Genomic DNA, 72,089 nt, shown 5'->3' with positions numbered 1-72,089 from the left:
CGTCCACTGGCATCCTCTGATCTCACCAAAGTGCTGTTCTGGGGACACCCAACTCTGCTTTGGTGTGTTTGTGTTGTGCTGGTACAGAGAGGATGGTCTGTAGCAAGCACTGAAATCTACCTTGAGGTCTCTTGTAGGGCACACACGGCTCCTGCTGACTGTGAGGTCTGTAGTGTTGTACATTGATCCCATTTGGTGTCATAAGGAGCTTTTGGGTTCCAAAACTTCCTTGCCTCCGTGAAAAGCGTGCATGCTGTACGTTGCTCTGCTGCATAACCCTTACAAAAAACTAAGAGCAAGATGTTGTTCTGGTATGGCTTTGGCCTGTGCAGATCAGTGCTAGGTATCAAAATGTCTTGAATTTCAGTCCAGCAGATGATCAGTGTGGGGCTCACTCTGACACCATGTAAAATAACTGCCATTAAACTTTTACTGTTGGGCAAACCCTACATTCTCTTTCCTAAAGAGGTGAGGGATTGCTACAGAGCCTTCATTTTTTCCCTGGAAGTATTCATGTGCTGGATACGTCTTTGAATTGCTTCCTCCTGGCTCTGAAAGCTCAGCTTTCATCTGGTGTTCAGGCTGGACTTCAAATGAGGTGAGAAGCTGGAGAAGAGACATTTTGTGCGTAAGGGACTGGACTGTCCTGTGGCACTTCCTTCCAAGGTGACAAGTTTGCTTAAGTTAACTGCTTGGTCAGGACTGAGTCCCAGTCACGGACTAGAGATGTTCAGGTGTGAGGACACAGAGTTACTCTGGTATCAAGATGACATCTTTCTGTGTGGAGAAGAGAATGTTATCATCCTTTCTCTGAGTGTCAAATAAAGCATATTCAGCCTTGCTTGAGCAGCATGAAGAACACATAAAGTTGTTTTTTTTTTTTTCCAGAAAGGATTTTTCCAGATCCTTCAATTTTACTCACATTTGAGAGCAGTAAATTAAACTCCTTCTCATGGTGTGAATTTCTAAATCGTCTGGTACAAAAGTTTTCTTCTGTCTCCTTAATTAAATTGGATGTCTTCTTTTCTTCTAGTGAAGGGGATGATTTTCACCCACTGTAATGTTTTAAGCTGACATGATAAACTCTTGCTCTGATGGAAAACCCATTAAAAAGCAGACCTGGGAGCAGCAATACCAGCTTGTCACCCAACACTGATCTCCTTGAAGTAGGTATGTGAACTTTAGTATCCCTTCTACCTAAGGTACAGGTTTTGTGGGGTACAAATAAGAACCCTTCTACGTTGTGCTGACTTGCTCTTCACTAGGCCAAAGAAATGTAAATACAGATCAGGAAATGTTCAAGGCAACGCATGGTATGGGGAGTTAATCTACTTTATATGCATATAGAAAGCTTTTATAGGTATGATCATCAACACAAGCTCTTGTCTGATGTGCACTGTAAATAAAGTTGTGTCCCAGGCTTCTGTAAATCTCAGCAGCCTGGACTGCTCAGAGCATTGAGAGAACCCAGCTCAGCACAGAGAACAGAATGCTGACACGTAGCACTTCAGGTCATTGTGAATTTCCCAGCTTTAAACCGAGCCCTAAACACGACTGTAAAAGCGCTGTGATGAGGCCTCTGTGAGCATGAGCTTCCCAGGGTGCGCTGGGATTTTCTGGGATGAGAACAAAGCGCCTCTGTCTGAGGGCTCAGCGTTCTTCGTGACTAATCTGGAGCTGGAGACTCAGCCCCAACAGCAACTGGTTTCTCTGCTCTGGGTTCCAGCTGCTGGGCATAGTTTGTTTACTTTACCCTCTGCAAACCTTGTAATGTGTATACTTAAAGGAAAAAAAGTCTGCAAACTTCAGAAGATGAAAGACACCACTTCATAAGTCTTCCACCTCTGAGTATAGGAACAAAGAGCCAACATGCAGCCATGATTATATTTAATGCATTGTTGCCAAGTATCCTGAAAATACATTGAGGAGTGTTGTATGATTTTTGCATGCACTGGAATATAGATGTGCAAAGCTGAACAGAGCTTCATTTCCTTCCTGTGATTGGTGTTTGCAATGGCTTAGAATCTCTTAAAATGCTTTGCCAAAGTGGGATGGTGAAGAAAAAACATTTTATTGATAGAATTGCTGTTTTTCTCTCCTTTTTTAATGTCATGAGCCTCCATGAAAGCACATCTCCCAATTCAAAGAGGGATAATGGTGGTGAGTATCTACTGGAGAGGTAATGTTTTTTATTGGGGGTTCTTTTTGTTTGGTTGGTTTCTTTTTTTTTTTTTAAATTCTGATTTGAAAAATAAAAAACAAAAATCTCTTGCCTGGAGTAAATTCCAGGAAAGATACATAGCACAGTGTGTTTCTTTGCATTAAACACCAGGTAAGTGCTGCAGGTGGACTTGTTCAGTTGGCATTACAGATGTTTTCAAGTCCCCAAATGTGCTGGTGACTGGTGTGTGTTCTGACATTCAGGAATACCCACGTGTCAGTGAGAATGAATTTCATGTCATTCCTGCTTTGTTGTAGATGCACCTTTCTCAGCTGTTCTTAGTACTGAAAGTGCCAAGTATCACATTCACACAGTTAAGGAAATCATTCATGAAATAAAAACATATTTTCCAGGACATTTATTGACTTTGTGTCCAAGGGGATCCCATCTGCAGCCCAGGAGGGAAATGCCATTTGGAAAAATCACAGGAGGATGTCTTGCAGCTCTCACTTGTTCTCAGGACACCCATGATTCCTGTCAGTTTTCTCAGGTATTTTCAGTTGGAGAAAGATAACACAAACTGTTGTATGGAACAGTTCTTTATTTACGAATATTTATTCAAGTTTCTTCATTTTTTTTACTGTTCTGCATGGTCTTTACTGAAATTGGTGCAGTGTTTATCTGCAGTGTTTTGGAAAATACTATGTTTTAAGCCTTTTTTAAAGGGAAGAAATAAGATAGAGTTGTCAGCATGTTCTGCATTCTCTGCTTTCCTAATGGCACAAAATTCTGTGGAAAGTTGGAGGAAGAAGTTGATCCCACAGTACAACAGGTTAGGCAAATCCCCATGGCACTGGGATGGTATTTTCCCAGGAATGTCTGAAGGCACCTCAAGGTAGGTGATGATTGTTACTTGTGTTTTGCAGTTGGTAAAATTAAACCACTAGAGGTTTAAGTGGTTCACCTGAAGATCAGGTAATAAATCCAGAGTGTGTTAAGCACCAAACTCCCCAGTTCTCAGCCGCTGGCAGCATAGCTCCACTTAGGAAAAAGGGAAAAAATCCCCAAACTCTCTAATTAGTCGTGGAAGGAGTGAATGTGCAGGAATCTCATACACTTTCAATCATACAGTTCTTTTTTCATTGATGCAAAGCATTTCTGGGGCTTGAGTTCACAGGGAGAAAGGGTGACTGAGGTGAGAAGTGTTCAAACAGCTGAACAAACCACACATGCACTTGAAATTACTGCAGGGTTTGTAAGTTCATAAAAGCCTCATAACTGTAAGGTTTATTAGCCAGCATAATAATTTTCCAAAGGAAACAGGGGGACTTGTGAGTTAATTATTGCTCCACTATGCTGCATGTGCTGTAACACTGGAGAAAAATATTATTTTTCTTTTTTTTCTGCATGTGATTGACCAATACAGTGGTGATCCAGAGAGGTTATGTGGCTATAAAAATAAAGCAAAAATCCCCAGCAAACCAAAACCCCCCAGTAAGAGTGACAGTGGGGTGTGTCATGTTGAAATGCCTCCAGTAGAGATAACTCATTATTAATGCTCCTGCACACAACAAGGGAGCCTTTGGGGAACGTTTTTCTGTATGACTGTGCCATTTTTCTCTGACTTGCAAAAAACCTGCATTCACACTGAAGCTCATTCAGAGAAATGAACGTGGCACATCAGGGGAATGGATTTCAAAGCAAAATCCACAACTTTTAGGTGGACTGATTTATTTTTCTGATGTGAGTTTTGTTAGGATAATGATCTTCAAAAGCGTGATTTCTGTGGTTAGAGTAATATCCTTGGTGAGCTTTCCTGCAGCTGGCTAGTATGATTCACTAAAAGTTTGTATTTAAGAGTTTGTTGGTTTTTTGGGGGTTTTTTTGCAGGAAAAGTAATTTTTTCCACAAGACTCTGAAAGAAATTTATAATGCATATAAATGGAGTTTATTAAGGCTTTGGCAGATTGTGACCCACGTTAATTTGTAAAACTCAGCGTCTCGTAGCAAGTAGTCAAGTTTAGTGTTCTTGGGTTCAGGTAAAGATTCCTGGATACAATTCTCTGATCCTGACCTCAAGCAGCATATTTTCTTGGACAAGAACATGTTTTCTCCAGTAGGTGTGGGACAAAAGCTTGTATATTGATCAGACCAGCTACTTCTATCAGATTTAAGGTATAATTCACATGTCTGAAGTGGGTAGCGAATATGAAAGTATCTCAACAGCTGCATGAGCTAAACAGACATTTGAAAAATAATGCCACTTAAAAGTTCCTAAAGCCTCCAAAGAGTAAGGCTGAATAGTCAACCTACTAATTTTCCAAGGGAAGTAGGTGATGTGAGTTAACCCTCCAGTACGCTGCACACATTTTAGCAGTAGGAAGTGCCATATGGAACAGTGTTTTCACCTTTTTATTTGCTTACGAGAAGTCAAAAGCACAGGGAAAATCCCTACAGTTGGTTCTTTTTTTTTTTTTTTCCCCAACTGCAGACTGTTATGCCGCTTTAAATAAACACGGTAATCTACCAGACTGGTATTAAGATAAATGTTTTGTGGCCTCAGCTAAGTCCATTTCCTGCACTCATTTCTCAGCGTGCAGTTGAGAATGGCAATAGCTGGAGCACTTGGGAGGGATCTGGACAGAGACTGATAAAGTACTCGGTAAAAAAGAAGGAGCTGATCACACCCATGGGTGGTCCTTTGCAATGTTTTGTTTACAGAGATCTCTGGCACTATTTGCAACAAAAGCATTCTTCTGACAGGAGGCTGTTCTGATTTTTCTGAAGTGTTCTGTATGAGTTAATAGGCAGATGTCCTAAAGAGGGAGATTGAGAGGGCTGGGGTTAAAATCCACTGATGTAAGAGATCGTGCACTTCTTCTGTGTGTAACACAAAACATTTGTCATTTATAAAGGTGATTGATTGCCAACCTGCTTATGTTGTCTAAACAAAGGATTTAAACCCAGAGTTGAAAATGGACTGCTCAGCTTAGTGGATTTACTCCTGAGTGGATCCACTTGCTTGTTTGGGAGACTAAGAGATACTACATGATAGGGCTTTGGACACTTGGGATATCCATGAGATTGAAAGGCCAGGTATTCAGTAAGTTTTCCTTGGGACAGGAAAAGGAAGAAACAAGGCAGGTCTGGCCCTACAGAGTTGTTTGCAGGCTGAAGAGAGTTCAAGTTTAGCAGAAGGTGTTAGATTACTCTAATGAGTCTAAAAAGTTTCCAGATAGTGACAGGAGACTTCACAGCAGAATTCCAGAAGCAGCAATCCAGATAAAACAGCTCTGGAGTCCCCTTTTTTGTTTTTAGCTTTCTCTTCAACATCTGTGTTTTTTCCAGTGAAACTTTTTGTACCACTAAGGTACAGTAGACAACGATCCCTCTGCGGCAATATTTCTCCTCCTAGATCTTGAAGGAATACTGATTTAGCTTCCATAGTTTATTTACTGGCATTGCCTGTGCTGGCTGTAGGAAGATCATAACAGTGTAGTACTGTGAGTAATGATGCATGTGGGGGCCTGATGAGCTCCCAGCAGGTCTTCTGATGGCTGATGCCACGTTGCAGGAAACTTAAGAGGAGCCCTTCAAATCATCAGGTACTTTTTCCCTCTTAGGAGCTGCTGCTGCAGAGTTTCAAGATTCCCTTTGAGTGGTGTTATCGTTCCTCTCTGTCCTGTGGGAGAGCAGAGGCTGCTTTATGAAGCTAGTCATGGGAATCCTCACTGGTGTCTCACTAGAAATCATGTACAAGATGCCATTGCAAAAAGATGGATTTCAGAATTGCATGTATACAGTGGATGATAAATACAAGTGACAACAAAGAAATGTCAATAAGAACTTCGTGTAGGAAAGCTACTGCACCGACTCAATCTCCTTCAGTAAAAATGAGTGTGGTCCATAGATTCTGGTTATTCCAGCAAAGCACAGTTTTTGTCACATTTTCAGTTTCATCTAAACTTGCAGAAAGGTTTATTGGAGCCTTGAACACTACAACAAAACAAAACCTTTGAAAACTTCAAAACTTTACCAGTCTTTTTTTCCCCCCATCCACTCCTTTCTGTTCAAATCCGTTTTTTCCATCAGCTGAGGACATTGGCAGATGAATTGGTATTCCTGAGCTAATAATATTCATTCTGGTGGGACCCCAAACTGAGAGAGGCCTTGATGGGTGTTCCCCTCCAGCAGTGACCTGTGGTTCTTGGCAGCCCTGGGAAGGAAAGGGGCGACACCAGCCAGAGGAAGGGTTTCTGCTTTCAGTGCACCAGCCAGATTTTGGGTGCTGCTGCCAAGAATGCAGATTTTATTAGTGCTGCAAAAAGAAACTCTGTTCAGGGGTCTTTATTTTCAATTCCAGTTTAATTCATGTTAATACTGCAAAGCGTATTCTCCACTACCCGGATGCCATTTCACATCCCCAGGTGGAGTTGCCCTCGTGTGATGGAGTGGAAATGGGTTCAGGGTCTTTAGGGAGTTTGATTTATTATACCAGATTTGATGCATAAATGGGCAAATTACGTGGGTGGGGGAGAGATGGGGTAGGGAGAGGAAAGGCCTGGATATGTGAACTGGCTTCAGTAAGAACCAGTGTGAAATTTCATCCCATTCTTAAGAAGAAACCAGCCTTTTCAAAGTCTCCCCATTTTTCCAGGCTTTAAGTAAGTAAGTAAGTAGCTCATGCTTCCACTTGTTGGCTTCCAATGGAACCCAGAACCAGGGGGTACAAAAGAGACACAAAAAGTCATTTAATGGCTTGAAATGAAGTAGTTACAAATGGATGAGGATGGGATAGGATTGGTTCTTAAGAATTGCCCTATTTGGTTTCTGTAGCAGAAGAAACCTGAAGAATTTTGTTCACCTATTGGTATGTTCACTATATACATCAAACAGGCTATGCCAGGTGCTTGAATGAAGAAACACTTAATTCCTGAAACTTTCATTTACATTAGCTCTAAACCCTCATTTTGTTACTTACTTTAATTACCCAACCCAAATAAACACTGAAGGAGTGTGTCTCACATTAATTTGGGCCCAGACTCAGCAAGGTAATTTAATTAAGCACCAGTATAATTCACAGCACATTAGAAGTCCCACTGAAACCTACTTCTGCCGCTTTGCAGTTGTTTCGAAGCTGGTTTTATTTCTTGACGCTCCAATACAAGCCAAGCTTATTTTTTTTTTTTTCATTTCAGCTCAAGTTATGAGCAGGGGAGAAAGGCAATTTGAGGTTAAGTGGAGAAAAATTTTACAGACTACTTGGGGAAAAGCTGAATTTTAAGTAGAAATGGATGTAGAGGAACTGAAGCACGTGTGGGCTGGGTGTTTCTCAGGCTGCAGGTGGAGGATCCTTGCTGTGTACTCAGTTCCCAAGGGTACTGCTTGGATGGGTCTGCACAGGAGAGGACAGGAGGCCACTCTTTCTTAAATCCCCTGGGGCTGGGCTGTGTTGTGACTCTCACGAGAAGTGCCATGGTAAAAATCTTGTTGGATGCTGGCAGAGACCAGATCTACACTTGATTGCTCACCTTGCTTGCCTGCATAGCTTGGAGTGTGCTTGGGGGAGCCTTTTGCTGCTGCTGAAACTGTGGCAGAGGAACTGCCCAGATGAATTTCTGTCCAAAAGTTCTAAAGAAACCCTCACCTTGGCATTAGCTTGGTTGGAATACTTACTTTTAAGATCCAGCTTGCTCAGAGTGTGGTCCTGCTCATGTTGGTATGAATAACTCCATTATGTAAAAAAAATTACGACTGCATAAATTAGAAGAAACTTGGATCCTGTGCCATTCTTTCAAAAAATTGCAAATGCAGTTGGGGAATTGACAAATATCTGGAATATTAATGAAAACACCAAAATACAAAATTTTTTATTTCTTGTTGTGGCTACAACAGTGTTACAGCTCACTCTCTTTTAGCTTTAAATAATTGTCTAGATAATTAAAGATTTAGTTTTAATCCTATTAAAATCACGCTATAAAATTAGTGCCAGTTTTATATAAAATGTAGAGAAACTTAGCCCATGTGAAATGGTTTTTAGTCAAGGAAAATACCTAAACAACTTTCTGGAAGTTCTGAAACATTTTGACAGAACTTCTGATGTAAAGATAAAGATTAGCTGAAAGGTTAACATTTTAAACCAAATGTTTTTTGTGTAAAACAAGAAGAATCAATCATCACGTTAAAGGGGGACTGTTATAACAATGAAGCAATTTATCAAATGCAAATGCAGGGTTATGAATAGACTCTAAAAATCTCTTAGCTTCTTGTCCAGAGCTGCTTTCCCACAAAGTTAGCATTATGTCACTGACAGAGTTGCTGGGAAACTGGGATACTTGCACGGAGAAAATTTGTTTGGAAAATGTTTCTATTTTTGGATTATCAACATATAATTCTGAAAAAAGACTTTTCTCATTCTCTCCATACCCTCTCCCTCTGTTTACCTAAAATTTCAAATGGGAATGCTGCTGCCTTAAGTGAATAGTGGTGCTTGGAAGCATTTTAACTTCGTACAATAACACAGAAATGCAAAGTTGTTATTTAAAATATTAAAGAAATAATCCCTTAAAAATTAGCACTGCTGTGTTTTCAAGCTGTTTCAGTTGCTACCACTTATTTTAACTGAATTGTTTGTTTAATTTGCAGCACACCTTCTGTGCAACCTGGTCAGTCTGTGGAAACTGCTGGATTACTCCTGTTTCTTTATCTACTCCTCGGGAAATGTTTCTGAGTCAGCAAAGGGAACCCAGCACATTTTCCAGCATCCAGGAGGGAAGGCTTAGGAGAAAGACGGGCAAAGCATTGATGAGCCAGTAACAGTAAACAGAAAGGAGGAAGAGCAAAGTGGAGCAGCTTGAAAGGAAGGCCCAGGTGGACACCAGGAGGAAGTGCTGAGCACTCACTCTGTCAGTGGGGTAAGAAAACTCAGAGCAAGCACACACAGCAAGATCGTGATGAACTTCTCAGAAATTAGCCAAATTGTGTTGCACAAATTTATAATCCCTGCTACACTAAAAGTCACAGCAGGGGTGCTTGTCTTGGTCTTGTCTCTGACACTCCTGTTCTTCAGAGAGCTTAATGCTGTCCAGGGGCTGGGGGTGTGGAGGAAGCCCTTCCTTCCTCCCAGCTGCACCTCACGTGTCCCAGGACCACCACAAAAGGGATTGGGGTTAGGGTTCTGCTCTTCAGAACAAGCAGCCAGCCCTAAGCCTTCTTCTCTTACAGGCCCCTCATTGTCCTTGTCCTTGTTCTCCAGGTTTTGTCTGCTCTGTGCACATCCTCCTGGGATGGTGGTGCCCGCAGCTGAGCCTCCTTCTTCCCCCCACCAAGCCAAACACAAGTGTTGCTCCCATGTGTTTTACAGATGACACTTGTTTATTCTTCCCACAATGGTTTTCCATTTTTTCCCAGCAGCATGATGTTGTTGACTCATATCTGTGATTTAATATACTATAGCTCAGTAAGGAAATGGTAGAGGATTTGTGGGTTTGATTTTTTTCTTGCCTTTCTGACTGCTTTAATAAACAGAAAAAGAAGGTACTGTAGAATCACTGGCAGATTTAGCTTATTTAATTTATTGGTTTTCTCAGTGCTGAGGTTGAAAAGCCACATTCACATATGTACCTGCTGACATCATGATGTCATTAAGACTGGGCTATCAGAAGAATTGTAGAGCCCCTTCTAATGGTATCATCTGAGAGAGTTGTGCTTGACTTCAGGTTTGTTTGTCTTCACAAATTAATTTTAACTGTATTTTTTTAAATTGGGTCTGAAGTCAGAGTTTGAAAGTGAAGCTAAAAATCTAGTCCTTATTTCTCTTTTGTTTCTGCAAAGCCAAAAGATTGCTGTCCCCTCGCTGTCTGTGTCACAGCAAGCTCAACTTGTTTTCAGCCAAAATGTTATTTGTGTGTCCAAGCCTTTTTCCTCCTGTCAACAAATCCATATTGATGGAGGGCTCAGTTTTGTTATTCATGCTTAAAACTATGTTTTAACTTGGAGGTCTACACTGGAGCCATTATGGCGTGAGAAATATCAAAGATAAGAAGTCCTACAAAGCCATAATTTGTGTGCAAGCTGACATGGTTCAGCAGCATGGACAGGGATAAAAAGGTTGTGGGGGTTTTTTTGGGGTTTTTGCTGTTGTCTTTGTTTTTGGGGGGGGGGGGGTTGGGGTTGTTTTTTGGTTGGTTTTTTTTTTTTAATTAAAAAAATGATTTGGAAACAGATGAATGCTTAACCTCTTGAGACCAAACATATGTTAGTGTGAAGTAGCAAACTTGTGTGTTTGTTGTCCAGTTCATGACTACAAGCTGAAAATATTTTGACATCACTAGTTAAAGTTTGATAAAGGTAATTACTGGCGTAGAAGCACCCAAGATGTTTGCCATGTTGGCTGCCTTTCAGTCCATCCCACTGAATATTGCAGTGCTTTCCAGTCAGACATTAGAGACCATGTCATGAATGCATACAGCAACCTGGCAAAGTTTCCTGCCACTGTATGTGCACTGGCTCCATAAATCCCAGAGTATTTATTTCTGGGTCTGTCATTTTCTTCTTAGAAAAACATTTAATACTCAGACTGTATCTTCTGCACACATTCAAGTGAGAAAAGAAAAGAAAGAAAAAAGAGAGAGGAAAAAAAAAAAAAGAGACTTGCAGTAGTTCATTTTCAGCTCGTGTTTTGTGTTTGTGGGTGTTGCAACAGTTGTAGACCCTGCAAAGTGGAATGGTTCTTGATTTAGTCTGTGACATGATTTTACTCATTCTCCCACTGCTTCCTGAGCTCAACATGTCCCAGTGTTGTTTGGGAGAGATACGGAGTCAGCTGGCTGCTTTTTCAGGCAGCATTAGTCTCCCCATGCCTCTCCCTGCAGACAGCAACTTCTGTGTGATAAGGCTAAGTTTTCAGCTCTGAACATTCATCAAAACACACCATTCCTCTAGTAAGAACATTAAACATTGATCTCTGATGCATGGCCAATTTGTCTCCTACACAATGCTCTTCTCAGTTTGCACCTTTAATGCAGCAGGTTTGGAAATAGTCAGGCTTTGAAACAGGACCATGTGGCTGAGCAAAGAGAGCAGGAACCAGGAGGTTTGACAATTGCATCATTATCTGTGTCATGCAGACGGAGCAGCCCCACAAGAGAGAGCTCTGTATCACAAATGTGGTGGTGGAAATGGGAGTCAGTCCTCTCCCCATCCAGAATTTTGGGCAGTAGGCTGGGCAAACAGCATGGATGGTTCAGGGCTGCATTTTTTAGCTCCTGGGCGTTTTGGTTTTTCTCTTTCTTTCCTTCCTTCTTTCCTTCCTTCTTTCCTTCCTTCTTTCCTTCCTTCTTTCCTTCCTTCTTTCCTTCCTTCTTTCCTTCCTTCTTTCCTTCCTTCCTTCCTTCCTTCCTTCCTTCCTTCCTTCCTTCCTTCCTTCCTTCCTTCCTTCCTTCCTTCCTTCCTTCCTTCCTTCCTTCCTTCCTTCCTTCGTTTCCTCCTTTCTGTCTTTCGTGCATTGGTAGCTTATCCCTCCCTCTTCTCTACAGCATCCTTGAGGCTGATGTGCTGCTAGTAGAACTAGACACTCATATTCAACCCAAATCTCTTCTGCTTTTTTGCCAGCTCTACTTGCCAATTCCAACTGGTCAGGGGAGCAGTGGTTCTAACCAGGCCAAGGGACATGTTAGGAAGTGAGAACAGGAGACTGTGAGCTCTTACCAGCAACAAGAAAAGGCTGCAGACAGCTCAGCAGTCATCAGGACTGGAGAAGGATGGGGGCAGAATGCTGGGAGTGCTGCTGGTTCCTGCAGAATTCCACTGGAATGGGTATTTCTGACTTAAGGGGAAAAAACCCTCCCCATAAAGAATAGGGTGGGTTTAGTTCTTAGGACATTTAATGATGTACTGGCACATAGTAACTGCACTATAAATATAGTCTGAAAAAATATGAGCTTAGTTTGGAAGCTGCTCTCAGCTAAATTATGGGGTTTTTATCCTGACCTAAACTGATCCCACATGTTCCTGGAGTCTCCCAATGTTTGAGTGCACAGTAAATCAACTGTAATTTTTGCTTTTTATTGCAAAGAATGAACAAAAGAGATTGGAAATTATATGACTTTGGCATATGTTTATCACATGGTTCAGGATTGTTTGATATCTTTTTAGCTTTAAGATTTAAATAAAGTTTAAAACAGGTACAGAGGATCAAAACTTGTTAACTGGCATTAGCTCAGAGAAAGCAGCCTGAGGTTCACCAAAGTGTTCATTTCACAAACATTCAGTGCTTCTACAGAGAAGAATGCACTGATTTTACAAGTATTCATGTGTTCTGCTCACACATACTGACTGTGTGAAGAAATAGTACCACAGTAAGGAACAGTAAAGGAGGAGGAAATATCAAGTGACTTCTTTGGTTATGATACCCACTTCTTTAAAGCAACAGCCATTGTACCCCTGGATCGTGGTGCTTCTCCTTCAAAAAATGAGCACATTCAGTATTTACTCTTTTTAACTCTCCTAAGGCCTTCTCTTCCCTCTTCCTCACTCCTCCTTGTTGTACCCACTTCAGGGGTGATGCCATAAACAAGTGTCTGCTCTGCAGCGTAGAGCTTAGCCTGCCCATTTCAACTTTGAAACTCTTTGCCTTTCTGTTCACAGACACATTTTTTTTCATCTGATCCCTGCCCTCCAGTCTTTTTTAAGATATTTCATACTTTTTGTTGTTGTACCTTTGAACTTCTTCCTACTCTTTGGCTGCTTTTTCCAATTTTTTTCTTTTTTTCTTTTAACTTCAGAGTTGGTATTTGTATTCTTTACTGGTACTACTGAAATATGGCTAAACTGTCTTCTTGAACTTGGCTTTCCTAATGGACTGGCTTTCCCCTTTGAAACATTAGTCTTGCAGCATGAGTTTTGTGAGCTGACTGCCCACACAAGTCTGCTGCCATGTGGGCTGTAGAGTCAGCTTGTCTGAAGCCTTCCTCAGTAATTACCAGGTAATAAAAGTTAACTGCCCCATAAAACCACATGGATGAACCATGCTATTGCTGGCTTGCCCTACTCAGCCATCCTCTTCCTGTGTGCTTGATCTTTTGGGCAGGGGAAAGGACTACCCAGGGTCCCTTTTGGCGCTCTTCTCTGTGTTTCTGATAACTGGCGACCTGGCTATGGGCTGCTGCTGACAAAGCTCAGAAGCACATCTCAAACTAGGAGCCTGAAGCAGTGAATCTGAGCTAAGGAGTTCCTACTTTATCTGTCAGAAGGGGGGAAAAAAAGGAGTTAAGGCACTCCAAACTCCTCCAACACTTACCTGTTTTCTAGACACCTTGAAAAGTGTTACAGAGTAATGCTTCAAAGCTTATCTGTTGGCAGCACTATAACTGCTGCAGAGTGAAGGTGTCTAACATGGACTCAAAAAGAGATCAGCTTTGCAACTTCCCTGAATTGGCCATGACTCAAACTGGCAGAACTAGTCTTGATTTTGTAGTTCAGTAGATGTGTATAATACCTTTATGGAGAATTGGAAGTGTCAGGTTTCTGCCAACCTGCTAACATGATTTATATCGCTCTTGTAACTTGTAATTTTTACTGCTGGGGCTCTGGTATCTTCTTTTCTCGTGTGTGTCTTCTACCTCATTTTTTACTTCTCGATGAGATAACAATCCCATTTGGGGGTTGGGTTTTTTTTTTTCTTTCATTATTACTAAGTAACTGAGTTTTCAGTCTTCTTCAGGGGCTGCAAGTATGTCTGTGCAGAGTTCCTGGGAGAATTGTAAAGGAGTTTAAAAATGATACAGAAGGCTGTTAAAATACAGGTGGTAGCTTGGGAGGGGAAGCTGCTGAGTTGTAGAGCATCCAGAAATAGCCAGAATATCTTAGGATATCACTTAATCCATGCTCCTGCCCCAAAGAAGAATCTTTACACTAGTATTCCTAACAGAGGCTTGTCTAAATTGTGCTTACATAATGACAACCCTTCAGCCTCATTAGGCAGCCGCTTACCCTTAACCTTAACCCTTGTAAAGATTTTCTCAATCTTGAGTCTTAAGTATTCCAGGATCCCAGAAAGAACCTGTTTGGGATAGCGCCAAAAGAATTCAGCTTCTCTTTTGCTTGCTGCACTGACTTTACAGGAGCGGAGGAGGGAAGCAACAATATGAAAGGTACTTCCAGAACAAAGTGGGTATTTTCAGTCTTTTTTTGTCAGATTGATTCTTTTGGTCATTAACGTTGCTGGGAATGCCTGCAACCACTTCAGGGTGTCCCCTTTGCAAGAGGGATCACAGCTGAGTGTTTCCTGCACTGAAAATAAAATCCTGAGCTTTCTGCAAGGGCTGCACATGGCCACACTGCTTTTAGTTAAAAACCAATAGGCTGAGAGCCAGGCTGAGAGCTAGGGAAGGGAGCTGAGAAGGGGAAGCACTTGAGAACGCCTTGATTAATAGCATCCCTAAATGACAATGGCTGTTTTATGGTTTTTATAAGGACTACAGTGTTTCTCATACATAAAAATAGACAAGATGTGGTTGCAATTAATGGAGAGCTCTTTGTTGAAGTTGTTGACTGTAGGAAAGAACCCAAGGGTTTCTTAAGCTCCTCAGTTGTAAAACTAACTAAATACATCTAGGGCTGCCTTGTGTCACTCCATGGCATCTTTCAAAGCTGTAATTAGCAGATACCTCATGAGTTGTGGCTATAGCATGTGGATCAGATGACTCAAATATTTACTTTAGGCCTCTGATTCTCTGTCTCTACATGAGGGAGAATAACTTGGGTTTAACGTCTAGAGACTCATTTTTCTTTGGTTGTCTTGCCTAGACACTTCCTTTCTTCCCCATGGTCTGTCAAACTGAGTCCTCTCCGGTTTTGTCAGTGGCAAGGTACATCTAAAATGTTTACTGGTGAGTCCTTGCTCCATGAAGCCTATTTTTTATTTGGTAAGAAACTAATCTGAAAACCGAATTTTCACTTTCATTTTTTTGCAAGATTGTCCTGTTGTTTCCCAGTGCAACTTTGGAGCATAGGAAACAAATAAAGCCGGGCTATGTTTTTAACTAGGAAAGGTAAGGGGCAGCTACAGCCTTTGTTCCACTGCTGTCTGCTTGAACAAAGGTAACAGCTCACAGTGTCAAGAAAGAAGTTGTTTTCAGGACAAGAGTTTGTATGTCAGTTCAAACTACCTAGTTTGAAGCCTTCCCATTTTTTTCAGCCCCCAGGCATTTCTTCTGTGTTCTTTCCTTAGCCCATTTGTAAACTTTGAATATTAGCTTTGTCATTAATTTCATATTGACTGTGCCTGAGCTGACCTTGGTTCAGAAATTTCCTAATTGCTCCCTGTGCTCAGCCATTCCACCATAAAGGTTAAATACTCAGATGGACTAAATATTGAGCTAAATCAAAGATAGATCTCTCTGTTAGCTGTTTTTGTACACAGTTGGTTGTTCCTAAAGACTGTTCAAAGCCATTCTGTAAGAAATAACTGCATGAGTTCGGCTGTGAGAACAGCACTACACCTAGACCCATACCTGCAGATAGGGTGTTATGGGCAGCTCCTATTACATGTACCTGAAATGGATTTATTCCTGCAATCAGCACTTTCCTAGGCATGTGTCCCAGGGGACCTGAACTGAATGTTCAACAATTCTTTAATGAAGAAAGAAAAAGCATGGGGGAGGTTAGCATGTGCTGTAAGTGTATCTGTTTTATAACAGTCGTGGTTGTCACAATAAACGTGATTGATGTGCTCTTCATCACCAGCCACTCTCTTAATTCTTTAGATGGTGGCAAAGATGAATAGGGAGCGAACTTCATCCTTCTGGAAAGCTGTGAATTTAAGCCGTGCCAATCTCATGGTTACAGGCAGCTGACTGAATCCCATGGGAGGTGCAGTCAGGCTGGTAGTGCTTTTCCTCACAGTGATTTTTCATGTGCTAGTCTGGTTCGCCCCTCAGCCCAGTTGTATTTCTCTCGATGAAAACAGGGAGTACTTTTTCCTTTATCAAATCGGCTGTAGTCTTTGGGCACTGAGTAATTCATATGAGTTACGCAATTTATGGAAGATAGGCATTACTTTGGCTCCAAGTTCTGTCAAAATACTTAAGTTTGTAGTTACATTTCTGTCTATGACAAGGATTTGTCATATAGTCTAAAGATATGGGTATTCTTTGGGTTTTATTAACCACACACAAAGCTGCAAAACTAACTCCTGTGACTGGTGGGAACACAAGTTTCCATGAGCCATCAAGTAGGTAAATAACTTCTGCTAATAAGATAGCCTGCCTTGTCTGTCAGTCAGGCAGATCTTATTCTTCTGCTCGCTGCTTTCAGACATACTTAATGGACTGAACTAAAGGAAAATGCCTCCTAGCAAGGATCTTCTTGCTTGAAAGATGTTTGTAACTCTCACTATGAAAGCTTCCCCAAAGTGATCTTTTTAGGATCTGTTTAAAACTAATGAGAAAATCCAGAACTAAAATAGGTAATGAGAGTCATTTAATTGCTTCAGACTATAAGGAAAGTAATTCTCTACTTAATGATTTAGGCTATCAGCCCTTGATCTAGAGCTGAGGGTCTGAACTGCACAGTGTGGTCTGCATCTGGGAAAACAAAGGTACAAATTGCCTGAGCATCCCTACTCCACCAGAGCTCTCAGCTTCCAAAGTAAATGGGTATCGTCAGGAAAAGGCTGGAAATAGTGAGACTGGGAGATGCATGGCATGGCCAGACACTTTCCATTAGAGTCTCCCACCTCTTGGTGAAGCCCCTGGACAAAAATATTGGTAATATTCCATCCTTTTCTTCCAAAGAGGTGACTCATGTCTGGGATCCTGCAACTTTTCCTAAAAGGGAAAGAGTGAAACTGCTGTTGTAGAAGAACTGATTGCAGTGTTTTCCCTCCCTTCAGACCAACATTTTTAACTGAACAAGGATAAAACTGGCAGATAGTCTATAAGTTTTCTGTCTTGAAATTCCAAACCATTGAAAACAACTAAGCCTGTTCCTGAGTGTTCACTCAGAGAAGAGACATAGATAAATAACAAAATTGCGTTTGGAGATGAACAGATGAGTTGACCTTCTGGTCTTTTCAACTTGTTTGCAGTGATTGATGTGGAATTATTATTAAAAAAAATCTGATTGTCTTATAATTTAAAAAGCAGCTGCTGAATTGTTTGTGAAACACAATCAAAGGCTGGTTTACTTCTCATTGTGAGGGTTTGGGTATTTGTACTGAGTGAGAGGAATGGGCTGCTCGTAACCTACCAGGGCAGCCTGCTATGGTCTGACCTCAGTCTGCCGGGCAGTCTCCCCTTCATAACCTTGGAAGGGGCTCAGCAGTTTCAGCTGAGATGGGATTTAATCACCTTAATTGCCTATGATGTCTAGGAGCACTGGCAGCTGGATAGAAGGAAAGGATTCCTGTTGGTGCCCACACTGACACACCAGCAGAGCCCATCAATTACCTCATGGGTTTGACAACAGCTGCTGGGCCAGCCCATGGCTCCACACTGACCACAGCAGGTATCCACACCTTCCCATGAAGAGTAGATGGCTTAGGGCACTGGAAGGAGACTTATGGGACAAAAATAAGCAGGGAATCAAGTTCTATCAATTTTGCTCCTCATGGAGTAAGCTTTTATTATTGGAGTGGCAGAGCAGCCCCACAGGTCATTTTCTGTCAGGGTGAGATCCCTCTCATCCAGTTTTCAAATCAGGTATCAGTATGTCATGTGCACCTATTTTATTTCTTCTTTTCTCTCCTGCAGAAGGATTGTTATAAATACAGTCAGAAATTCTAGGAGTTTCTTTCATTTTGAACACATTTATGAAATATATATATAATATTAGTGGAACAAAGGCATAACCAGTACTTGTGTACCACTTGTGGCCATCAAAGCATAACCAGAACTGCATTTTACAGGCTATGTATATTTTAATGTCCTTATAAATTGTCTTCAGTTGATTTTGAAGATGGTCAGAGGTTGAAATACTGAGTATCTGTTTTGAGAACGTTATTCCAAGATACAGCAGCTGGCAAAGATAATACAGTAGTTTAATAACCTGTGGTATGTTCCTGCAGAGTGGCTATAATTTAAAAAAGTAATACATAGCTCACAATGCTTGGATGTTATTGACAGATGAGTGAATATAGAACCAAGCTGCAGCCAGTAAACTTCATCTTTTGTGTTGTCAGATAAGCTCGTTTGAAGTCTAGTAGCTACTTTTAATTGTTGTTCATTAACCTTGAATTTTGGCCCCTGAATAACAGGTGGGGGCTTCTGTGACTAATGTTTTGGGGAGCTAGAGCGGAGTGTGATGTGCTGATGTGGGAATAGGGTACTGTAAGACACAGCAGCCTTGGCTGATGACTGAATTGCAGCTCTTAGCCTGGCTGGGGTTTTTTGTTTATTTGTCCAGGAGAAGGGGGAATACTGAAGAAATTGTGCATTATTACAACAGTGAACAGTTGGCTGTAGTTTGTATCAAGAGACAAAGAAAGTCATGCCTAATGACTAAAACAGACAGCAGGTTGCAAATTTGGGCTTCATGATGCATTCCAGCCAGTAACATGAAAGACAGGAAATACCTTACATGTGCTGCCTTTGGGAAACAAGAGAAGATATGGAGGTCAAGCATGGCTCTGCTACATTTGCTGATAAATCTTTTCTAATAGTGGGCTTTTTCCTTTTTCTTTTCTTTTTTTCTCCCTGAGCAGCAGGAAGATGAAGCAGCCTTGTAGCCAGCTGCTCAGCATTGGTCACTGCCTGCCAGAAGGATGGGCCCATCATCATGGCCCAGCACGGCCGTTCATCACCCAGCACGTGCAGAGGTGGGCTTGGGAGTGACCTTGAGCACTGCACTAGCAGCACTTGGCCAAGCCAGTGGTAATGTCCATCCCTTATCTACAGGCACAATCCAACAGGCTGCGCAGTCAGGGATGGCTCTGGAGCAGTTTGCAACTGCTGGCATTTGAGAGCATGTCTAAATTCAATTTCGTGAGACCACTACAATGTTTGAAACCCCTGGTGTTACTAGGGCTGACAGAGCCCTCTGTCTGTATTCCTTTGCACTCTTGGAAAAATAACATGGCAGACTTAAGGGGGTGTTGTTATTTCTGTTAGCAAAATCTGGGAAAGTCACTAGAAAAATGGTGTGGTAATGAAAACCGTAAAATGGTGGGGGTTTTCGTCATAAATCCTGAAAAGCTGTGAAAAATGGCAACTTTACAGTTGCTATCCAAACACACCATAATAGAGCAAATGACATTATGTGGTTCCTAATATTTTGGCTGTTACCGTTCCTGCTAGAATGACAAGTTAACACTGGCTGCTTTTATGTTACTGAGGAGCAGGATCTTTGTTCCAAGCAGTTATCATTTAAAAAAGGAAAGAGCAGAAGTGAAGGAATAAGTTTCATGTCATTGATGGATTTCTCTTTCTCAGCTCTTTAATTACTTTATTGTGGTAAGAATGATGAAGATTTTGTTTATAATCATAGTTAAAAATCAGCCATTCTATGTCAGGAAAAATATGTGCTGAAGTTCAGTCCTGTTTCAGCAGAAACCACTATCCAAATTCAGAGTAAGTTCAATATTATAGGTTAAGGGATGCAATCCCTGGGTTCGAGTGCAGTAAAAATCGACCGGAAGCCCAGAGAATCAGCCAAGAAACACTTTCAGAAGTCTGGATTTCCTGCGCATCATGAATTCTCAGAACGTCTTGTGGCCCAACAAGGTACAAATTACGTTGTTGGTTTCCAGCTGCAAGTTATTGGTGTGGGGAATGACATGGATCAACGAATGCTTGTGCACTTCCATGTTTCTGGACTTTAAAGAGCTAGTGACAAGGTAATTGTTTGATAGATACAGTATGTTATGGGACCATTATCCAAATAACCAACATCAGCATTTAGTCATATTGTCAGCATATGAGTGATCCGCTCTCAAATTGTGTCTGAAAGCAACAAAACCACATTTTCTCAGAAAAAAGTTACATTTGCATGTTCAGTGGAGAAAAATCTCTGCTGGTGATAACACATTGTGGTCAAAATGTGTTCAAAATGGCTGAATAACTTCTGCCAGATAAACACACACTGAATTTATTCTGTGAAAACTAAGCACGAGCTTGGCTGGCAGAGCACAGCCCTACTCAGACATGCTTATTCTCCAAATGAACTCTGGAAACCAGTCTTGAAATTCCAATTCAGTTGGAATTCAAACTTTCATTGGTCTGAGCAACGCCACAAGTTTACTGAGTTAGTGAATAGGTTTGGTTGCTTTCGTATGAGCCTTCCAGAAAGCAAATTAGGAAAAAACCCAGATCAATAGCATTGAAAATGTCCATTTATATATTATTATACTTGGGTCTGCTTGCATTTTTTTCTCCATAATCATATTGTCATAAACATTTTCCACTGAAAGTATAAAGTGAACAACCCTTTTATTTTTCCAGGTTGATGAATTTTTAGGAAGATTAACTGAATAACATTTACATAAATCAGAAAGTGTTGATGGTTGTGTTTCCGTGCATTGGGGCCATTTATGAAGGAAGCTATAAGGCAGTTTTCATGTATGAGGTAAGAAAATGGTCACTAATAGGTCTTAAAGCATTTTAGGAGACTTTGACCTTATGTCATGTTAAGCCAGTAAGTTAGAAGTGACTCAACTCTATTAATAACAAATGAAAGTAGGCTTGAAATTTCTGTAAAGTGCCCTTAGAATAAATTTCACCTCAAACAAGTTTCATTGTTCTCCAGGTTTTCCCTGGTATTTTTCAGCTGTGGGCGCATGTAAAATATTAAATATTATCCATTGTTTAGTGTCACTAGTGCCACACCATTCAGGAAGTGCATTTGGCTTGTCCTGGGGCTAAAAAAAGACTGAATTGTACTTGACACAGTTTCTTGTTACAGGGTCTTGCATGCATGTTTCTCTCTAGAAAATGGGTCAACATTATTGGTCTGTCTTTCCATTATTGCCATTTTTCTATTTTTAACATGTTTTCTATTGGTGTGCCATAACTCATGTTAAAAATCAGTTTGTCCTGTGTTATTGACTCTAGATATTGCTCCTTGAAGATGCAAATTTGCTGACAAACAATACTATTTAAAAAGTAAACAGTTTCCTTTACTTGCAGACTAAGATAAAAACAATCTCTCAAAACAGATTGATTCAAAGTTCTCCAAGGAACATGTTTAAAAATGAATGGGAAGACATTCGTCTTTGTAATGGATAGTGTATTTTTAGGTAGTATAAATTTTATAGCAGTCATAAAGTTTTATGAATTTCAACAAATGTCCTTCTCAGAATAACTTGGATCTTATTGTCAGTGTGTTATCTGGGAAAAGGTCACCAGATCTGTTCCTAAAAGCGAGGAATTTGTAAGTGGGAGGTTACATAGGCTTGGGAAGAGAGTTAAAAATGAATCCCTGCTTGCTAGTCTCATAAGATGCAAATTGCCAGACCTGAGCTTCAGGAAAATATGTCCCTGAAATCGCTGTGTGTCCGTGTCCTATGCGCTGGCTGGCACCCAGCCCACAGGTGCAGCCCTCAGCCTGCACTGAGCTCAAAATCCTCCAGTCACCTCGAGGTGCATTGCAGAATTTAATTCCAGCTACAGCCAGGGACATAAACCATGTTATAATTAGTGCTTCAAACCCCATTACGTTTATGGATCCGGCTTGCAGTAGGATCCTGTGCAACAACACAAGATCTGCTCCAGCAGAAACTGGGAAGCAGTGACTTTCACCATTTTTTTTCCTGTTCACTTTAAACTGTTGACATGGTGCTAAATTCAGTACGCTGAAGGTGTTTCCATGTGTCACTTCTAATAGGATACAGGTGTCAGACAATTTGAGATTATTTCAAACCTAATTTTCTTAGAGCAAAGATACAAACAGCTACACCAGAAGCAGATGTTGGGCCTTTCTCACCCCTCCGAAATGTGGTTTGGCATCCATCCAGACTGAGTCTATGGGGAAAAAGAGAAAATTATATTTAATTTTGGCTTGCTTGGTTTCCTCCTTTCAAAATCTACATGAATGTGTAATAAAAAAACAAACCCATCCCTTTTCCCTCTGCTTTACACAGGGACTGAGTATCTTGTTGCAAACAGATGGAGTACAGGCAGGTTGGGACGTGAACGCTTTTCCATCTCCACACTATCACTTTGTGGCCCAAAACGTGACATAAAATGCGGTCTTTTCCTTTTTGCCCTCTTACCCATGTCTCTGCCACTTGCTTTCCTAGGGCATTGATGCTGAATTAACATCCAGGAAGCAGAGGGGTGGCAAGGACTGCACCTAAACCACCGACTCGGGGTCCTGCCTCTGGCCTGTCTCCATTGACCTGCTTGGGGGTGGTCACTGTGACTCAGGAGAGAAGTGCTAAAAGAATCTTCTGTTCCTGTGCCTTCCAGCTGCTTCCATCTTCCCTAACTTGAACATCTCAGCTGTACACACGGTTATAAGAACTACATCACTTGCTGGTGCTGGCCTGTCCTGAGGACAGTAGGTGTTCTCCATCAGTGAGTTTAGTTACACTTCATCTGAACTTGTGCGTGTCAGAAAAATTGAGCTCATAATCTTTATATTACAACCTTGTAGAAAAAGACCTTACCCCGAGGTTTGCCATGTGAATTTTGGGTTCTGCTGCTCAAATACCTCTCTCTGCAACTGCTTTTAGTGAATGAATCTTGTGACTGGAAACGCTGCATGCACTAGAACTGTGTTTAAAGCCAAATTATCAAAAAATACTCCAAATTAACAGGGGATTTTAATCCGTGTTTGTTGGTCATTCACATGCTGCTGAGCAAGAAATCCTTTAAGAGTTATGAGCCACACATGTACACTTGGAAGTGGAGGAGGAATATATTTATATCCTCCAGCCCTACGTGCCAGAGGAAGAAGGGCACAAAGTCCTTCCACACGTGGAGAGGACTCCACAGACAGGCAAATACAGGGGGAGAAATGAGCAGATGGTGGACAGGAGGCATTAAAGCCACAGCTCATCTGCATGGGGGCCCAGTCCAGATTGCACTGGGAAGGGTCCCGAGTTGGCTCCCTGCTGAGGCTGCCGGCGGAGGTGAGGGAATGTGATCAATAGGAGGCATCAAGTGTTGGCTTGGGAATCAAAGGCAAAACTGTGGAAATGCCACTCTGCAAATGGGGTTTTGCTGCGTTGCCAGGAAGTTCTCTAGAGGCATTGGAAGACCAACCCGGTAACAGGAAATTAACCAGAAGCGTTTTTGAGCGGCTCCTCTGCTGGTGAGTGCTGCTGGGGCTATTTATACCTCTGAACTACAGCAATTTACCCTGTTAAGGAGCTGCTCAGATGTCACATATTAGCCACTGCCAGAATAAGTGACCTTTCTGCACAGTACATTAAGAACAAAGAGATGGAAATTCCCATTTTCCAAGCATGGTCCAAAAAAACCTCCGTGCTCTTGTTAAACCAGCTGCATTGAAGAGGAGTGATTAGAACAGGCCTTTTTTTTTTTTTAGCCTGCACCTGTCTCTCATTCCACAGCTGAGGACACACTGCAATCTACTTCCTTCCAGACCTGATCCTGTAAGAGCTTCAGGTGGTAATTAAATTCATCATTATCTACATCTATTCTACTTAAAACACTTGAGGGGAAAAGCCACCTGAAGGCCAACAGTTGCTGGAACTTGTAGTAATGAGTCACCCACAGGAAAAAAAGAAGCTCCCCCATTTCTTCATCCCCAAATGGGTGAGATTTTTCCTGGTTTTCATTCTTACAGAAGTCAAGGTCTTGCAAAGGAGGGAGGATCAGTTTTGAGCAGCCTTGGGTGTCAGTCTCTTGAGAAGGTGACAGCCTCACTCCCAGCTAGGAAGAAAGGTTCCCTGGCTGTTCTATCAAGAATTACACAGGAAAGAACTGTGCCAGATTACTGCAGGAAAGACGTAAGTGTGATTTTCTTTCTGAGGAATTTAAGACATTTTTAGGGAAAAACCTGGGTTTGGCACTGTCCCTGGAGAAATGGGACCAGTCATTTTTCCTCCTGGCACATCCCTTTGTTGTAAATATGTTTCAAGTGCACAGAGTATCATGAGGTATTCTACTTACTCCATGGAAGTGAGCAGTGGCATTTTTAATGAGTGGGTTTCACTTAAAGTATCTCTTCTCTTTCGTAGGAATCACTTTTTTGTTCTCTATTATTTTACTCGGCTAATTCTTACACATTGATCTCAGCTGCCTTCAGAGCTGAAGTTTCTCCATATTCCCTCAGTTGCTCTTCCCTTATGAACGTGCACACTGCCAGCAGTCTGATTTCTGGCACAGTGACACGGAACTAATGACTTCAAAATTGTCACTATTGGCATTTTTTAAAATCCAAAACCGCTGAATATTTCTGCCTTTAAAACGTTATTGGTGCCTGTAAATTACTGGCACTGTACAAGAAAATTATTCTTTGTGCAGTCAGTCAGAAATCCCAAATAATCTGTATTTCTGGGGAAGGAAAAAATCAAAGTAGAACTTGAATTGTTTTGTGACAAAGTGCTGTATGGGGCCGAGGCAAAATAGCACGATGTTCACTGAAATAACTAACCAAAAACATTCATAGCGCTAAAACATGTCAAAACAGGCTAATAATAATACATTACTGTATATAAAATGCTGCTTCATCTTGACCCAAAGTGTCACACCAGGTTTTATCACATGGCAATTAGGTATGAGGTTCTAAAAAATATTAATTTTCAGGGGGAATTGTAGCTATTTCTTTTGTAGATTAATTCTACTTTTGTCACTGCCTGAAATAGGAATAAAATTAGGTTTTTTCAGGCAAATGCATTTAATGTGAACAATATACCTCAGAATGTCTTGCTACAGAATTAAAAGCAAACTAAACAGGAAATCTAGGAAACTGTCTTAAATAATTTTTAGAGAAATTTTAGAAATATGCCAGATTTACTGAGGATTTTTTCCCTCCTAAAAATAGTTATTAATGTATTTATCTTCTATCAAAGTAAGACACTTGTAAGTTTTTTTAAATTTCAAGGCTGTACTGGAACTTTGCTTAGTTAGATTTTGATTACATATGAAAATGACCACTTTTGGCATTCTAATCAGCTAGTGAATAAATTCCCTAAAAACTAGGGCTATGAACCAGAAAATGTTATTCATTAATTTTGTTTATGGTTATTTAATTTTAATTATAATACTTTAAAGCTATTTAAATCTACATTTCCATCATGTGTAAGTTAATGTAGCATATTTTGCAGAAATAATCAAGGCCTGGTGATACAGATCAGTACAGAGCCCGTAATTAAATCTTTGATGAGAGTTTCAAAGTGATTTTTAAATGTGCACATGGCTTATAAAGCACTTTACAAAAGCTATACTTCTGTCATCGTGTCTTCCCAAATGTTTCTCTGGCATTGTCCAAGTTTAATTTCCATTCAAATTCAAAATGGAAGTGTTTGTAATTGAGTAATTGCCTTGTAAATAAGTGTTGTCTTTAGGTAAGGAAAACAGTTAATTTTCACACCAGTTTTCCTCTTTAAGTGATAATAAGGATCCATCTTACTGATGTCAGTGAGCCCCCAGCCCACCTGCCCCTCTGACAGCAGAAAAATGGGGTGTAAAGGTGTGTTGTTGGTGGGGTTTTTTTCTAGAATCATTTCCTTGTAATTGAATTCCATATTCAAGACAGGCTTTCACTGCCTCATGTTACAAGATGGGAGCTCCAGGTTTGCAGCGATAAGCAGGCTGCCTGCAGGCAATTAGAGACCTCAGGGCTTGCAGAGTCTAGTCACTAAAATATGTTACAGCTCGAGTCATTGTTTAACAATCCAAGTCTCTTACAGCTGTGAAACACTCCCATCATCAAGTGGGTCTCTGGGACTCCCTCAGGAACGGCAGGCTCTAGATATCCAGCTGCTAGGAACAAAAATAAATCTCTTTGAAGACTTATTTGCCATCACATTGTGTGAGGAGTTAGAAAGGCTGAAGCATTTTAATCATTAATCTCTATTCATCAAATCTTGTCATTTTTAACAAAACTCCAAAATAGTTTCAGCTGTGAGCTGGATGGTGATGACACCAAACTCTGTCTGTAGGTATCAATTTCATGGTTAAGATGTGCCACACACAAGAAGTGCCTGTTGCAATCAGAACAGCCTGTGCAGAGACACCGGGGAGCATTTCAGAACTCATTATTATTTATGCCCTTGGCTGTCGTGGAGGGAGAGCAGCAGAACTTTAATAGCTATTGATCATCAGCCTCTATTCAGCAGTATTAGAATCTCTTTCATTAACAGTCAGCTTTTGCTGCTGACAGATGGTGTTGGGTGTCTCTGCTGTGGTGTGATACCAGCAGCAGCAATTAGAAGTGATCACCTCACAGAAGTATTCACTGCACAAGTTTGGTTGAAAAAATACCTTAATGCCTCTCAAGCTCGACAAAACTTGGAAGTCTTGACTTCACTGGGATGTGAAGAAATCCCATTTTTCTAATTGTTTCTCTGTTCTTTTTGTCTTTTCAATATTTTTAAATTTTATTGCTGACCTAAAAAGAAAGGAAATTTTAAAAATTCTAGGAAAATCCAGGTGTAGTTAAAACATTCTTTGACCTCTTCCTTCCTAGCCCTTGAAAACATTATATAAATTAATAGCAAACGTGCTGCATGACTTAGAAGTAAACTCTTAATGACTTAAAGGTTTTTAGGCTGGCAAGTATTTCCAATACATTTTGTTAGACTGGTTTTCCTTATTGTGTTCCTTCTTTTTTATAAGCCATGTTTTGCTTCTTCCTTCAGCAGCAACCCAGAGAGCATCAATGCCACACTTCTGGCATTGGACTGGGCCGTACAGTCAGCAGAAGGAAAGGTTACTGCATGTGGGAAAACACACCCCGGCTCCACGTGCACAAATACCCAAAGTGAGCACTTCAAAGGAACAGCAGCTCACTGCTGGCCAAGCACATGGATATTGCAGGAACACCCTCAGTGTTCTCTGTCCTTCCAGGAGACAAATTTCCCCAGACTTTAGCAAAACTTTGCTTCAGCATTTCTCCGTCCTTAAAATTACGTAGAGAGAGGAGCCTTATCCCACTTCAGAGACAGGACAGCTTTCGGAGGTGCAGAGGTTAGATTGTCTTCTCAAATCGATCCAGCATGGGAATGAGGAATTGAAAGTCCTAGCCCAGGAGTTACTTTGGAGGAGTTTTAGTTCTTTGGAAGCACAAGCCAAAGCCTCTTGCAGGCTCCTGTGGAAATGTTCGCATTAACATCAGTTTTTAATTTTTCTGGGGTTTGGATCTGTTTGATGAAGGAGAGAGAATAATGTTGAAATTGCTATAAAATGGTAAAAATATTTTTACCTGCTCCTGAATTTTAATGTATTTTTTTAAGCTGTGTGGTTTTAACTGTGGTTTTATTTGTGCCCATTGCTGGAGGAAGGGAGAGTCCAGGCAGTGTTTATGCAGAGTGAGGAGGAGACTCCCTCAGTAGCCCTGCTGACCTCACCTTCTTTCTCAGTACAATTTCTCATCAAATTTCCTGTAGCTTCTGATATTTTTGTTTAATTACTCTCTTCTAGAGAAGATTTTTCCTCTTATCCTTAGTTCCAAGGACTTTCTGTGTGATTTATCTTCTATTTTCATGACTCAATGAAGCAGAAAAACAATGTTAGTCTTTGGTGGCCAGGGAAAAGGAGGAAAGCTCGTGGAGGTGGTCTCCAGATGATCTGGCCCTGACTGAAGCAATCTCCTTCCAGAAGGAGGGAGCAAAGGGCTGGCAAGTGCAGGTAAAGCTGCCTGCACTCCATGTGCTAAGAAATCAGCCACACAAACACATTCCAGCTTTGGCAGTGCTCAAGTAATGGCCATTACTGCTCCAGGGAGGAAATAATTAAAGCCATTTCTTGACTCTGACAGTTTGATACTGGTGGTTTTCAATAGCAAATTACCAACATCTGTACAGCAAAATTCAGCTACTGCAGGAATTATTCAGCAGGGCTAACCACAGAGGTGCTAGGAATTTTTCATTTTCTAGATGTCCCCTCGTTAGATGTGACCTGCAATTGAGACCCAAGCTCCACACGATGGCAAACTGCATCTCTCACTTTAGAAATGTAAATGAAACCATATGGAAAGCTGAATATTCCGTGAAAACCCCAGTGGCAAATGCATCAAAGCCAGAAAATGAAAGACTGGAAAGACATCTGAATGGCTTTCTTAATTATGTGACAATTTCAAGTTTCCAAAGCAATTCAGAAGTAAAATTTACACAATTCATTCGATTCCACAAAAATTAGGGCTTTTCATTCCCACATACTGTTACAACTGTTTTGTGTAGTAAACACAAAGAGTATGACTGTACAAGCTGAAAACTCACATCTACAACCTGTAGCAAGCAGCACAGCACTGCAGATTTTCATGGCTGGTGAAAGAAAGGGGTAGCAAAAAATCTAAATAAGCTTTTTACATCCCTAACTCAAATTAACTTCTTTTTAAACATTAGCTAGAAAAGGTAATAGAAATCTGAACAGGAAAGAGAGGCTGAGATGAAATATGTTTCTAGGAGAGAACTGATTTGGTATTGTTAACAAAAATACTGCCTTATTTCACTGCTTATGTTGTAACTACTTGTTTGTCAGGGTTTTATGTTGTAATCCACTTTGGTCATGGATTTACTGATGTATAAAACCTGAGTTTAGTTTGTAAATTGGCACTCTGTCTTCAGCTCTGTTTCACTGTTATTTAAGCTGCAGGACCCCATCAAGGCATAGTATAATTTGCTGTAAAAGTATGCAGTAATTTTAAATTAGAGCTTCAGACTTCAGCAGTCTTTGGGGTGGCCTGGTGGGGGATAAAAATAGCTTGTACACCTATCAGGTGATAACTGAGAGCTTTAAAATAAATTATAGTCTTCATGGCCCATGTCAGCTAATGAGGCAGGCTGTGGCAAAAAAATCACCTATAGACATGGGACAATTAATCCCTTGCTTCCCTTTAGAGAAGAGAGAAACAGGCTTGAAGTCCTAGGAAATCAGAGAAAGTTCCTCCCAGTTAGATCAATTTCATTTAGATATTGATGTGCAAGTGCCAGTCAACCTAATAACGCATTTAATTGATTGCTACACAGTTATATTTTGAAGTTGATAAGGAAGAGAACCTCTTATTGTAATGCTGTATTGCCATCACTATCATACAGCAATTTCCAGTCCTCGTTGCAAGCAGTGCATTGTGCAGCTTATGGTGAGACTTAGCCAGTATCCATCAGCCAAGTCCTCCTCCTAAACTTCAGGAAACGTAGGTCATGACGTTTTTTGTGGTAGTACAAACTTCAGTTGCTGTGCACAGCTATGAAATGCAAACTCAACAGACTAGGAAATACTTGTACAGTTTTGAAAAGGAAGGAATTCTGCTCTGTATTCAGTCAGGTGCACATTATAGAGGAGAAAATAGCTCAGTGAGTATTTTCTTTTCACTCTTAATCTTCATTTGGCATGAATGTGGGCAGGCCAAGCCCCAGGGTATTATATTCACATCAGCAATGCCTTCGGACACTGTGATGACTTAGTGCAGTGAGACCCACATGAATCAATATTGATTGGCCACTTACTTTAAGGCTACTTAATTAAAACTAACATGATGGCACAGCTTCCAGGCAAATCCACAGTGCTGTGATTTGTGAGTGTGCTTGAGAGAAAGTGGGAAGGACACGGTGTAACAGTTCTCTTTACTCTGCAGTTGAGAGCTTTTTGTGTAAGGTGAAATTAAAGAGTTTAAAAAGAGGAACTGAATGAGTGCAATAAATAAACTAAAAGGGCTGTTTTGTCATTATGTAGGCTGTTGGAGAGGACTTCTGGCTTCTTTCCAGGGTACCTGACTGTCTCATGGCATATTGGTGTCATCCAGGGCATCCAACATGAAGCTCTCTAATGTTAATGATAAAAGAAAATTACTTCCCTGTGACTGGGGTTGGAGTGAACACAAGTGGCATCACTGTTCTGTCAGGTTGGTCTTTTGTGTTTCTACTGCATGTATTTAGTTCCACTAATTATCAAATGATAGTGTTTATTTACAGTATCTGCATCTAGGGGAATCCACCAGTCTGAAATTAGGTTTTTTCCTAGAAATCTCCATCTCTTGATGCTTGGGAGGCAGGCATTTATTTTTGATCAGGCTGGTTTAGGCAACAAGTTGTTCTTTATCTGACAGCCTCGTGTATTGTGTGTGAGATGCAGAGAATCCAACTCCCTGTGTCACTAACGAAACCCCAGGGCTTTGCACCTCCAGATATTTCTGTTTCTCAATGGTCAGTCAGGAGGAGAAGCAAGGAGAGTCTCACAGATTGAAATGCCATAAAGAATTGTTTCTCATCTGCTCATATTTACACAAAAATAAATCGAGAGAATTATGCCTTTAAAAGTTCAAGCCTTTGAATTGTGCTTAGCAGGCATAAGTCAAGAAGTCACTTGCAACACAACTGGGTTTGTTTTTTGTCAGCACTTTCAATATCCTGAATCTCTGCTTGCTATTGCAAACAGTTTGGTGAGGGAGCAGCTGAGATGCCAGAGGACAATATATTGCTCTCTGAGGGGAAAGTCTTGGACATTGTTAAGATAAAGGAAAGAATAGTTTAGAGAAGTGTGATTTAGGCAGTGAATTGGGTTTTTTTAATATTTCTCCCACAGCAAGAACCAAGCTGTAGAAAATCTTTCTTGACATCTTATGCTGGAAGAGACCAAACTTTTTTCCATCTCCTTATTGTACTAAATGATAGCTTGTGTTTTCTGAACATTCTAAATAAAGCCAGACAACCCCAGGGTTCCTAGAGAAGTTTACTGATAATCTCTTAATTGAAGTAATGCACTTGGCTGAAATCATCCACTCCATATTAGCTCTTCAGTTTTGTTCAGGTGTATCAATTTCCAAAGACTGGCAGGCATCAGTTCTCTGTATTCAAAAGACAGAATTTTTGAAGGTTTTGAACCTTAGAAGTTACAGAACTTGCTGCTTCAAGTATTTCATCTTGGAGTTTTGTCAGATGTCTGAAAAATTATGCTTTTGTTTCTTGAGTTATCTGTAAGGGACATAAAGTTCTCCCAAGAAACATGTATTTGTAAGGAGTTCTTGTGAATGAAAAGGATTTTATTGAATGCAGAGTACTCACAAAACTCCTTGAACCATTTGCTTTCTCATTCTTACTCTTCACTCATTTTCTTCATCATGTTTATGGCATCAGTGGTAAGATTCTTTGAAGGATGGTGTCTCTGACTTCTCAGGAAAGTTTGAAAAATTTTTCTTCTTGGATCTTGAGTCATCCTGGGATTTCAGCAAAGATGGTGGTACAGTTGAGCTTATGAGAAGAAAACCCTTCGAAGAGGAGTGCACGTTGCTCCCTGCCTCTCTGCATTAGTGCTGGGGATTTAGCTGGGCAGGACCCCCTGGACTTTTGTGTGGGTGAGAGAATTGCTGTCTTGTGATGTAGTGTTAACACAGCACTAACAAACTGCAGGACTTGCTGGGATGTTTCCCTCTCCTATTAAAAAATATATTGATATAAAGTAATATTTCTCTCCACTGCCATCTAGTGAAGTTACTATGCTCTGTAAAGGCTTTGAGACTCAGTTGAGCATTCTGATAGTGAACTGCGTCATAGTGGCACAGAAAGTCCAGTTCCCTGCAGAGTGTCTGATATTCATCCCAGGGCTAACAGCAAACAGTGCAAAATAAAGGAGGTACAACAAATTTAATCATAGAATTCTGTCAATGGTTATGATGATAGAGACAGTAAAAGAATCTGTGCATGTTATCAGCATTGCAGAAATGACTGGCACCACCAAGATTCAAGTCGTAAATAAAGCAAGCGCCAAAACCTCTGTTGGCTGAAGGAATGGTACAAAATCAGGCTTTTCTGGTAGAAAGCACACAGGGTCCCTGGGGGTCCAGATCTGCTGCCTCCAGTCTGGATCTTCAAGCCTACAGAGTGATGCCCACCAAAATCCTCAGCAGAGTTCTTCAGCCTAGAACTTGAATGACACTTTTTAAAAAGAAGTTTTTGAGATTTTCAGCAATGCCCAGGTTGTGTTGGGCCGCACACACAGAGGGTGTGCTCTGACAGCAGTGCTGGGATGGGCACCAAAGGGCTCAGGCTGTGAGCACATTGCACCTCTCCATTTCCATTCCACTCAGTGGCATTGATTTTGCTTAAAGATCCTAGACTATTTTTGTAACACACAAGTAGGTCAACCCATCACTTCCTGATAGTGGAAATAGCTAAAATAGGACATACAGATCAGAAATCATTATTCTCTTCATGTATCATTTAGTGAGCAAAATCTCTCTCTTAATACTCATATGAAAGTCATCTTAAAACCAGAAGCTGTTCCCAATGTAAGAGAATAAAAGAAAGTTGAAAAAAGACATAATATGATTTAGAAGAAGAAAAAATCAAGACAAGTGCAAACCAGATCCCTTTGATGGCTGGAATGTGCATTTCCATTGCCATAGCTGAGCAGTATCTCTGCACTCTGCTTCATTTGCCGTCTTTCCACTTCAGTTTCACAGGCATGATGGAAAAGCCCAAATTCCTACTGATCTGTAAACCTGTGCACTTCCCTTTTTAGCTGTAGTAGCAGTGTGGTGGTTTGCTTGTCTACTTTCTGCTTTCCTTCTACCAGATTTATTTACCACAGAATCTATTGGGCAACATTTTGACGGCAAATTGTGTGAGTATCCCTCAGCTCTACCTGAATTATACATTACCTTAAAACAGAAATGAAAGGTGAGTTTATATTTTAACTTGGTGTTGGCTGATGAAGTTTGTACTTCTGGGTGGGAATTGTACATGTAGAGACTTGCTGTATTTTCTAAAGTTGTGTTAAGGAAGTAAAACAAACTGATCATCTGGCAAATAAAAGACAAGTGCAGGGTGGAGTAAGTTTATTATTACTATTTATAATGTAGCTAACCTTTTTAAGGTTTTTCATTGAATCGTGTCATAAATTGTAAATTACAGAACAAAATTTCTTAACTTTGTTTGCTAAAATGTGTGAAAAAATCAGGAACCTTTGTAAAATCTGAAGCTTGTAATTCTCAACGAGTTTGCTGTATTTGGTAATTGGAGCCATGTTTAAGGAAAAGGAAAATCCTTTATTTTACTGAAGAAAGGCTAAATAGGATTGAGTTGTAGCCACTACCCCCCAACCAAGCCGAGTGACTGAGAGAGTTGTTGTTTTACCTGTCTCTTGAGGCAAGGAATAAATCTTAACTAATAAATATATCTTCTAAATAATCTTATATCACAGTCTGCCCAGGCACATTTGCAGTATGCCAGGGCAGCCAGCCAATGACCATGCTGCTAGTTATAAGTAAGCAAACAATTTGGTTCATTGGCAACTTCAACACTGATTTTTTTTTTTTATTATTTCATTTTATTTCCAGCCAATTTGCATTCAAGCTTCTTTGTTCAAGGAGTCCCCTTCCTAAGTTAGAAGCAATGACATTTGAAGACTTAATTGCATAGTGCCATAATACTTGCACTTCATTTTTATTGAAAAAAAAAATACAATTCTAAGTAGAAAACTTCAGCCAGTGCATTTTCTTTATTTAGAGTTTCATCCCAAGTGTTGCAAGGGGATGTCATAGAAAGAATATGGTTCCTAAGCAGCCCACTATCAATAAGCAGCTAAGAAAATACATTAGGATCTTAGAGATCTTAAATGCATCACAGAGAAGAAAAAAATTGAATTACTACAGTATTTTCAACCAGAATTTTAATTCCTGGTTTTGACATTGCCAGGTAAGGTTTTGGTATTTAAAAGTTCTCTTTTGTTCTTTCCATGGTTGTTTATGTTGGACCTCACAGACTCCAAGCTTTTTTGTATTTCCCCAGAAAGCATCAGAGCTTATGGATCTCCCAGTGGGAAGTAAATTGCCTTGATGTCCCAGGGTCAAAAGCAGCGTGGCAGATGCAGTGGCACATCCCCTTTGGAAAAGCAACGAGAGAGAAAAAGCGGCAGGAGTGCAAAGCTGCTCATTCACTCAGAGTAATTGGTGATGGATAGGGAGCAATAGAGGAGGGATAATACAGGGCAGTTTACTGGGACACAGGAAGCGTGAAGATGGATGACATCCCCAGTTTTGCACGGTGCTCCTTCCACACATGCTATTAAATCCAGACTGGAAAGTGAAGGTAAAATACTGTAGGATGTGCTGAATGTGGCTTTGCGCTGACTTGCAGTGCTGTCATCATTTCATTGCAGTATTGGTTTTAATTCCATCCTGTAAAAATGTTGTGTTGAAAAGATAAATCAATTTCTTCAGATATATGAATATGCAGGACTACTGCAGTTGGATTTGATAAAGTGATACCAAAGTTTCTCATTGTGCCAGCAAGTTGAATACTGTCCTATTTCCACAAGAGAAAAAAAAGGTTGTAAAAAATGGGACATCAAGAGTAGTCTTTGAATAGTTTTCCAGTAAAAAATATACAGATTTTACTTCTAGTCCAGAGTAACATACAGTATCTGCAGAAATGGCTTGTTTTGTCAAACAAAGATATCAAGACAGGTTTTTTTTGGTTGGTTGTTGATTTTATTTTTCTTAGAAGTCATCCTGGCTGTTATATCCTCTCTTTCTTCTTTCCAGTCAGGTAGTAATTGCATTCCACCTTTTACACAGGGTTTCCATTTCATGTCAAAATGGTGCATATTAAAATAAAAACACTGGGAGAAGGGAGAAAGATGTAAGTTACAAAGAGTGAAGGTAATGCTGTCACATAAGACAAGTGTCAGGCCCAATATCCATCTTGGCCCTAACCCTGTATCCTAAAACCACCAAGAATTAATACTTGGGAAGAGTGTAAGTATTCCCAAGCAAATGGTGGTAAAAGGAGAGACTCCCAGGGAAATTTATTGGCAGTCTACATGTCTTTGCTTCTCTTGGTGGATGTTACTTAAAAGTAATAACAATCACTTCATATTTGTAGGGAAGAGCAGAACTCGTCAGCTGTATAGTATTGTAAAAATTTATGTACAGTTTTAATTTTCATTTACTGAAAGAGTAGAATGATCAAGTAAAATCTTTCGAAAAATCAAATGAGTATTTTTTTTCCAAGGAGAAGGCATAGAGATATTGCTAATAAGGCTGCATTCCTTTGATGTCAGGCCTCACGCTGCATAAACTTTATGGACCCATCATTAGTCCTTGTCAACTCTTAGGGTCTTTTGGCTTGGGGCCAAACAATTGATATAGTGGAGAGCTTCCAGCTAAAACAACAGCCTCTGCATCTTTATCTTCCCATCCATCAGATTGTTGGTGGAAGATAGGGCTAATTTGTCACTCTACCCACTTGGAAAAGTTTGATAAATGGCTTAATTAGACTTTTTTTTTTCTTAAGAAATCACATTTCTTGAGAGCTAGAGGTTGGGAAAACAAGGGCTGAGGATTGAATTAGAAAAGGAAAATATTTTTTCTTCGGTACAGATCCGAGGAAACACAACCATTATACAAGCAGAGAAGTGGAAAGAATACAGTTGTTTGGAAGGATTTTCAAGGACAAAAAACCCCAAACCACCCTAACACACAAATGTTCTGTGGGCTGTGCAGCTGCCCAAAGACTGTGGCAAACCAGTTTCTACCATTCACCTGCAGGGTGCTTTCTTAAATATGCTGCCCCCCAAATTGCAGTGCCTTTGTGTTTAGAGCTCTAGAACAGATAGCCAGGCACCCTTGTACCTAAAAGAACATCTAAATAGATAATTAACTATCTCTGGGTGATGCTTTTCCTATCTTCCAGCAGGCAGTCTACACCAAAGGGAGCTGTGCCTTCCAGGAGGCTCCCGGGTTAGTGGCCACACCACTCAAAGCCAGGACTTTGCTTCAAATCACACCTTTCACTTCTGGGACAAAAAGGGGCTGCTCCACGGCCATGGATCAAGGTCTAACCAAGTCCAGATCACAGTTTTGAATGTTCCTGCTCAGGACATGATAAAGGTAAAAGGATATTTGCATTTTCTTCTTTTCTTGAGGTAATTTTGCGACTTACGAGTCACAACATACATGGGTTAAATTAATTGGTTTTGAAGTTTCTCCAACTTTCAGCCAGAAGAAAGGGAGAGAGAAAAGGAGTAAAGTTCTTCTCTTGATTGTTGTTCCCACCACTGTGTTTGGATAATTATCTTTCCGCTTTGCATAATTATGGCATGTATTCCTATATGTGGATGTGTTGGTGAGGGCTGCAAATCTTGTCATGTTAGAGATGTCTGGGCTTTGTATTTCTAATCATCTTTTAATGTAAGTGTTTCATTTGGGTCACTGAGGGAATATATTTCTCCTTTCTGTGGTCTGACATGAATTAACAAAGCAAGAGACAAACTGTATTCTCCTTTTTTTGATAAACTGTCCAGAAATTGGATGTAATTCAGAAATAATTTAAGAGCTCTTTAACCTCTGGGCAGAAATTTATAATAGTAAGGAAAAGACAAATATTTTTCAATTAAAAAGATTTAGAATCCCTTTCTCTGTAGAACACTAATCTGAAATGACACTGAGGGGTAATAGGCCTGGTGTTAGTGCTTCCCCAAGGAAATGTCTTATCTTTTGCACTAAATTAGTTGTGTCTTTCTCACACATCCTAAAGCTGTCCGTTTGGGCATTCTGTATAAGGAAGCTCATGATTTAAAGTTTCTGAGAAGAAAGGCAAAACAAAAGTGTTTAAACAGTAATGACCTCTTATGCCCCAATCTCCATGACCCATTCTGAAGAGGATAGCATTAACATTAAATCATTCACATTGCACGGAAAGTCATAGGGACGAGTTGTGGGAGCAGCCTCCGTGTGGGTCAAGTCCTGGAGGCGTGGTGTGCAACTGCAGCAAATGCCAGGATAAAGTGGGGGTCGGTTGGGATAACATGGAGGTCTGGCAAGGGCACCATTGCAGAGTTCTGCTGGCCAACCTCCCAACACAGTTACTACCAGAAGTGATCCCACCTGACTCCTTGCTGGCATCTCCAAGACCAAATAATCTCAATGCAGATGCCACATGGGAAGGGTGCTGTGTCCCTCCATGCCAAGGTCACAGAAACGGGACCTTGGTCACCCAGTGCCAGCAAGCGCTGGCATGCTCGTGGCATGGTTTGCCAGGTGGGATGCAGCAGGGGCTCTTGAAATGGCAGTGAGTGGTGGAGCTGCTCCATCCCACCTGGCAAGCCACGCCAGGAGCCTGGGTCCTTGGCAGTGGGGGTGCGGATACCTCACAGCCGCTGTGACCTGGAGTTTGGTACCTTCCCTGCAGCAGTTTTCCAGCTGAGATGGTAACAAGTGCCCAGAAGCTGACTTGGCTTGTTCTGCATTGCTGCCTTCACCCAGGCAGGAGGGCTGCCCTGGCCTCCAGCTCAGCAGATGTTGTTTGCAGAGCCACTGTTGCAAAAAGTGCCCCACGTGCTGTTCTGCATCACCCTGCTGGTGGCATCAGTTGCAAAGTGCCCTCTATTAACGTTGGGAGATCAGAGCTCGAAGGTTGTGCTTGTCACTGTGGGACATCTTTAATATAACAGGGAAAAAAGGATGTAAAAAGGCATCTCATGCTTCCACAAGCTGTGTAATGGGGATGGCTGGATGTGCTGCTCTGGGTGGAGCTGTTCATGCACAAGATCTGGTTCCAAGACAGGAATTGCCCCTATCCCCAGTGAAGTGAAGATAAATTGTATTTACAGCTTTAGATCTTCACTAGGAAATCTGATTTACCTGATTGCAGAATGTAAAAGTTCAACAAAGTTGCTGCCATTGGGACATGAAAAGTGCATTTGCAGGATTATTTTTTGCATTGAAGAGAAGTCAAGCATTTTCTTCTGTATAAAGAAATGTCTTGGACATGAGGAAAAAAAGGAAAATGTTAATCCCTGTGTTACTGATTTGCTATTTTAAAGTAAGTGAATATATCCAATATGTTTTACTTTATTTTAAAAGTAAGAACTGTCAGAAATAAAACTCTCTAAGTCTAGAGTAATTCTTTTTGATTTGGAGCCAGTTGTGGTTATTAATATATTAAATGAATTCAATATGTTTTGAATTGCTTTGCCACTTGGTTTACTTGGAAACGAAAACCATTTGTAACAAAACGGTTAGACTGGTTTTAAGTCAGACCAGTGTATAAGAGCATGTAAAACCAATAGTGCACTTCAGACCATCAAAAAACAATCTTCTGGACTAGAAAAAGGATACTTCTAAGAAACCAAACCTAAAACTCTTCAGGTACTTGAAAAGGAAAAATAATTCTCCACACTTCCATCTTAGGATTTGCAATTAAGAAAAATAACAAACAAACATCTCAATTTAAAGGAAACTCAAGGGTCAGGATGAGATTTCTGCATGTGCTGAGCATCCAGGAGAACTGGTAGGAGTGGACTGGAAGTAACTGGAAGTTTTGCAGCAAGTCTTCTGTAAATCCAGACAGATGTACAGTTTTTAGCCTGCCTAAATGCGTGTGGCAGGTGATCTCCAAAGGTGTTGCTTCATTTATTGATTAGGAACTGAGGGAGATGATCTTGGTTTCTTCAAGCTGTCAGATGTTCTTCTCTTTTTTTTCCTAGTGATTTTCTACACATAGAACAGGCTCAGATACTTTTTAACAGGCAAACATTTAATATCATTTGCAAAATGATTGTAACTCTGCCGTCAGTTTGCTTGTTTATACCTGTGACTTTAGAAGAACCCGTTACATGTGAGTGGAGATTAATAAATAGCTCCTAACCTCTGAAATTCACTGTGCAGAAATAATCTCTAGCAGTCTCTCCTAAGACATGAAATGAAGGATGCTTTCAGTACTTCACCTTACAGTACACTGAGTTTTATTCAAACCAAAGTCTTGAGAGTTTTATTTCAAGCCTGAGCTGAAATCTGTGCTCTTAAACTCTTTATAAAATGCTTGGAAAAATTGAGTTTTCAATACAGGTTTTCAAAATGATGCCTTCATTTTTATCCAGTGGAAAAGGTTAGACTGAACAGAAGTAAAGGGCCGGATTTATTGAAGCATAAAAACCTGCCCAAGTGGATCCCAGGTGGAGTTCAGTCATGAGCAAAGATTTCAGGTCATAGTGATGACCTGTGGATTGCTTAGCCGTGGACCAAGCTCACTTCTGGGAAGAGTAGGTGGAATCTACCCTGAAATGAAAAAGTTGCTGTCCTTCCACCTTCTCATTGCACAATGATCTTCGAATATCACTTTTAATTATGGGCAGCTGTAGCTTTGGGATTTGTCAGATAAATGGGAATTTTGTTTAAGTACACGTGTATTGTTAATGGTTTGATCATTTGGCTGTTGTCAGAGGGGAGAAAAACAGCACAATGAGTATTCAAAAACTTCAGTGCTTCAGTGTCCCTCCAGTGAGTGTGACAGTAGCAGATCCTGTAGTTCCTCTGGCCTCACCTACTGATCAAGAGATACAATTTCTGCCTGAAGTCTCTAGCCCACTATGAATTATTATACATTAAATTAACTACATTTTCTTTTCAATATAGATTCCAGTTGCCCCTGGACTCACTGAGAATGTAAGAGGGAAACACAGTAATGAGGGGATATAAACTCAAGGGCAGGACATAAAGCAGAGGATATGTATGTACTCAAAATGGTTTATATATGTTTGCTTTGATATTTAAATGTAAACCTAATGCTTATCACAAGTTAGTAATTGCTTGCCAGAACCAGATTTGCCTTGCACTGTAGCATCAGACTTGAGGCAATGAGAGCAACATGAAAAACAGCTTGGCAGAATGAAAAATAGCTTCTAAGTTCTTAATGCCTTGGACTTTTTTGCCTTTTCTTTGCCTGTACAACCAGAGGTGAACATATTATCCTTTCAAATTGCTTTGATAAATCTCATTCCCTTTAGGATTAAACATTCCTGAACATTTTTGTGCCTCACTGAGCTCTTCCAGAGAAACATAAATTAATTCTTAGCTCAACATTTATAGTTGTAAGACCTAATTCCCTTTGGCTTTAGTTATTGTAGCCATGGCCATTTGTGCAGAGTGACCACACTGTTACTCTCCTGCCTGCTTTGTGCACTTAGATTTTATGTACAGAGATTTGGCGTGGCTCTGACCAGTGGGAAATGACTCAGCAGTGTCCTGCAGGGGTGAGTTGGGTGGGTAGATGTCAAATATGGATTTTGGATACAAATCCAGGACGCTTGTGTGCATTCTGTGTATGCAAAATCAGGCTTAACCACTAAGTACTTGACTTTGGGTATCTCAGCTGAATCCAGGCTAAGCTGAACACAGAGAGACAAGAGTTAGCACCTCATAAATACTCCCAAATATTTGCAGAGTCATTGGCACAATGTGACTCAGCTCTCCTGAAGTAATTGGGCCACCTGATTTATACCTTTGGAGGGCACCTTGGAAAGCTGAGCAGGGACACAGCAGATGGGGTTTTGTATGGCTACCGTGTGGCTCCTTGGAAGGAGATCTTGACCAGCCACAGTCCTTTTGGTTATTTGGCCCTCTGTCCTCGCAAAATTATTTTCTAAGGTGGCCGAGGTCAAAAAGTAAGAATTTTGTGAACAGCTCAGGTTTTATATGATGAGAGTTTGCTGTGAGATGGCTGATCTGAAGCCATTCTCCATTATTCCTGTTTGCCTTTCTAACAGCCAACTAAATCAAACCTGTATATTTCCACAAGGACCATCCCAATAAACAGTTCATGTGCAGTATTCAATATTCGTGTAGCAGCTTGGAGTGGGGAAACAGGTGACAAAGTGTGTGAACCTGATACAGACTTGATAGAAGGTGAATTTTTATCCCAGCAAACCTTTGTAAAGAAATCAGTGCTCAGGAAGAAGGAAGGAATGGTCCATCCCAGCTCAGACAAAGCCTGAAGCACCTATATAATAGTTTAACAATTCATCTTTTCCTGTGTAATCTTAAACTATATATCTTGGTGATGTTGCAGTCCTTGAAAGAGTGAGATAGCACACCAGGTAATATGACCAAAAAAAAATCAAGTGAACAAGAAGAAAAGGACATTTTCTGCTTCAGATGATGACTATTTTGGAACGAATGACACTTGAAAAAGGCTATCTGCTTTTTCTTTCCTGTGTCACGTAAACAGATTAGGAATTCTCTGGTTGAGGAACAAGGCTTTCTGTGTGATACAGTACTGAAGTGCTGAGGTGCAACAAAAACAGTCTACAGATGTGAGATACATCTGATTTGCCTTTTACATTGGACCTGCTGTTTGGCTGCTGAACAGCCCTTCTGTAATCGGACGTATAAAATTACACTCTCATTTCCTTTAGTGACAGGGAGATTGCTAAAATTGCTAAAGGAGGTCTCTGCCACACTCACTTTAATTTAGATGATCATCCAAATGCACAGATGTTTGTTCCAATCTCCTCCACTAAAGGAAGTGGGACTCTATGATTGTGCTACTGTGACATTTCCAGTACTCTGGACAGGGCAGGATCCATGCAAAAATGCTCTTCCTTGCACTGCGGAATCAGGCAAGGAGTGCAAAAAATGGGAAAAATATATTAAAGTAGTCTGCAGGGTTTTTTTTCCAAGTGGCATGATTTGGGATATCTTGTGTTCAAATTAATAGATACATTTCCAACTTGTGTGTTGTATTTTTGCACAGTATGGATCTAATTAAATTTGCAAGCAGATAAATAATTCCAAATGAAGTTAGAGGTGACCCATAATACTCAACTTGAGTGCTTCCATATACTGGCTTCCTATTAGATTTCATGTAGTAATTTTAGAATTTAACAGTGCCAGTAACTTCATACTTAAGAGTTACTCCCTGCCATTGGTGCTTTTTAACTAAAATAAATGCAATCACATTTATTTTCCGTCTATTATCAACTCTCCATGTGTATTCTATAGTAAAACTGACCTCCTAAACCTGCCCAAGTGAAAACCAACTAACCAAAACAAACTAAGACCAAGTAAATGTGATTTCAGTTGCAGAGTTTTCTGGCAAATCAGTTCTATTGCTTTCAGAATGACATCTTTGGTATTATTGTCCTTAAAAAACTGGAACAAAGTACTAACCACGTTGCAAAAGTAAAACGTAAAAACAAGGCCGTTGAAAGCTTCGTAACTGAAATGGTTCAAGTGTCCTTTAAGAAACTTTGTTCTGGTGCTCACATACGTCAGCCTTGCCCTTACAACTGTATTTTTGGGGAAAAAAACCTAAATCACCATTTGGGAGCTGTATTTCCTCAGGTAACATTGGTAAGGCCCATAAAATCCCTCCTGCTTAAGCCAATGTAATCTTGTGAAATCTGTAGGCTGCCATGAAGCATGTGTAAAAATGTGGTGCCTGCACAGGCCTTTGTGTGGTAAATGCCAGAAGTACCACTGTGTACAGGACATATTTTTAGTATTGATGAAAATGGGAAAAAAACCAAGCTCAGCCTGATTTGTGCCCCAGGCTTGGAATGTGAACACTGACAACCTCTCTCGGCTCCATCCAGCAGCGGAGGATGGGGACGTCAAGAAGTGCACAGGCTGTCAGTGGCTCCTGTGAGCCCCTGGCTGCCCTCATGTCTGGTTGTCATCTTCCTGACTCCTGTGTGTGGTAAGAAAGGATAACATTTCAGTTTAACAGAGAAAACTGAGTTTCAGAAAGACCAGCACTTACCTTCCCGGTGGTGGAGGAGCGAGGGATTCCACCCACAGCCCAGCCTTGTCTGTCTGTTCCTCTCCCTCCCCACTGAAGGTAGAGGAAGGTGGGATGGGAGGTTAAACCAGGTGCTGGTTTTTTATATGGTTAAATTAGGAAAAATGAATCTACCTTGGCTGACTTCCCCAGCAATACGCACAGTGGTTAGCTGGGGCATGATTAGCTATTCCATCTGCTGGTATCCTAATTACAGATATGGTAACAATGGCTTTTGTCTTGCTGTATGACTATGGAAGGAAAAGACAAAGAAAATTAGGCTCAGCAGACACAAACAATAAGGGGGTGGTTTTTTGTGCTTAGTTATTTTTTTTAACCTGTTAAAAAATCAATGTGTTCTGCTTGTCCTGGAATGTTATTCTCAACCAAAATCTAAGTTTTGAAAATTATAAATTGTTTAGATCTCTCTGCCTTCTAATTGCTTAATTTAGTTCAGTTCCAACTCTAGAGTTCTTTATGAATTATATAAGGAAAAAGAAATCATTCAGCCCTGAATTGAAACACCCTTCCTCAGTGCTGCTTCTCTTGTGGGCAGTGGTGTCATTTGTGCAAGAGAAGTAACGAATGAAAATGTGATCCAGACCTCAGAACTAGTGACATCTGACACTGACACAGCGCCTTGAGAAAACAATAGGATAGGCTGGCACATCTACTGTAACATATTAAATTAAAATAACCAGGATAAATACCTAAAAATGCCACCATGGATTAATAATGTATCACCAATGAATCACTGCAATTCCCACCTCCTTGAATTTCAGGAAAGAGCTTTTGATTTTCCTCAAGGGCCTCCCTTATAATAGGGGGGCAGCTGAGGTTGATAAATAAGCAAGGCAAGCCACAAGTCCCCTGGTTCCAGGCTCCAGCCTGGATCTGCTGTGTGTGATCCCAGCAGCCTCCCAGAGCCAGTGGCATTAAAAGCACTGTTTGCAGCAGCAGGGCATCTCCAGGGTGCAGGGTCTGCTCTGAGCATTTCCAGGTTTATGTGGAGGTTCCAATTTCTGCAGCAATGCAGGACAAAAGCTCAACCTGCGTATTGGAAAGTTCATGTGGAATTTGTCTGAGGATGCTGTGATCAGTGCAAAATGGAGAGGTTTTGTAGTTGAGACACAATTAAATCGTGCCTATCTTTTTCACAGAATTAACTTTTACTCCTGAAATGACTAGCTGGGGTTCAGGCACACTGCCACCAAGGAAGAGGCATTCCTTAGTTCTCTGCTGGTGCTTCAGTTCTCTCTGGCCTAACAGACAGGATGGAGTCTGGCCTGCAAAGTTACCATTATAATGTCAATATAAATATGATTACATTTTCTCCAGCAATGGAATTAGTGCCACTAGGAAACAAAATCATTTTAGGTTTCTCCTGCTGTGTTTGTATGAGCTTGGGGTCTAACTGGCAACCAGGGAAATTTGGCCTTTGTGCTCAAATAATGCAATGCTGTGCTTTCCATTTCGAGATGAAATTACTGCTAGTGGGATTTATGCCGTAGGAAAAGAATTTGTGTTGCTAAATCTTTTGGTAGTTGAGGCTGCTTTGTCTCACCACATAAAGATAGTTATTTACATGGCCTTGCATACACAGATGCACAGCTAGAGCTTATGTGTATGTGTGAGTGTTGATTTGGGATGTCTTTTTAGGAACATTAGTGTGATGTGAATCATTGTAAGTGCAATTTTTATGGAAAAGAATATGAGCCTCCTGGTACCTATTCCCTGTCTCTCCGAGTGCATTTTCTAGGGTTGTGGAGGTAGATGGGGGATCTCAGCAGTAGGCCTGGGATATGCTGCTCCCTACATCTCCTTATTGGAGACCCAGGCAGGCCATGCTAAGGATTTCCTGGCAGGCCATGTACCCACATTTTTCCTGGTGAAAGCAAGGACTGGGTGTAGAAAAGGGGAAAGGCATGGTTAACCATAGGCTTGTATTCTGTGCTTTAATGTACAAGTCAGTTGGGAAATAAATGAATCACTAGAGATTCCTGGAGCATTTATTGTGCATCAGGAAGGTGGCTTTTCCCTCAGCATCATGGAACACACAGAATTAACTTAGAGTGATGATGAAGAGCTAATTCTCCTTGTAATTGTACCTCCTGTGCCAATATTGCAGTGTTCCCAAAAATGGTCTCAAATGAGATAAAATCAACAAACTGAAGCAAATTTCTCTTACACGTAGCCTTAAGCCTTTTTTCAAAGAAATCTGAAATTATACTGCAGGATAAATATTCCAGCTGCTGCTTCAGCAGTGTCCCACTGTAGTGATTTAGAGCAACGCCTCCATGAAAGCAACAGGAAATTTGGCCAGCTGGATTCCAGGTGCAAATCAAGCCCTTGTGCTGCCCTTTTTCAGGGATAACAGTACAAATCGGCTGAAGGTAGGCTGGCATTTTAGGTCAGATCAGAAGGGCACTTCTGAAGCAAATTTCCTAATTTCTCCCACTTACCATGCTTTTCCTTGCACCTCAGGTAGGAGCATAGGAACTGGGGTTTTGGATGAAACCAACATCAGAAAGGTGCTCCAGGAGGATAATTCCTGTGCTCCAGCCAGTTAAGACATGGGGCCAGACTGGAAAATTCAGCCACATGTACAGAATGGATGTGGGGTCCCCTCTACCAGCTGTGGATCTGCTCCTGTTTAGCTTTTCGGTGTAGATAGAGCCATCTGACACCCAGGTAAAACAGCACTAGTGCACTACAGACTCCCATTTTGAGTAAATTGGAAATTTAAAGAAGTACTAGAAACCTTAAAATAATATAATGCTCATCCCAAGTGACTTAAACTCAAGGCTTTCAACTCCCTAGCACAGTTTCTTTTTTCCCATCCTCAGCTGAAGAAGCAACTCCGCTTTTGAGACTCTCCACTACCATATGCATGTTAAACCAAACCTCTTTTTCACTATGATTTACATGCCAAATGCACTTATTTACTCCTAGGTAGAATTAATTTCATCTTTAATTACTTCTATAGCAATTACATGCTTTTAATCTGTGGTTTAGTGATCTATTATTTACAGCTGCAGTGAACAAAATACACATTGGCTGGGGGAAACACATCCCTTGTGTAGGTGGCCACTGTAGGCCCTTTTTAAATTATAAAGCCTCATGAGTTAAGGCCTAAGTAGTTTTTAGGATTTGAACAAATGAGCACATTTCAGTCAAGGACATCATTGGCAACTCCTTATTGGAAGTGTAAAGAGGGTAAAGCCCAAAAAACTTGCCCAGAAAACTTAAGATCACATACTTTCAGGATTGTGTTCAAACACTCTGTACTGGTTTTAGTCTTCCTCTTGTTTTTCTCTCATTGCAACTGGGTCAAATTACTTAAGTTAGGATAGAAGAAAATTTTTCACAAACTTTTTAGGTATCTGGATTTAAAGTTTTAGTTGGACCGAATTCTAGTGTGCAAAAACTGTACACTTGTATTGCTCTTCCCTCCTGAACATCTGAAGATGACAGCAGTAAAGAATTAATCCCCAGAGCATTATTATCTACTTCCAACTGATGGGGCACAAAGAGGTTTGATGGCTTCTTCAATACACTGTGGTAAAGCTAGGAAAGGAATCCAGATGTCCTGGTTCCTCATCCTGTCCCTGAACCACAAACCACACGTCCCTGCCTTATTAGTGACAATCACAGCACATGAAAACAGACTATTTATATCTAAATATTTCATCTGTTCTCACTCATTATTCCCTAACTCACCAATGTAATTATGTTGGCAGGGCAACAATCTCTTTTTTCCCAGTAAGAGCAAACAGATTGTTAGGTTTTCTGCTGAGATACAAGCTGCACAAGAAGAACTCCCAAATAAATCAGATCAAAAGGACCATGTTCCCATTGAAACATCCTTGGTCAGGCAGCAATGGGAGAGAAGATTTCGTAACATCTTCCTCAGCTGACTCGAACAGCTGCATTAAAAGCACTGATCACAAAAGGTTAACTTTGAAAAGAATATTAACCCAGAATAGGTTTAGCCAAAGGGGGGGGGGGGGGGGGGGATCAATAAAAAGGGGCTTTGGAAAGTTCTGGTTTTTGAATGTCATGTGATATTTAACAGTTCTCAGAGTCTGCATAACAAGCAGCTTTGAATAGAAAAAATAAGATGATCTGTGCAAAATAAGTCCAAGATTCACATTTCATAAATATCGCTACAAGTCGCTTAGGTGATTACATATTCTCTGATTAGCAAAAATGATGCTTGTTCTGGTAAAACACTTGCTTCCATGTATGGGGAATATCAGTGCATCTTGGACAGAACACAAAGGTCCTTGAGAACTTTGCTGCTGAAGTCAGAGACATCACATTTCCCTCTATAGAAGGCAAACACCTCACAGGTCTTGACACTGCTTGGGCTGCCTCATCTTGAAGTGGCAGCTACAGTCTGTGTCCCCTGTGCAGCCATTATAGACAGATAACGTGCTTAATCACATCCTTTTCATTTCCCAGTGACATGCAGACACGAGGCTGTGTTTGTTAGTGTGTATGCAACACGTGCACTAGTCCTGCTCAGTGGGATACTGCAGTTTATTGCCATAAAACTTCAGGTTCCGAATTCCAAGCAGACTTAGAGCAAAGGCTGAGAGCATAACGTGGATTCATAATGTTCAGGTTTCAGAAAACATTTTGGCTGGGATTTTTTCTCTGCCGACCACATGCTTCCAAATGCAACCCTGAGAAATCTCTCCAGTAGTGGAACATGACTAGTGGTATTTGAGAACACTGGAGGGAGAAGGCACCTAAAGAGCTTTGTGTTTTCATCCATTACTAAATCAGAAACCCTCCACTGCGCATATGCTCTTCTGTTTTCTCTTGGCCAGGGTTTGGTGACTTGGTACAATCCCACTACAGTTCTGAAACCCTCTGTTGTTTAACACCACGAGTGAAATAGGTACCATAACCTCTGTGTGGCCCTGGAGCTGCACAGGAATGATTTCCTGCTCTCTGCAAAGGAAGATGCCTTCAGATTCTGTTAAATGATAACAAATAAGGAAAAGGAGGCCTCCCCTAGTTCTAGCAATCCTATCCCTCCCACTGGGCTTTCCTAGAGGTGGCAGAGTTGAAACTTGCAGGTTTTATTTTCAGAACATGGTCATTTCTCATTTTAAAGTAAACAATCCTTGGTTCCCATGTATTATTCAAGTAGGGAGAAGTGGGTATCCAGTGCACAGATAATCAAACATCCAGCCTGCAACAGGCAACCTTCTCAAATCGCTTAAGAAACTTCCCTATTGCTGTTGTTATCATTCTCCCTCCACTTCCTCCAATTATCCAACACTTCAAACATCATATCCCATGTTTTCCCCACAGCTGTGGGGTGAAGCAAGCAAGAGCTGTGTTCCTTCCAGCTCCCCTAGCAGTGCTTGCCCACAGGAGAAGAGAGGGAGCTGCACAGATGTTGCTGGTATCACATTAATACAGAAATAACCTGTTGAAAGTAGATTTGTTTTCAAACCTTTCAGTGAGAAAATATCAGTTTCAGAGAGAGGAATTAATGATTTTAACCTGCCTATCAAGCTCTTTCATTGCCAGCATATAAAATCATTATTGGTGTTTCAAGCTGCAAGTAGTAATGTTGAGGGTATTTTCACTGCTGCCAAAACATTTACATGAAACTGCTGTTCAGATCAAATTATCTTGGAAACTGCAAAGCGTGTGTGGATTCCAAATTATTCAACTTGGAGAGATTGTTGCGTATTGAAATTGCACAGCAGAAACCAGCAAAACACCACGATTGCTTCAAATTCACAGGGATAGCAAAAACAGCTTTTGTAAGAGCTCTTCACCTTAAATGCAGTAATGAAACAGACACAGGCTTTGGCTATGTTTAAACCAGTATTTCACCACCAGAAAACCCCCTCTTTGAGGCAGGCTGGGTGCTTCTGGCTCTCGCTTCCACCACCTTCAGACACAGACAGCTCAAAGAGAACAGTGGTGTGGAAGCGAGGCATCAGGAAACTAAAGCACAGAGAGTAAAGAGCTGTGACTATTTGGGGAATGACAAACTAAAAATATAAATTCCAAAAGGGCAGTAAACTCTCAGAGGTGCTCGCTGCTGGTAGGATCCTATTAACTACCTCACGTTTACCTTTCAGGAACATACCAGTTATGGAAAAGACTCCAGAATATCACCAAAAAGAGGACTGGGAAATTTCAAGTCTTTGATGAGCCGTTATTTGAGGTATTTTAATGTGCTTTCCTTTGCATAATGTTCCAAACAAACCATTGCTTTTTAGTAAGGATTCTATGTTGCAATGAAAGAACAATCTGGCCACATTAAAAACATCCTGAAGAAAAAAGTGCTTCCCTCAAAGAACCATAAAGGTGATTTTCCAAGAATCGCAGAAAGGACTGTCTAATTTAACATCAGAGGTGAGGGTTCATTTCTCTCTAGCAGAGAGGGGATGGACAGATGAAGACACTAAATGCAGAAAAATCTTAGAGGTAAAACTAAAAAACTTCTAACTGCTGTCAGGAAAGAGTTGACAAAGAAAAGCGGCTGTAGGAAGAGCTCACCTGTGAGGAATATTGAGTGTGGCACTGGAGCAGGGTCCTTTGCCCTTTCAGTCACTGATAATTGGAGGTTAACATCTAAAACTTGTGTCTTTTTTCCCAGCAAGTTTGTAATTGATTTGTTCTTGTTCCTTCAGAGAAATACCCTGAAAAGCAACAAAAAAAGCAATAGGGTAAGACAGGTTCCCCAGATGTGGTGGGGAGAGCTCAATGGATGTTTGTCTGCAACAGGAAATAAGTGCCTGTGTGCTCTGCCACTGTGGTGTGTTTTATCATGGCATAAAATCACAGTGATTTCAGCATTGGCCTGATCAACAGATACTCTGCACTGGTGGGTGTCCTGTGCATAAGTCACAGACAAGGCATCCTGTTCAGAACAATCTGATATGCTTCTCTGGGAACAGGAAAAGGAATTAAAGAAAGAGCCCTATTGGGAAGAAGGAAATACTAATGATCTCTTCAGGGGCTGTGCTTTTTCCACTTCTTCTTCTTCTAATGTGCACACAGTGACAGCTCTGTGAGTAGAACATGCAGAAGAATGTCCATGAGCTTACACAGTCTGCACATTTCAAAACAATCTGCAATACCTGTTCTGTGTTGCATTCAGACAAACTGGGTTTTTTTTCCTGAAGAGACCTAAGAATTGAGGTTTGCATGTCTTAGGAAAAAACCACTTCTGCAGTACCTCTGACATGGTTTGTTTGGCAATGCTCTTGATGTCACCTGGGAGAAGGGGGGGCACAAGGTTTCCCACATCATCTCCTTTCTTGCCAACCCTTGAGGCTTCCAGGAGGGAGATATCTCTTTGTTTTCCACCTTAAAGAAAATCTGAATTAGTGGCTTTGGTTCAGTAGGGCATTTCAACACCTAGTTTAAAGCATCAGATGGGCTCCAGTGAGTACAGGGAGTGTGCGGGCAGTCAGAATGATACAAGCACATATGTAAATATTTCCCTGGATGAGGCTTCAAGTTGCGTTTGGGAAAATGTGAAGCTGTATAAAGAAAAGAACACATTAATTCCTTTTCTTTTTTTTGTTTTCAGCAGTGCTTAACTGCATTTTTCTTGAAGTAGGGATGTGTGAAAAACTGCACTATTGTAGATAAAAATATATAAAATGTGTTAGATTAAAGATTTGGAAATTAATTTCTCAGGAGACCTTTTTCAGTCTAGACTCTGTATATTGACATATATCCTGCCAATTTGTTTGTCTGGTCTCCCTGTGAACACAGCATTTGATACTGTAGGCAATGCAAAGATCTCTGATAAGCTTTGCTGCTTCCTGCAGCACTCTGTGTTCACAAAGAACTTCTTAAACACAGCTTTCAGCTTCTCTGCATCACCCCTATTCTGCACTTTTTCACCATGTGCTTTCATGCTTCTCCTTTTTGCGCCCTGTGCCTTCATCCCGTGGGGGACCATTCTCAGCTTCCAAATCTCCTGTGAGGACAAGGCATCTCTGAGCTCACACCTCCTCATCCAGCTCACCCTCTGCCTACTGGATCCTCGCTGCTGAACTGGTAGGATTTGATTGTGATCTTCCTTGTTACCGGTCCTCACCCTTTGGTAGTTTGTACTTGGATAGGAGCCACTGGAGGGAAAGGTGAACCTAAGGAATTAAAGGTGGTTCCACCAGAAAGACTCCAGAAACAAAGCTGATCTCCAGGGGGTGATGCTGACTCATTACTGGTACTTGTTGCAGTGCCTTTATTGCTTTTTAGTTAAGCACACAATGCAGCTCTGTAATTAAGCCACAGGCATAATACAGGACAAAAGTCACATATGGCTTTTTTTCTGTTTTTAATTTTCTTTCTTGTAGTTATTACTTAGGCCCATTAGACATGAAGAACAGTTGTGCTTGAATTTTGCCATTTTAGATTAATCTGTAAAATTCATGGTGTTTCCTGAAAATAGTATCTTTGTTGCAAGTTAGATAAAGCACATTTTTTCTGAATGCCTTCATTAGTCCAGATATTTTGGATTGAAAAAGAAAGGCAGGAATATTTGGAATTCAGGTATGGCCTGGGAATAGGAGAAATCTACAAGCCTTGAAATTTAGGGAGACCATGCAAGTCATCCACAAGGCAAGCCATCTCTGTTTGGAAAAGTGTCTTTACACCCTCACCTATGAGTAATGAATGAAGCTGAGTTCCAAGTCAATATCCAGGCCTGCTTAGGTTGACTTTATGTGAAGAACCTATTACAGGATGCCAGTGAACATCCAGAGGCCTACTTCAATTTTCATCATTCAAATACACCAGCATTAAGAAACACTCTGCACATGCTGTCATCTCTGCCCCTCAGCATCCCTGAAATTCTGTGTTCAATCATGGTGTTCAATCATCTGAGTAACCAAGAAAGGAAGAGCAGCTGGAATAAGCTCTGTGTCTTGGTGCTGCAGAATCAACTGGCTGATTAAAATTACTAGGATTCAGTTTTTTGCCACAGAGGCAATAAAGCATGATTCTAGCAGGCTCAGAGACCTGCCTCTTACAGAACCTGGCACTGGCCTCAAAACAAAATCCCAACCCCCCCAAAAAAGGCATTCTTTTAGGAATATGTGTTTCTGTACCTTGATCTTACCAAGGGGTAGAAATGTTCACGTTTTCTTTAGCAAGGATGTAATGTGGCTTCCTAGGAATAACTTTAATGTATCCTTGTGTGCATCTAGCATTAAGAAATGCTCCACACCTCACAGATTTCCTCTGGGAATCTTGCTCTTCCTCTGGCTGATAGCAAGTTTCCTGTAAAATCAGTTTGTACTACAGATGCAGAGGAGTCTTTGTCAGAAAGAAATTCCTCCCAAACCATGGATAATCATTATCCACTCTGAATTACCCAATTATCTTTCGGGGGTTTTATTTATTGTGCGGAAAAAGAAACAAGGAGTTTTCTTGCCAGCTCCCTCAGAAGTGACCTAAATGCCCACTGTCTGAGGGAGATCACAGGCTCAGGCCGCTGTCCCATTGTCCAGCTGGGTGCCTGCAATAGCCTGGCCCCATAAAACAGACATTTAGCTGAACAGAAGCAATTAGCCCTCCATCGTGGCCCCTGCTCACAACAGCAAAACCAGCTGATGTTCCCTTAACGTGAAACAATGGGAGGACAGGCATGGGCTGTGGAACTCTTACAAGCACAGTAACTCCTTCCAGAGGGGGACCGTGAGAAAGTGGAGCCTGTAAAGAGTCTTTTCGTGGATGAACTCCTGAACAGTCTTTTATCCTGTGAACTCATCAGTCAGCTGTCTGTGGGTGCAGCTCTCTTTAGAAAACCCCAGTTCAACTGCAACATGCCGGTTCGTAGTGATAAACCTTTCTGCTGAATGATGTTCTGTCTCAGCGCTGTGTTCACCCCAGTATGGATTTATTCAGCAGCAACTTTTCCCTCCAGCCCTCTTTCACATTCCTTACTGTGCTTGTTCCTCTTCCTAATGATCTGGGAATAGCAATGACCACTGATGAGAGCATGGCAAAAACTGAATGTTGCTCCCAACAATGGCAATGAGGGCTTCACTTAAGATTCGGATGCTGAGAAAATTCCAGCAAAGAAGCTGATGAGCTCAGAAATTCAGCCCTTCCATATGAATCCAGTAATTTACTTCCTTTTGACTGCTTTCTCCTCCACCTAGTTGGAATCTTGCCACCACCCCTAATCACTCATTACCCAGAACTCAACTCCTGCTAGCAATAAGGCTGCATTCAATAAATGGCTGCTCTTTAAGGTACAGCACTGTCCCCATTCCCACTCAGAATGTTGTCCAAGCACCTTCAGGCAATAGTTCATCCCTTGCAAGTATGAAACTCTTTGAAACCACGAGGCCTTTGCTAGTGACAAGGCAAAGATACCATTAAGTTTGGGAAATCAATCCACAGTAAATAGAACTACCTACTTCATTCAGCACCTTTGGCAACAGCCCAATGATTTGGTTTCCAGCTGATGATGTGAATTTCCTGTAGGCACACATTCCTTATGAGCATTGTTTATCCTTCCCCTTGTGCTAAATTTCCCTGTAGTTCAGCACAGTTTGGATACCACAGCTCCAGAGGTGTGACTCCTGCCTGGGCAGGCCTTTTGCCAGCCAGCTGCAAATGAATATTCTGTTGCTTTCGGAATCTCCTTCCTAAAACCCAATCTAAAATCAAATTGAGTAAGGATTTTCAGTGAATATCACAGAATGGTTTGGCTTGAAAGGGATCTTTAAAGACCACCTAGTCCAACCTCCAAGATGTCTTACTTCTGCTGCTGTTACCACGGTTTGCATTAGAAAAACCTTTCCTTTGTTCAGCCCCATCGTGGATGTTTCCCCATCATGTCTACTAATTAAATCTTTTGCAAGAACTAATAGAGAAGCCATCCCAGCATAGGATACTGAGAAGACTGGCAGGACTTTGTGGTCATTGAAATGTAACGATGACATCTCCCTAAAAGTGCCACTGGAAGAATGAGGAGTGAAATAAAATAAGGGCCACTACATTTATTAAAAAGCAGATGGTACCAGAGAGCCCCTACCCCTGGATTATCTGTCCATCCAGGGATCTGGGTAAAACAACTGATCAGATTTACTGGTTTTGTGGGCATTCTTCTCTTGCTCACCGATAGATGGGAGCAGAGATTTCTCTACTCATGAAATTTTCAGGCTGCAGTGCTTGCAGATTTTTGTAGACTGTGAGGGGCAAAAGATAAAACCAACCAATGACAATATAGCTCATTCACATGCCCACAGGGAGAAGGATATTATTTTGTTTAGTAGCATACAGATGAGGTTTGTAATAGGAGTCAAATGGAAACCAGGAGTCAGCACTCTTGAATTCTTTAACATTGGAATTCTCTGGTTTGGTATCTAGAACTGGTCAGAGGTATTGAATAAGTTTACAACCCCTCATTGTTATTTCCCAGATTGTAAGTGTGTTTTGCTTGGATCCAAGCCTTTACAAAAGCAATTAAATGTGTCCTAAACTTCCATTCATTTTTCTTAAGAGATCAAAGAGGAAAAGCTGTCCAGATGTAAATGGCTAAGCCTCTAATGAGATGATCAGTGAATTGTTTCTCTCTTGTGTTAGAAGCATTTAAATTACAATATTGCACTTAGGGCACTCTGTACTTCTGACTTGTATAGCAGGATCCCAGCACCTAATACAAGCCAGACAAATAACTTCAGCAATTAGCTTTCAGCATAGGTCCCTGCCCTCTGACCTCTCCTGTTCATCGGAGGAATGCCAAATGCTTTGTTAAACAATATTAATCGGGCCTGGCACTCCTCTAGGGCCGGGCACGTCACAAACAGTTTCTAACAGCAAGAAGCTGTTTGCAAGAAGCAAAATCTCATGTATTTTCTGCTCAACAGGAGCCTGACTCAGCCATACTGGAGGTGAAGCAGAGCCTGATCTGTTTCTGTGGAAATTTGGGAATGGTAGCTCAGGTACCACCTGTGTGACAGTCAGGACTCCTCTGAACTGCCAGTGAGGGAGAGGAGGATCAGTTTGCATAGCCTGGGGTTGGTTGGTTTGTTTGTTAGGGGGATTTTTGGTTAATTCCCTCTATTCCTGCATAAATATTTTGTGCAAGCATAGTAGGAATCCAAATTTAAGTGCCCCTGGAGCTACCTATAAAGACAAGGGTTGGTGGGACAGAAAGTAAAGAAAACCTCTCTCCTGCCCAGCTGCTGAGTAGGTGCTTTGGGACATGGGCTGGTGTTTACAGTGTGTCAGTACGAACTGGAGGTGAAATCACTATGAGGTGCTGCCAGGGAATACCAGCGATGTCTGCAGAGGTGGAACATGGTGCTGAGGTGATGCCTTTTCCTGGCCTTAAAATGAAGAGTCAAACATGGTTAGAAGGGAAAAAGGGATTTTACCTCTGTATTTATTTTAAGGATCCTTAGGTGCACACGTTCAGGTCAAATGCACTGAAATGCACCCCGCAATGCACACCCACAAAAGATCTGGTATAACATTATAGGTTTTGCTAACTAACATATCTATCAAAAATTCCCCAGTGAGAGGCTTGAATGAGCCCCTCCTCCCCAAGGAACCTTCCCCTGGATGGTTCTATCTTGGTTTACAGAATGTGTTCTGGAGAGGACCTTGGGGTCTGGGGCACACTGATCCCTAGCTACAAAGCTTCTAAAATGTTTCGTCTCCTAGCTGAACAAACAAGTCCAAGAATGTAGGCAAAAAGCACTAAAAAGATAAAACAGGGGTATAAAAGAAAACGCATCATGGCATCAGAGGCAGGAAGAGAGGATTTCCTCTCTGTTGCCCCTCCTCTGCACCTCACCTCAGACGGGCCCCTCAGGTTGGGCAGCAGTGGCATATAACCAGGGAGATGCTTTGCCTGATCTTCTGCCTGGTTCCCAGTCAAGTCTTTAATTGCTTATTTGTTTTTCTTTCACTGATGTTCACTACCATGTTCATAATTTAGAGCTGAAACTTCCAGAGACAAGCAGAAGGTAGGAGCATCTATAGGTTTCATGAAAGGGGCATCCAAGCTCCTGAGGAGAGCCTAAAGAAAATGTACTTACCTAAACTCATTCAATCTTTTTTTAAAGAGATTTCTTCTTTTTCTTAGAAGTGAGTTTACCACCCTTCCTATGAACCTAGCTTTCCAAGACATAGAAACCTTCCAGAGTCTTCATCTTGTCCCAGGGTGTGATGTTGGCTTTGAACAGCATTTCTTAGCTTTTTTCATGTCATTTCCTTTACTCAAGGGGAGAGATCTCTCCAGCTCCCTTTCATGGCAGGGCTTCTCTGAAGCAAGGGTCTAAAGTGATTTTTTAAAAATTTTTTATTTTGGCAGTAATCCTACAGATACCACTACTCTTAACTTGCAGTACTCTTAACAGCTAAAGTAGAAGTTGCCAAGAGCTCTGAAAAAAAAATAAAGGAAAACAAAGGCAGCCGATTGCATGCCAACTTTAGAAGTTAAAAACTCTGATTTGTAGTTTGGGTGTGTTCCAACTTTATCAAAGCCATGCCTCCATTCTAGTAATACTCTCTGCTAAAAACCAAACTCCTCTACATAAAACTGACTTTTGACTTCCTAATTTAACAGTAACAACAGCCTTTCTGAAATGATAGTTTCTGTTAGTGGTGAGTTAAAAATTAAAATTCAAACCTTATCCTGCAAGAGGGAGCAATTTCACACATTTTTAGGCTGCTTACTGTAAGATGGGGGAGGAGTGCTGCAAAATCACCCAACAAAACATCAGCTTAAGATGCTGTTAAGGATGCCAGTGCTCCCTACCTTGTGTGCCCCTTCTGATCTGGAAGTCAGCAGAAGCTCTTGTGAAACTCGAGTGCAGAGGCTGCCCCACTGCTGTCCACAAGGATGTGGGGAGGAGCTGCACAGGGGCTGGGCTGCCCTGCTCACAGCACACATTTCCCGTCCACTCCCAGGGCATTCCTGCTGCTCTGCCAGCCAGCTGCTGGCTCCAGGCCCAGCCTGGGCTTTGCACTCAGGGGATTTGGCTTTGACAGCCCCTTGTCATTTTGGTTTTACATTATCAGCTCTTTTTGTTATAAGCCATGGGCTTCCAATATCAGCGGTGAAAAACAATTTCAGGTGGAAGCAGCACCATGGGACCGAGACAGAAAACATTCAGAAAAAACAAGTATTTCTCATTTCTTGTAATCACCTGCATTACAGCAATCAAGTGTTGAGTGGTGGTTGGTGCTAAGTTGCTTTGCAGGAAAGACAAAGTGAAAAAGAACAGAAAGAGAGGGTTTTTCTGCGTTTCTGATAAACCTGTGGTTATGGCCTTCAGTGACAGATTTGCCAACAGCAAAGAGTAAGACAAATATCTGCAGTCTGAAGTGTATGGAAGCAAACTCACACATGCCTTCACTGTACTGCTTTTGTTTGCAGAAGCTTTCAATCTGGATGAGTAGCAGGAACAGGAAAGCATGTGAAGCTTGGAAAACTACCATACTGCTGTCTATAAAGCCCTGATAGGATTTTTATGTGGAGCCCTAAAGAGAATGACATGCAGTGCTTTTTTGGTCGTTGTTTTTTTTTCTTTTGCCAAATCCAAGAGCTCAGATGTTTGCAAGCAAAACAAAATAAACTCAGGCATTGAAACTTTTTCCTGAAATGTGTCTGGTGGCTGATGCCATGGCATGTCCCCCAGCACATTCCTTGTGCACCCTTGGGCACTGCTGTGACACTACTAATGGCACCCATGGCACAAAAGGGAAGGTAATCAGCAGAGAATGATTATTGGTGCAGCTAGAAAGTAGATAAGTAATCTTTTGGGTTTCAGTCCATTGCCTTCCCAGACCCCCCCCTCCATTGGCTGTTCCTTTCTTCCTTTCTTTGCTTTCACCCCCTTTTTGCAGGGACTGTGGCTTACTCTGATTCACTCCATTTCTTTCTTCTCAAACAGCCACAGGGCATGCTCGCTGTTGCCAGGGATATGGTCAATGCATGTGACATCGTGCCACCAAAAACAATCCCATTTATTTCTGGTGTGATGGTGCTGAAATTGGCGCAGCCAGGCTGGGAGCAGGACACCTCAGTCAGCCACGCAATTTTGTGAAAACGATTTTCCGTAAAGGAAGTGTTCTTAGAAAATAGCTCTCAGGGAGAAATGTGCAGGTTTTGCTTGTAAAGTGGTTGTTGGCAAAGGTTTCCTTGCCAAAGTCCAGCCAGAGTATCAATGAGGGATGGTAAACACATGCCATTTTGACTAGAAATTAGAAGGCCACATAGCACTGTGGAAAATATTAGACTTTTTTCTTCCCCTGACCTCAAAGAGCCTGTTAGGAGATTAAGAATCTCCAGCTCTCAAAGGTATAGCTGTTTTACCGAAATTCAGTTAATGAAGAATAATATTTTGGGAACAAGAGAAAACACCTCTGTAGCATGTGGAGTGTTAGGAATAGATGGAAAGTTGCCTGTATAAACAGTTCAGCAACTCTGGGATGAATTATAGGAGCATTTGTATGCATGATTGCCCATCTGTGTAAAACAAGACGTGCAGTCACACACAGGAATGATGTGCAGGGCAGACCTGTGGGGCTGATATTAACGTGCTCCAGAACAAGACCCATCCTGTCACATCCAAGTTTGACCCAAGGAAGTTGAAATAAATAAGTAAATAAATAGGAGGCCTCATGGGGAGGAAACTCAAGGTATGCTATCTACATCTGTGTTTCTGAGTTTGGAGTTTATTTAGACTCAAGTCAGATTTTGGACTGTTACTTCTCCACTTGAAGTTTTTTTGGCAGTTCCAGGAGGGCTGAAGGCTCAGATCCAGCGAGTTCCTTGCAGCTGCGCGGCCCAGTGCAGGCCATGGGCACTGGCAGGGCGTGGGGAGCTGCAGGACTTCGAACCAGGGGTGTTGTCAGGAACTCTGCCTTGCACAGCTCCCCTCTCCAGTACCAGCTGCAAAATGTCAACACCACCTTCCTCAGAGAACACAATTAATTAAACAAGGCCTAATTAATTAGTGTCAGGAAAGCAGATGTAGCAATTATGGCAGAAGTAAACAAATGTACATATTGTAAATTGTTCTGCAAAGGATTTGTTCTGGAATCCCTGTGGCCCTTTTTGCTCCTCCCCACGATGCTATTGGGAAGGCCATCAGGGAGAATGTAGAGATAAACTGCAAATTGATGAGGAACTAATGTACTTCTATAAGCTTATATCGCAGGGAAACAATCAGCAAACGGACTGCTTTATTAACCCCTTGGGACTTGGGGGTGAAATACAATCCTGATATTTTATTTCCATCTAATGCAACATCATGTTCCACAAATAAGTCAACTGTTTAAAGCCTGTTTAATGTGAATGGGAAAAAGCAAATGTGGAGCCACACCAGTCTGGTGTTCGAGTGGAGCCTTTAGACTTTATAAAGAATCTGCAGTGAAAGAAATCCCTCATACCTTGTAGACATGAGGATGCTCCAAACTCAATATAACAGACTGTGGAATAGTGAAACACATTTGGAAAACTCAGATAGAAAAGTTTCTGAGTTGCCTTTCAAAATTTCTTCAAGATAAAGAAATGATAAAGAGGACAAATTAGGCTGGTTAGGGATGTAGCTGTAGAAGCAAATGGGACCAGCGTACTGGAATAAGGAGTCGAGATACTAAGAAACCAAGAGCACTGTGTGTGAAAGAAAATGCATTGCACAGTCAGTGCCATGCTGAGGGGAACAGCCCCACGGGCAGCCAGGCACAATCACTTTCTAGATCTCAACAGAGATTTTTACCCTTCACTCTGTGCTCTTTTTTGCTCTGCAGGTAATCATGGCTTTGGTGGAGAGAGGATGGGAGCTGGGACTTACTTTACTTTAGGGTAGAGTCAGCTCACTAATTCATGCTGTGAAGAAGCTGTGAAGGTGGAAAACCCCCTTGCCCTGGTGATGAATTAAAGGAATAAGGCAGGCAGCAGCAGCCTGTGGCCGGGGTGCTGCGAGAGGGAAGTTGCAGTCAGAGGCCACTGCTCTCCCTGCCTCTTAGTGATTCCCCTTTTCCACCCAGATGATACTGATATAAGTCAGAAAGAGAAGCTTCCATGGCCCGTGCCAAGTTATCTCCTTTATTTCTTCAGGTGACAGTATTTCCTGTGCAAAGGACTGCCACGTAAAGAGCTGCTTAGGAATGCTGCTCTGGGGGTATGGGCTGTTCCCCACCACGGCGAGTGCCTTGCCCTGCTAATGGGAGATATTTGTGGATTTTCAGTTTTGTCCTACGGGCTTTGAGCTTATGTGAGTTTCTCCTTGCTTTCAAAAGCCAAGATTTAAAGGTGAATAACTCTGTTTAATGATGGTGCAGTGAGTTGCCAACCTCATGTGGGAATGAGTTTGGTTTCTATTCACAGATATTTGCTTCCTTAGCGCTTGTCTCAAACAATTTTTGTTCCAGTGAGTAAATGAGCAGTGAAACAAGTAATGAGAGGAGTGAAGGTGCAAACAGAATAGCTAGAACAAAGTTTAAAAATCATTCCAAAAAAGCCTACCCACAGTAAGATGTGTGAGAAGAGGAAAGGCAGCCTGTTCTGTGCCCAGCCGTAGGATGGAGAATCCATTCGGGCAGCTGGCGAGGCAGATGGATAATTAGTGCCATAGGTTAGGACCTGGGCAGGCACTGCTGGTGACCTGGCAGTTGCTTTTGGTACTTTATTTGGAAATCTCTTCTTCCTGTGCTTTAGGTACTGGCAGAATAGCACGGGACCATCTTGCATTAGGGACTGGGGCAGCAACAAGTGTGCTTGACTCTTGGATCTGAAAAGGAAAACAAAACCTTTAAAAGAATGTTCGAAATCCCCCTTTTTAATTCTCTCAAAGTCCAAATTCTTCCCTTTTAAGTGGGACACAGGGCTCTTTTTCTTCCTCTTCTGTCTCATTTAAAAAATTACTTCTTTTGTGTGCATTCTAATGCATTTTAGAGTTTTTACAAGACAGCTCTGCCAGCTGTCAGCTTCCAACTACAGCTTCTGTAATCTGAGCACCTATTCAGAGAATGGTAACTTTACTTTTAATAATCATTGACAGGTTTTACACAAACATAAAATATAAGTAATTTTCAGGGACTTGATGCACTGAAAGCTAACCAACTCTCTGTAACATCCCATCCTATTTTTGTACCTTGTTTTGTATTTTAGATCACACTTAAAAGGCAGAGAGGTAATTAAGGTAGTTGAATGAAATGCTCTGATAACAAATAACATTTTCTTGTTTGTAAAAAGTCATCAGTCAGATCGTATGACCTCTACCTGTGCAGGAATTGTGAGAGTGAGTCCAGCACCATTACTGCATTACAGAGCCCAAGTACATTTGTGGACCTTGTACCACTAGATGTCCACAGGCATCCCCTTTCCTGCCTCTTCGTTTGTGTGTCCTTGTGCCACACCCACACAGTGCTGGCAATGCCTTTCCAAATCCCTGTTCTTTTTCAGCAGTCAATGAATGACAAGCCAAAAGCAAATGGTATCAAATTTGGCCAGGCAGGGCAATGTCAAAACGAGCCCCAACAGGGTGGTGTGGCTGCAGTCTTTGCTACCTGCCTGCAGCTGAACAGGTTCCATCCTCATATCCTGTACATTTGGCTTAATTGGCCCGGCCCCTCCAAGGAGAGGCAGCAGCACTGATTTACTGCACTGTATAAATGTGTTTATAGCTTGGCACCAGCACACTTACGCTCACTGTTTTCCAACATGGATTTCCAATAAGCCCTTTGCTCAAATGAGTCTATTAACTTTAAAGTGCCTGAAGCTAAAACTGAATTATGAGAGGCAAGCTTTGGGGGTTGAAGCCCAGAACAGCTGGGAAAGGCTCCTGAAGTCTTCTGTTAGTACCTGTTGTGGTTGATACTTATATTAAGGAAAAGTAATTCAGAAAGTAAAAGCAAACCTGGGACACACGTGGCCTCAGCCTGAGCTGCCTTTCACTTCAGCTGGCGCTCAGACCCATCCCATTCCACAGGATTATTAGAGCAGCTCCCGATTTAAGCCAATGTGCAATCAGAACATAACCCGTTCCTTCCTCTGCTTATGAATTTAACTTCCAAGAGCCACATTTCCCTGTTTCTGCAGGGGGGTACCACAGCCTGGGGAGAAGCTCATCTGACTGTGGTGCCTCCAGCAGTGAATTTCATGGCTCTGGTTTGGTCTCCGGCGTTCCGCAGAGCTGGAACACTTCCCTCTCCTCTCCCAGCCCGGGGGGCTGCACAGAGCTGCTCTTGGAACCTCTCAGTGCTGCCCTGCTTGCTGCTGGAGGGGCTGGGATACTTCCATGTGGAACACCAATTACTATCCCTGCAGGGACAGGAAATCAGGCAGAAACTTTTAGCAGACCCCTAAGTACAGTCCATAATTACCTACCTGTACCTGCTCAAGGTTACATCTCTCCAGCTAAGGAATAAGACTGGTTTCTAGTTGCTTGACTGGTTGCTAGTGGCTTGACTTTATCTGGAATAAAAAAGGAACGCCTTAAAACCGTGGAGGGTAAAAAAAGATTTGTAGAGAATGGAATTAAATTAGGAAAAGTAGAATTTTGGATGAATATCAGGGGTAAAACAGCCACAGTAATGTCTACTAAACTGTGGAATGATCTCCCAGGGTGAGTGAGTGATGGAGCCCCACAGTGTGAAGAATTAAAGCAGCATCAGGCAAAGCCTCAGGAAATCAGTGTCCAAGGAGGCAGTGTGGCCCAGCCATGGCAGTGCAGGAACTGTGCCTGTGTGGGAATGTCCATTGTCTGTACACTGAACCTGGTCTTGCCCTGTAGTAAAATCTGTTGTATTGCTCAGGGAGGTGTGATCTGCTGAGCTTTAAATCCTGCCTCCATTTAAACTATTGGAGTCTTGCAGGCTAATCCAGCAGCAAGCACTCAGAGGACTCTGGCTGATACTCCCCTGTCCCATCCTCAGCACGTGATGCCTTAAAAATTCTTCAGATTTACATGAGGTAGAACATGGGTATTACTGGGCATTTCTGCTTTAAGAAAAAGAAGTCTCCTTTTGCTTTTGCAATTTTTTATCCCAGGTTACAGGCTGATCTGAGGAAGCATGGCTGCTCTGTCAGTTGGGAGCTGCTCCCTTTCCACTCCAGTTACTTTAGTGCCAGTAAAATGTTTGTGTGACAAGTGAAAAAAACCCCTGTGCACCAAGGTCAGGGTGCAGTGTCTTGCTCTCTGTGAAGATCAGTTTGCCTTGTCTTGTTTATGGATGACAGCCATATGAAAGACCTGCAGACATAATGAGAGGATACAGTTTTTAATTACAAATTATAATGTGTTGGTATCACATTATTAAACAAACTGAACTTGTGAATTTTTGCAGAGTACCCAAATTTAGAAAACAGTATTTTTGATGCAGTATATCTTGGAGCTGCTGTGATGAGTAAATACTGGACTGCATAGACAGTCATCCAGAGTAAAGACAATAGGATTAGATGAGGGAATGAACTTGCTTTGTGTAACACTCAGACATCTCACACCATGTGCAGAGATTTTACCATCCAAAACAAAGGTGTGCACACATGCTAGTCATGACCCTTGTAGCTGTGCTCTGGAAATTTGTGTTTCTGCATAAAAAACAGGAGCAGAGAAGCAGCGAGTGAGGCAATGCTCCCTCTCCCGTGTGTTTGGACTAAATGTGGGAAGCTGAGGGGGGGAGCAGGGCTGGCTGAACCTGACCTAGGGCTGTGCAAACAAATCCATCTCCGGTGGCTTGACTCCCCCTGAACCTGGGGAACAGGACCACTGTAGGGTAAGCAGGATTGCTTCAAAGACATGTGGTGACAATTCCAGTTTTCCTTTGTAACACAGAATATGTGGAGCCCCTGGGTTTTGTTCAACCACTTAGACCAAAGCACTCAGTCTCCTGTCTTTAGCTCCCTGGCACAAGTCATGAGGCAGTGCTGACAGACTCTTCAAAGTCTCGTGGTTTGGGTCTGTTCAGGAAAAAAGTGCCTCTTACCACTCACCAGATATGCTGGAGGGCTCAAAAAATAGATGTGGAAAAGCAATGGCCATGGCTACTGTCCTGGCTCTTCACAAATGTTGGCTTTCCCATTCTTCAATTCGACTACTGCTACGTCACAGTGCGCTTCATCTTCCGGAATGAAATTGGTGCCATTTATTTGCCATCTGGGTTTTTTTCTATGTATATTTTTTAATATAGTCTGGAAAGCTTATCCCTTATAATTTTTGGTTTTACTTGACTGGCTCCACTTCCATGGTAACTCCCTTCCAGTATTTCCCATCGTGGCTCAGAATGGCTGGGGGGCTGCAGCAGGTGGGAGAGCCAGGATCTCAGTGGAGCTCTGCAGCACAGATTCACCAGAGATGTCTGATCCAGCAAAAACCTGCATCAGCCTGGGACACAGGATAAATCATTGCAATGGAAACTGAATCTTTCATTTGCTCTTTGTATTTTCTTCCCTTGCTTTGGGTTTGTTTTCTTCTCTTTTCTTCCTTGCAGTTGTCAAGGCAGCATCTGGGAGCTTTGTGAAACAAATGTTACCCATTAAAAGCCCATTGCTGCCTGCCAGAAAGGAAAATGGCATCTTATTGAAAACAATATGTAATGGTTATTGCTGTCTTGTTCCAAGTTATGCCCTTGAAAAATGTTGGGGACTTATTTAGTAGCAACTGATGGTGAGGAAAAGCCCAACTAAGGCAGAAAATTAACTGTTGCATTATCTTTTACAGCTTCAAACACCATCATACAATGCCTGGTCTGTTGTGTTCCTAGATGTGTTTACAGTTGCTTCAAGGACAAGGAACAACACTTTTCCATGATGCTTTTGTTGCCTCAGTGTTGGAGTCACAAATAATTCCTGTCTGGTTTCACATACGGGCCTTGGAGCAGTGATGGAGACTCCGGTCCTGACCAGGAGAGCACATCTCCAGCGATGAGGGTAACAGACCCCCTGCACACACAGCACCCCTTGGGCACTGCCTGGGGGATACTGTGCCTCCAAGGACACTTCTTACCTTAAGCTGGCACCCTCAGCACCTGTATTGCCAGGCCAAGCTGCTGATTCGCTCACAGACTGTTAAACTTTTTTAATGTTTCTATCTTAATGTGTTTTGTATTGCCTTTTATTTCTTTTATTTATTTTCAAGTTTATCTTGTATTAAAATTAGGATTAATTAATTACTATTAAGTGATTTTTACAAATCAAATTAGGAAAGACAGATCTTTTCTCTTGGAAACACGGCATTAATTTCTGCGCTCTGCGAAAGCCCCTCTCTCAGCACAGACTGGAACCAAATCTGGTGGCAGAAGTTGTCCTTCCTAAGACTGAGCTACCATTAATAGGGTAAATATGACTGAGGGTAATGGCCAAAATCCCTGACAGCCTCAAGTTTGCCAGCAGTGGACTTCCACGTGCCTTCAGCCAGGGATTGGGAACCTTGGCTGAGCAGAGAGCACTGAATGTGCTGCAGACGGGGCCTCGAGACTTCCTGTGCACACGTGAGCAACAAGCAATGGTTGGGAAAAGCTTGGGGTTCCCACCTTCCCCAGAGCACTGGTGGCAGAGGAATTCTGCCTGGGGTCAGGCACGTTGAGAGGTCCCATAAAGGCACCTCATTCCCTTTGCCCTAACACCTCATAGGCCCTTGTTAATTCTTCTCTTTTTATGGCCCTGCAGGTAAAGGAGTTCGTCCTACTGGAATATCCCTGGGGCTGCCAGCAAGGAACTCTTGAGCTGCCTGAACACAAAACCAGATGCACACGTTCTCCATGGGATCAGTGTGCTCTGATGGGTGAAGCTGCTCCAGCTCCACGGAACAGGGACACAGAGCAGCCCCAGCACAGGCAGAAGGCTCTGAAGTGACACCGGGCTGATGGGGAACAGCGTTTGTCCCAGGATTATCATCAGGCCCCTCACAACCACATTTACACTCACGCTGCGTGGATGGGGACTTGTTGACAATTCCCTGAATTCCAATTTGGAAGGAAAAGTTTTGTGTTTGAAGTGGATTATGGGATGGAGAGGCATGGGCTAGAGAGCAAAGCTGCACTGTGGAAATCGTGGTGGAAATTCCATGTGCAGTTTGGAGGCACTCATCAACACGATGGTAAATGAAAAATGAATAATAACAATCTCTGTATCACAAACCCCACAAGGAACGTAGGTTCAGCTGCCCAGTATTTTCCTCAGCCTCATTTCTGATTCCTTTTGATAACTGTTGGTGCCACTTTCTGGTGCCTGGCCAGAGATCATCACTCAGTCCGGCTTCATTTATTCCTTTCACATCCTGATGACTGTGGATTATGGTGAGTGCACAGTTCAAAGCTGCTGGTGTTTGCTGTGATTTGTCTACAGTGTTACTGAGGGATGTGTTTTCAAGGACTGAGCTTGGCTAACAGGGTCACTGAGTGGTGTCAAGCTGCATTTAGCAACATGGAAAAGGACTTTTGTTAATTTTTTATTGCAAATACTGACTGATTGCTGGTCAGCACACAGGAGTGGCAAAAAGGAAGAACCAGGAAACCTGGAGTATGAGAGGCAGTGAAAGTCCCAGGCAGGGATGGCAGTGGAGGGGCACGGAGATGTTTCTGGGCTGGGAATTCCAGGAGCAAACCAGGACACGGCAGTGAGGACAGGCTGGAGCTGCAGAGCCTTCCCGAGTGCCTTGCACAGGGAGTGATCCACGGGGAGTGTCCCATGGGATTCCTCTGCGAAAGGGATTATGTGTGTTCCAGGTAAAGTAGGGATGCTCTTGCTGTGGGATTGGCAGTGGCAGGAAGTGTTGGAGCCCTTCCCAGACTCCTCTCTGACATCAGAGTGCCCCAGGCATGAGCAGCCTGGCAGTGCAGCCACCTGGAGCTGCGGTACCTCCATGGCTCCTTCAGCTCTGGGGCTTTCTGTGAACTCTTCTGTCAGATAATGGAGAGCTCTGAGCCTCTGGGCTCATAAAGCCTGGTGATTTCATGGTAGGAATCGAACCTCTCTGAGGGCTCAGCTTTGCTATTCCAGCTTCATTCACTCCTTGTTTTGGGTGCGTGTCACCCATCTGATGTTCAGCTCTGCTGTTCCCAGAGCAGAATCAGCACTGGCTGGATCCTGCTCAGCAGAGCCCGAGCCCCTTTTCTGAGGGGGATGAAGCAAACCCAGACTTGCCCTTCTATTCTGAGGAGTGAAAACAAGGCAAGGTTGCCTTTGGAAGTGTGGGTTTCCTCGTGTTTCTGCAACTCCCTGTCCTTAGGTTGCCCTTTTTTGTCTTATAAAGCAGTGTTGCCTCCTGCTCCACAGCAGAGACAATAGAGGAGGCTCCCTGGATAAAAGCTGGGTGGTTCCCTGCTGCCTTCAGCCTTGTTCTGCAGTGGATTTTCTGTGCAAACACCCTACAAGGGCACTGAACAGGCTGCTGATGGGAGGAATCCTTTCTGTCCTGGCTGTGGTTTGCAAACCCCTCACTCCCACTCAGATCAGCAACCTGATCATGTAATTAATGGCCCCAGACAGAATTCAGTGTTGGCCTAAAACAATTATTACCATCCAGCTACTGGTTAAATATGTAATTTTTCAACTTCATTGAGTTCTTGCCTTCCTGCTGGTATTAGCCTGGCAACCCTCACACTGCAGCAATTTCCCCTTCGTTTGCTCAAGGTGCTGCAGTCCCGGGAAGTCGGATGGGGCCGCATCAGGCGCTGACATTTAGGTGCCGTAACTTCTCCTGAGAAGGACCAGAGGCAGTTCAGGAGCTGTGGGCAGCACACGGGTGCAGCTCCTCCCATCCTCTCCTCTGCTCCTTGCCGAGCCACAGCAGTGCCAGTGTCAGTGCTGACAGACAGAGGGGCAGGGCTGTGATGGGCAAGGAAATGCTGCTTTTCTCCTTCCTGGAGAGAACATTTCCCGGACAGAAATGGGAATTCTCACCCACTCCCCAGGGGCTACTGAAGGCTGGAGATGCAATGGCCACGTGTTGCTGCTCGGGCCTGCAGGAATAGTCACCACTCGGGGCAGGATTGTTGTTCAGCAAGGGCACTCCTGGACTCAGTGAGGTGGGGGTGTTTTAAAAGGGGCCCCTTCCTTCTGGGAGAAATGGGCTCTGTCCTCAGAAACCTGAGTGTGTGTTTACCTTGGTTGATATCCTCAGCAAGCAGAGCTTTTCCTTGTCAGTGCATGTGACTTACCTAACAAACTCCCCAAGGCACACAGCAATCCTCAGTGCCAGGGCTGGCATCTTCCAAGGCTGAAGTGGCAAAGCTGCAGAAGGTCAGGCCACGCTGCCCGTGGAGAGAGCTTTGTCTGCACCGCTCATTGTTTTGTTGTTCATCCCTCCTTGCCAGCACAGTAAAATTCACCAGAATGTATTTAAGCAAAGCAGGGACTTGTTGGTGTTTGCTGTTTCTAGAGAATGGGGTCTTCTGGGGGGGCATAAGGAGTGAACTCCCTCTCCCCAGCCTTAGAAATGCTGTTTCACATCTGTTGTGAGTTTCTGATTCATTTTGACAACACCTTACATATTCCTGCCTTAAAGGTCAAACCTGCTCCTTGCCAGCGACATCTGACAAATGAGAATATCGGTGTTGGAGAAAAATGACATCCATAATAGGTTAATCTGCTCTTTATCAACTGAACCTGAGAGGATGCTCTTGAAAAGGGATTGGGGAGATTCACCATAAGCATTTCTGAGTCTCTCAAAAGCTCAACTTAAGCTTCCGCTGAAACAGACTAAAACTGATCGATGTCATACCTGAGAAATACTGGGGGATCAAGGCAGATGCCAAGTTTTCCCCGTCACTTAGGATTACTCTATCAGTGAACCTGACTGCATCACTAAATCTGCAAAGGTGCCCTCCAGACAGAACAGGTTTTACAGGACCTTACTGTCAAAAGAGCTCCAAAAAAGGTACATTGTGTTTTTCTAATAAGTGTTTCTGGAGCTGAGAAATAGACAAAGGAATTTTAAAACATTTTGAACAAACCCTGAACCGACTCAGTGTATTCCATGTATGTCCAGAGTGGCACTGCAGCTTTAGCTGGAGTGTTTGGCATAGTAAAATTAATATGGATGTTTGGGCTCCTCTGAGTTTGGGAATATGGAATCATAGAATCATTTAGGTTGGAAAAAACCCTTAAGATCACTGGGTCCAATCATGAAACATTAAATGGGCTTTGGGCTGCCCACAAAGAAATTTCTGCCTTGGCTCTTGGCAGTGCTGTGCACTTGAGGCTGTTCAAAGCTCAGGAGTGATGTGACACATCATCCTGTAAAAACCAATTAATCTAACTCTGTAAAGGCTCAATCTAAAACTGATACACAGAGAAAATTAACTGGGCCATTACTGATAAATAATGCTGAAGCAAACAAACCATAAATCGAAATGACTTCCTTTACAAATGCATTCGCAGAGTTCCTGTCAGAGCTGTGCTCTGCTGCTGCCCAAAGCCCTCGGAGCAGAGGCTCTCCAGGTGCCGAGTGTGGTTTACAGAGGCCCTTTGATGTTAAGGTGACTCCAGCGGGCTCCCAAGACAATGAATTCCAGCAGTGTGAAAGCCACCTGTGACCGGGCTCCTCTTCCCTGGCAGCAGAGCTGTGCTGGAGGCTGCAGGGACACCTGAGCAGTGCATTCCCCCCGTGCCACTCCCTGTTCAGCCCATGGGCTGCGACGTCCCGGCAGCGGGAACGGGAAGTCCCACGGCGGGAGCGAGGCCTGTGCTCTGCTGGCTCGGAGCGACAGGCAGGGGGCCTGGGGGAACGGCAGGCTGTTCTCTGGGGAGGAGACACATGGAAAATAGGGAAGGGCACCTGCTCAGCAATTGCACCAAGTTTCACGTAAAAGGAGGGAGCTCAGCGTGGTCCAACAGCCCCTCAGCAGGTGCCCACTAAACACCAGAGGTGCGAATGGTGGCAGTGCCAGCCACCCTCCCAATAACTGGGCAGCACTGGCAGTCCAGGGGCAATTCCTGTCCTTGTCCAAGTCAATTCCAGTGGATTTGGATGGGGGAATGAATTCCTCCTCCGAGTCCTCTTCTGTGCGGTCTCTCACAGTTACTCATAGTCTGTGTTTCGTGTTGCTTAGAGAAGTGCCAAAGCTAAAACCTCGAGGAGCAGACCTTAATCTGACTCTATAAATAGCTTTAATTATCTCCTCCTTTCATTTTATTTTATTTTCTTTTTTGAGGAAATCCTAATTGACTTTGGTTTTCTACAGCCAGAGTTAATCCAAAATACGTCTCTTCGGGCCACTTTCTGGCCTTGCACAGATCATAGCACACTTCTTTTTTCCCCTTTCATCTTTCTCCTTGCTGGTAAGGAAATGAAAGGAGTGAGAGATGATGCGAGAGGAGCTCAGTGAAGGGCAAGTGCAAAGCTCCTCGCTCTCACCTTTGAAATAAGGAGGGAGCATCGCCCAACAGGTGGAAGAGGGAACTGGTGGAGATGCCTTGTGAGGAATGTGTAAGGGATTAATATCTGAGAAGCCAAGTGAGTGCTGAGGGTGTAACTTGGAGATGCACAATAGACATTTTCCCAACAAAGGGAAGAAGCAGTTCCTCATATTTCTGGGGAATATCAGTGTTGCTGTTACTGCTGTTAATAACTCTCACCCCAGGGCTCAGGCCATCACCAGCAATCATTTCTGCCAGGTCATGGGGATGGCTGAGTGTCTCCTTTGCTGCTCAGTGACGCTCAGCAGTCCCAGTTCTGGTCAAAACAATTGTAGTGGGAACTATGAGGCATAAAAATAATGAGACCAATTTTCACAAAGACGTTTCTCCCTCGTGAATGCAATCCCAGCAGAGCAGGGGCAGCTCTCCCTGCCTGTGCTTTCTCCCAGGACCTGGATGAGCCTCAGTGTTCAGCAGGAAAGGGGTTCCAATGAACTGTCTCCTTTCTCCTCTTACTGGAGTCCCAGCTGTGGAAAGAATTAAGCAATGAGGTGAAATAATTGTTTAAAATTACTGAAAATGAATCTCGATCACAGCCTCAAAACTGAGAGCCACGATCATTATATTTGCACTCTGGTGAATGCCCACGAAGGTACTGTTGTGCACCAGAGCAGATATTTGTGTATCCACGTTACCAGGCTGAAGTGTTGGTGATATCTCAGTGAGCAGGAAAGGGGCTGCCTTGGCTGCACCCGTTCGTAACAAGTGGATCCAATATTCGTGGATGATTTCCAGTCACCACGTGCATCAGTCCCGATCCTTAGGACGGGCTTCCAGCTCCCCAGATGCTGCACTGGGAGTGGTCTGTGAGCTCTGGGACACCACAGGTTCGTACCAGCCCAGCTGACCCTTGGGAATGTGGGCAGGGGTGATGGCTTCCCTCGGCCAGGGTAAGGAATCCCTGCTTGTTCACAGGCGGGAATTCCCCGGGTGTAGCAGCTGGGAACGAGGGCCGATGGAAAGGGACACGAGCTGAAGTAAAAAAGATCAGGCTCACACCAACAACTGCTGAGGGAGCTGAACAGAGGCAGCCTGGGCAAGGCAGAGGATGGAAATACTGAAAGGTGAATGTGCCGAGACTCGCAAAGGACAGAAAGCAAAAGTCCAAGCAAGCAAAAGACAGCATAAACCCTGATGAGAAAAAGATTCTTTCATTTGCCTGTTAGTCATGAAATAAATACTTTGCCTTCCAAGAGGCCTTTGTTTGTCCCTGGGCTTTTCTGTCCTCATGCTGGAGTACTTGAAAGGTCTTGGGCCAAACCAGAGCAGTTACCAACACTGCGGATGGAAAATGGGGAAATATTGCAGCTCCTGTGGAAGGTTTGGGAGCCACACCCGGGCTGCCAGAGGAGCCCTTCCTCAGTGCAGCAGGAGCCAGCTGGAGCTCCACAGCCAGGCAGGAGCAGGCTCCTGATCCCAGTCAGGCACAATCAGAGCCTTGCACTGACCTCACAGGGCTCGGGGCAGGTGCTCAGCTGGTTTTTATTGTGGACTGAGGGAAGTGTTCAGGCCTGGAAGTGCCTCCCAGTGCTGCTGGATAATCAGAACCTGGCACAGCTGAGCCACAGCAAGGCTGAAACAAGTGGTCAGGATAAGTCTGGACACTGGGGAAACTCTGGGGCTTTTCCAGCTTCTGGAATTCCTAAGAGTAACCCTGCTGGGACTGTGCAGAATATCCACTGCAAGGGTCATCAGTCATTTATGGATGGCAGAAGCTCTAGAAATTGAAAAAAATACTTAATAATCAATTGATCTTTACATGGACAAAGGTTGTTTTTCCCCTCATTCCCCTGCTATGACGGGACTTTGCCTTAACAAGAGTAGTCGGACTCCAGCAATGAGAAAGCACATCAAACATGAGGTCTGTTTTTTTTGACCCTCACTAGCTACAATGTTGGCTCACAAAAACAGAAGTACTGACAAAATAA

The 72,089-nt window shown here is 42.3% G+C and overlaps 1 long non-coding RNA gene across 1 annotated transcript; it reads left to right on the top strand.

The window, feature by feature from the left end:
* Positions 1-23,956: 23,956 nt before the first annotated feature.
* On the top strand, positions 23,957-50,824 carry LOC309573153. Its single transcript, XR_014226409.1, has 6 exons — positions 23,957-24,071; positions 29,962-30,130; positions 34,014-34,313; positions 35,919-36,115; positions 48,893-48,978; positions 50,737-50,824. It is a non-coding gene; the product is annotated as an uncharacterized lncRNA (long non-coding RNA).
* Positions 50,825-72,089: the final 21,265 nt, after the last annotated feature.

This window comes from Coloeus monedula (genome assembly GCF_965178545.1).
Source record: "Coloeus monedula genome assembly, chromosome: 5".
Classification (NCBI taxonomy): Eukaryota; Metazoa; Chordata; class Aves; order Passeriformes; family Corvidae; genus Coloeus; species Coloeus monedula.
Note: the sequence above shows the minus strand (reverse complement) of the source record. Positions and strands in the feature narration are given on the sequence as shown.